Raw genomic sequence first — 72,089 nt, forward strand, 5'->3', positions numbered from 1 at the left:
AGCATCTTTATCATATCTGCTGTGACCTCATCTGAGCCTGCTGCTTTTCCTGACTTCATTATCCTTTGTGCTGTTCATACTTCCTCTAGGGTGGGCTCCTCTTCTTCTCTCATTGTAGGCTGTTTCTGGGGCAGTACAGCTTCTGTGGGGTTTTCTTCATTCAGAAGCTGCTGGAAATACTCCTTCCAGTAGTATGGGAGTTATATTTGATGATATTTCCTGATGGAAGATTATGGGGGGAGGGGTACAGTTAGAGGTAAATTTGTCAGCCATTAGGTAATGTCTTTGAGGTTTCAGACATAGCTAAAGAATGCTCTGTGGTTGTCCTTGGCCTGGGAGTCCAAATTTTCCTCAGATTTGGCATTGGCAGACTTTATCTGCCCTCTGAGTTGTTTAATTAGTTTGGTGAGAGTACCTTTATCTACACCTCCTAAGGCTTGCCATGCTTTTCTTCATTATGTTATACAGCCTATTAATTGGTTGTGATTCCATCAGGGTGGCTTGTTTATTTTGTGTTAGTTCTGTACATACTCCTGATGGGTAGAGCTGCCTCTATGCAGTTATTAACATTTTGTATAGGGTTTCTGTGAACAGTTCCACATAAGCAGCAGGTTTTATGGAGGCTTGAAATTTGCCAGATTATCACTTAATAATAGGAAGTTAGTTAGACTTAGAGTAGATTCTGACTATTCCAGGTTTAGCTGTGGTTTCTGGTTTTATTTTTTACTTTAAAGGAGATTGTTTTGTGGTCTGACTTTAACAGAGAGGACATTACACTATGGGATGTGCAGTGCTCTCCCATATTACTAAGAACTAGATCCAGTATATTTGCACCCCCAGTCCGTGTATTGACTGTCTGATCTATGGAGCATGTATTTACAAAATCCAGGAATTTCTGTGCTTACATGTGATTCCTAGTAAATAGTGGGGTAATTAAAGTTGCACATAATTCTGGCATTTTTTTGGATGGTGAGTGTTTCCAGTAAGCTTAAATACATATTGAAGGTTTTCTGGGTCATAGAGGAAGACCTATAGCTTACAAGGAACTTGTATGGGATTTTGCCTATGGTTATCTGAATATGGAGAAACTCAATTTCATTGTCCTGTTAGGCAAAATTTGAGGTATATTTATTGTTTATGCAAATTAAGACACCTCCGCCTTTAGTCCTTGTCTGTGTAGTAGTCAGTCTAAATGTGTGGAAGGCACTATAGCCTTGCACTGCTGGTGTGCTCTTCACAGCTTTAAACCATGTCTCAGTGACTGCACAGATGTCAACATTCTCTTGGGTGAGCACAGCTTGTAGGGAGTAAAATTTACTCTGGAGGTGAATTTCTTGGCATCCATGCCTTGAATGCATAATGACATGGTTACACTCAGGGACCCGAGCATAGCCTTCTATATTAGTGATGTTACCTCACCTAAGAGTTTAGCATATAATAATTTACACCCATCAATGAACTGAGTGAGAATATCCTTTTCTTGCCAGACATGTTAAAGGAAATCCTGTTTTATAGAAACAGATGTTTTATAAAAAGCACACTGGATGGTAATAGATGTGTTTTCTTTATTTTCCACTAAAGTATGAATATAGACCTGCAAACAGATTACATCAGATCCTCAAAAATTACCTTAAATAGATTTTTATTGGAAAGGAGATAAAAGGAATGAAACTACTTACTCATGAGACTCCTTGCTAATATTTTGGAACAGTTCTTCTTTTGTAGAGACAAAGGACGTATGGCTCTGTAGCTACCCAGAGAAAGTTGTTCTTACTCAGTTTGTAAAAGAATAATATATCATCAGCTGTAAAGCAACTTGCAGTCTCAGTTTGTTGATATAGATGTAACAAGAAATTTCATAATTCATATTTAAGGAATTTGAAGAAAGCCATGCTAAACCATCTGGTCCAAGTACCTTGCTGGATGAGATGCAATCTATAGCAGATTTTCACTGTTAGTGATCCAAAAAGCAAAATGCATTGCCTCTTTTCCATCCACTTTAGTAATACTTAAACAATCTAGAACATTCAAACCCAGTTTGATGTCTAGTTTGTCCCATGAACTTGAGTATTTCTGATATTTAATAGTCAATATCTAATAAATTTTAACTGGATCTCTGACTACAACACCATTCTCGTCATTCAGCATTACATCCGAGACGTCTGTGTCTCCCAATCCACCTTTTACCTAAGACCTTGGGGGTGATCATGCCCTTGGATAAATGGAAAATGTGTATATCTGCCAATGTTCTTGAATGTTCAACAGTTACAGGGATTTAGATTTATGTTTGGAATGATTAATCTATGCCTGCAAAAACTTCATCTTTACAACTTACTTTTTATAAGCAGATTTAAAGCTCTGTGCCTTAAACAAAATATCACTGATCAGTTGCATATTTGCCCACAATTTATCCTTTTGATAATGCTGGCTAAATTTTTATAACAACTTTCAAATGTTTCTATGCTGCAAGAAAATGAGTGTACCACTAGATTTGTCTCCCTTCAGTAGTTTGAGATTTCTAGTCTTGTAATAGCTACACTATTACCATCTTTGAGCAACAGGGAATCAAACCTTTAAGCAGTAACCTCATACCTAAACATTACATTTTCTAACTTTTACCACACTAAGCTATGAACAGTTAGATTAGACGCTCTAATACAAACACCAGACACTTTTGGTACTAAATCTTGAAAAAGTATCAGGAAATCTATTCTTCAAGTGACAGAAGTTTGGAGTAGCAGAAAAGTGAAGTCCCTTCTCAGAGGATTAAAACTTTGCTACACATCATTCCAATTAATTCTTGCATTGTCAAATATGTATATATATATATATATATATATATATATATATATATATATATGTATATATATATATATATATATATATATATATATATATATATTTATTTATATATATATATGTTTACCTTCGTTTTGTCAAACATGGTATGTGCGATTGTCCTGTTGTATGACTCATATTATCGAAATATGGAGAACTTCGAGGGATCAAATGTCGAAAATGGTTTGCTGGAAAGCCATTTCCAACATTTGATCCATGTGTTTGAATGGCAAAAAAGCATTTGCTTATTTGCCATTCAAACACATGGTGAATCGGCATTGTCGTTTTTTGCAGCCATACTTTCGGCTTTATGCACGGCGGACACATGGTGAACGACAATTCAAAGGTAAACTATATATATATATATATATATATATATATATATATATATATATATATATATATGGATTCACTTCAAAATTTCGAAAGCTCAAAATCCCTAATCTCAAAATACTGAACTCAAAATCTCGAAAGCTCAAAATACTGAAAACTCATAATACCGAATCTCATAATATTGAAAAACATACAGGACACCAACACTGACCATATTGCAGCAGAAATACATATAGAAACACATTACTCTTCTACAATTATAAGCATGGGAGCAAGCCCCCATGTACCCCCACACCCCCTGCTACTTAACTATATCAACTCCAAGATCCTACTTCAGAGAAAAAAATGACAAACATACCATTACATGCTACATGACTGCCTGTTGTAACCTTAGTCATGTTACCTTTTAATGTACTATCCTACAGCATAACTCATCTTAGTGTAGTGAAGTGTGATCTCTTAGTTGATATATTTAAGTAGCAGGGGGTGCAGGGCGGCTTGCCCCTCTGCTTATAGTTAGATTAGACTAATATGATTTGTCTTTTCTTTGTTTCTGTATGTATTTCTGCTGCAATATAGTCAGTGTTGCTGTTCTGTATGTTTTGCGATATTATGCGTTTTCAGTACTTTGAGCTTTCGAGATTTTGAGTTCAGTATTTTGAGATTAGGAATTTTGAGCAATCTAGATTTTGAAGTATATATATATATATATATATATATATATATATATATATATATATATATATATATATATATATATGTATATAAATATAGGAGCGCTACAGAATCCTAAAAGACCAAAATCCTGAGACCAAAATTCTGAAAGTTCAAAATCCTGAAAACTCAAAATACTCTAAACTCAGAATCCTGAAAACACACAGGATACTAACACATACTATATTCCAGTACAAATACATACAGAAACATATAACCCTTCAACTATATGCAGAGGGTCAAGCCTCCCTGCACCCCCCATGTGGGGGGTCTGCACTCCCCACACCCCCTGCTACTTAAATATATCAACTCCGAGATTGCTCAGTGCAATCTTGCAGTTTATATATTTAAGTAGCAGGGGGTGTGGGGTGCACAGGGGTGCTTGCCCCCTGCTTATACTTGTAGAACAGTAATATAGTTTGTGTTTTATTTCGTTCTGTATGTACTTGTGCTGGAATATAGTAAGTGTTGGCATCCTGTGTGTTTTCAGGATTTTGAGTTTTCAGTATTTTGAACTTTCAGGATTTTGGGCTTTCAGGATTCTGTAGCTTATATATATATATATATATATATATATATATATATATATATATATATATACCTCTATAACTTTGCATAGTTTGCATCTTTCAGAAATAATTCTATCTATTTCTAGGTCAGCTGCTACACTAAACTCTTTCCTATTCTCAGTGAACAGCCACTGAGTTTACTAACTATCTCTCTCATATCTAGCAATTCGATGTTATCTGTATGTTTGTTTGTTTGTTTGTTTGTTTGTTTGTTTGTTTATTACTTTTATTTACCATTAAAGTCCAACTGAAGACAGAATCAATTTTCATTGGAGGCCTGGGTAGAAAATGTAATGTACACCACTTTATGCTAAGTAATCAACATGCTAGCTATCAAACTCCAACCAAGAGGCTATCTTAGACCCCCCCCCACATATGTATCAGTGTAACTACCCCCCCTCATCTGGCTGTCTTGGTACAACCTGCATTACCACACCCCATTCCTTCTAGTACTTCATAAAGTTGTTAACATTTGCTTTCTTAAGCTAAGCTTCTTTTAACAACATAAATGGTGTTCCCTTTGCTGGACATAAGACAACATTGCTTTTGCTTTAACTGAATGTGTTATTTAGTTTAAACTTCCACATTAACAGATTTATACTATGTACTTGCAGAAGATGACAATATATGATAAACACAGCTAACTGAATTGGATTCAGTGGTGTCAGTGTCACTACTGACAAAATGATGTTTCATGAAATAAGTGAAGTGGCTGTAAAGGTCTACCTGTCCCAGTCTGGAATTATATAATGTAGCCAGAAAGCGGGGAGGAAAGCAAGCGCTAGTACATGACAATAACTAAGGCATTGCAATAGCAATGATAATAACGGCACAGTGTATATTCAATGCAAAGATCAGCAATCCACTAAAAGAGAAAAGAATGAAAACAAACAGAACGTTACAAAGAAACTATGCTATTAAAAATATATACACCACAGTCTGGTTTAATAAAGGGAAGACCATCTTGTTACAGTTTGGTAAACGTCCTTGAGAAGGTTACAAAAGCAGTGGACAATGACTTCCTTGAGAAGTTTCAGAAGCAGCAGACACTGACCACTTAGTAAAAATACCACAGCTGCATGCGGCTAAAGCCTTTTATATTGTAATCCATACTTGCAATGTAGACAAGCTTAAAGAACTAAAGGTAGACCCTTGCATGGTAAGATGGAATTCAAACTGTCTGAAGGACAGAATTCACACATTTAAGGTGGAAGGTGCCACTTCAGAAAGTAAAACTGTGGATTAACACAGGGATCAATACTGGGACCCCCTCCTTTTTGGTATATATTTTTCTGATCTCCATCCTGCAAAGCCTGACCTCTGGCTAAGTAAATTAATCAATGACTCTAAGTTGGGTGTCTTTGTCTATTTCCATCCCTGATATAACAGTACTTTAGCAAGAGTTAATCTATGCAAACCAATGCATAAGCTAAATGACAAAAACAAATGTAGCACTGACACCTTTAGGAAATATCCCTCTCGTCCAGTTTACAGCATAGCTAGTACCAAACTCCACTTGGACTCTGTAGTAGGTGATCTCAGCAACTGCGTCTAACATTCCTTTACCTTTGACTATCAGGTTACAACAGTAGTTAGGAAATATTAATATCTAGCACAGTTGATTTACAAAGGTATCTCATCTAGTTCAAAAGATATTACTGTTCCTCTGTATTCTGCTGTAACTAGACCAATAATTGAGTATGATAACCCTTTTGGCATGTACCTATACAGACTTTTCATGAATATATCAAAAAACTCTTAGTGACCAAGGCAGAACAGAATCCCTATCCGTATATATTGTCTCATCCAGATGGAGCTCTATGCCTGGCATTCTGTGCCATCAAATATCCCACCCTAATGAATCTGTTATACATTCACAGGACAAAGTGCTACACCAGAACCAAAACCAAGGATCTGAGCCTCCACTAGCATGTAAATAAAACACATTGGAGGGATAGATTCATTAACCAATGGTGCATCATCACTGGAGCTAACTGTCCCTGCATGTTAAGCAGTAACATATTTGCCTGCTTCAGAACTAAACTTGATGATTGTATGGGTTCCTGCAGTCTCATCCCCAGTCTAGCATGTTTTTCTCTGCTGGAAGTGGGGTTACACCTTGAGAATTGCATTTGGCAATGTGCACATGACCTGAAGAATTACATGCCTTGTAGTTCCTATAATCTTGTGATGCTATAAAGGCATCTATATTAAGGCCTTTTTATATGTCCCACTGGCAAAGAGAGAATCAGAGTTTAACTGATATGATGTAGAAAAAGAGAAAAAGAGAAAAATGTCCCTCTGCAGGGGCTAAGTCAATAACACATGAAGAGCTGGAAAATGTAGGCAAGACTTCAAGTCTTCTAGCTAAAAAAAAAGATACATCTAATAGCAGCCCTAGACCCACCTCTATAAATATGAATAACACAGCAAATTAACAGCATCACAGTTATAAAAATATTTAGAACAGGAAGAGTTAAATGTAAAAAAATAAATAAATAAATAAAAAATTCAAGATCCAGACAGCTATAATGATAAAATTTGAAAATCTAAAACTACTTACATGCAGAGGATCATGGCATTCATCTGAAAAAAGCATCAAGTATCTAATGAATTCAACTAGTGTAAATAAACAGAATAATAAAACAAAACAGTCTCTATCTAAATTTTGGTTGTGTTTAAAACAAAAAGCATAAACTAGTGTATCTACACAGAAATTAAAACCACAGGAAACAAAAGAGACTCTATTGCATTACATAATGTGTTACAGGAAAAAAAAAACATTTAAATTCATTCTACATATAATATGAAGAAACTAAGGTGCAGATTCTACATTCACAAACTGAATGTGCTGGAATAAAATAAAAGATCTCAGGCTTGTAGCCTGACCTGCAGGCAGAAACATACTGTATGAAATACAGTAAGTAGCAACTGGGACCATACAACACATCCATCCATGAACAATAACATTAAAAGGGATAGCTAAATACATGATATGTATGTGTAAAAATGGGGAAAGGGGTTTTGGGTGGGTGGATGGGTGAATGGATACACATGTAAGATCAAGCAGATACTTTTCACTATGAAATAGCACGCCAGAGAAAGGAAAAATATGAGACAGACTCAAAGCAATCTCTCTGCTGCCCAGTCTAAGACAGTTAACATCCTGATTAGCAGTTGGAAAAGACTGACAGGATCTCTGCAAAATAAATGTATAAAGAGCATGTCACTTTTCATAATAAGAGGCACAAAAGTTTCTATAATTCACCACATAAACATCACATAAAACTAAACAACATAAGTGCTTGAGTTGGTAGTGATCCTGGTGAAGAGATTGATTCTGCCAAATAACTTGCATCAGCATATTTGAAAAAAACAAGCTTCTATCAGGTCCAGTTCTTATGGGGGTATCTTAGACACAAAAAAAATCATATTTCTATATATTCCTTTGGCTACCTATTGAAATGTTGGCACTTGAAATGCTGAGTGCTAACAAGCATGTCTAATGCTTCACATCCTAAAGAGTCCTTAAGGTTTTTTGCAGCATGATTCAATTACAAATTCCTTAAGCTGTGTCTGTGAGGAAAGTACAAAAGGAGTTGAGACTTTTCAGTTGATCTTAGGAGGTATATTTCAGCTGTGATGCTTCTAGATAAATAAAAATTTGAAATTATAAAGAAGTCTGGCTGAGAAAGTAGTGTTCTGAAGGTTTCTTCCAATGTCTGTTTTGTTTCTGCCATGTAAAAAATGTCTAAATTCATATCAGATCCTTAATGTAGCCTATATTAAAATGTAAATCAGTGAAAAAAGTCAGTGATGGAAACAGATGGCAATATAACAAGAAATAAAATAAAAAGAAAATTCTTTGCAAGGACAAAACCACTGCACACTTATACTGGAGGATGAACTCCCACATTTCTACATCTCTACTATACTAACTGAGGTCAAGCAACATCAAAAAATAAGGGGGAACATTCTTACCACTACAATTCTGCAAAGTTGCTGAAACTGATAACTATAGGCGGTACCATTGTGCAGCAGCTCAGAACAAATCTGGGTATTGCCGTGGAAATTCTTTACATAACTATAGAAGGCCTTCTGGTTGTCTTTACTATCTGCTGCAATTCTGTTTTCATAGCCAGCTTTAGAGGATTTGATGAGAGATCTCAGCTTTTTGTTGAAGCTGATAAGGGAGTTTTTCCAGTCTTGGGACTTCACCTTATTCCACATCAGTTTCCTCCTTCTGTTGTAGAGTTTGTTTATGACAGGGGACCACCAGATTGGATTCTTTTTTTTGGAGGAGAGCGTCCTGGTTCTGTTGGGTATGGCAAGATCCATGCATTTGTGTACGTGTTCATACAGTACATTGGTGTATGAATTTGGCCGTCATGCAACTGATCTCCATTTGCATGGGTGCCGTGAAGTTAGCCACCTCTGTTTTTAGGAGCCCAAAGTTAGCTTTGGAGAAGTTTTTCATGCTGGTTGCCTTTGCACCAGGGGTGGGGGGTGGGTGGGAGGGATGTGGATTATCAAGGTGATTAATTTGTGGTCAGATCTAACCAGGGAGCAGTTGACTATTGGTGTAGAGCAACAGTCGCCCATGTTAGTAATGACCAGGTCAAGGATGTTGCTACATCTAATGGGGGTAAGAACGAGCTGGTCGAGGGCATTGGAATTAATGAATTCCAGGAAAAGTTGGGCAAGTGTATTGCTACATGAGTAGTTTTCCCAGTTATTGGAGGGGTAGTTGAAGTCGCCCAGTATGAGAGTGTTAGGTTGGACCCTAATATTCTCCAGGGTGCTTAGGAACATGGAGTGTGAGTCTTGGGACATTGTTGGGGACCTATAGCAAGCTACAACTTGAATCGCTGTGTTACCCAATGTTAGCTGCACCTGAAGTATCTCAAATGTGTTATATTGGGCTACTAGTCTGGAGGTGTGTGCATCCTTTATGAATATGGAAACACCACTGCCTTTGGAGCTTTGGTCCAAGTTCTGGGGCCAAAAGGTGTGAAATGAGTTATAGCCTGGTAGTGCAGGGGTGCTTTCTGCTGCCTTGAACCAGGTCTCTGTTACGGCACAAATGTCGATGTTCTCCATTTTAAGGAGTACTTCAAGCGAGTGCATTTTGAGATTTAGACTTCTAGCATTGAGCAGCATGACCCTCAGATTGCATTTGTTTGTAGCTGTTATGGTGGTAATTTGATCTTTGGAGCACTGCCTAAAAGAGACACTATAGGGGTGGCAAGAGTCTTGGACAGTATCCAGAAGCCCAAAGATGACAGATGCAGGCCATTTCTGGCAAATCATCGAGGTCTGTCAGTCATGTCATCCCAGGCAGACAGATACTGGATCCCCTTAGAATAACACCAGAACCTTAGCTAATTGTTGAAATCAATCATTTTCTGCTTGTACTGTGGTATCATTCTGGGTGATGGTAAGATGCTGCTCAGGGCTAGGGTCATACCCGCCTGGGCTACATAATCTGAGAGCTTCTCCATGTCTCTTTTCATGTAGTCCAGGAGGTACATCTCAGGTCATTCACACCCACATGTACAATGACAGAGTCATATTTGCACCTATTGTTGAGGGACCTGAGTGTGTATGTTATGTGGCAGATCCTGGCACCTGACAGGCAGCTGACTGTTACTTTCTCCTTATGCAACCTAGTGAGTAGGACATCAGTCTGCCTCACTATCAAGTCAACTATGACTAGTGTGTTGGGCATGCTGTTTTGCCTTCGGGGATTTGGTTGACTGGCACGCTGTTTAGGGGAGTTATGTGTCTCATGATTAGTGTTGTTGTGTGGTGGTCGAGTGCATTTCTGCCTTGGAGGTCTCTGCTGTTTGAATAGATTTTTATTGAGAGCTTCCATGAAGGTGGGTGTGTGGTTTGTGTTTTTATGTGAAGGCAGTGCTGGTGTGTTTTCTGGAGGGCTATGTGTTCCATCTGGTGTGGTTCAAGTGTTGACCTTCTCCTCTTGACCAGCTAATTGGGTCTTGGCTGGAGAGTGCATGGCATCCATTTTGGATATATAAGTGCATCTCTTGCAAGTCTGAGTGTTGGAAGGTAAGAGGAGAGGGTTGTCAGTGTACATGAGGCAGTTGCTACATTGCCTCAGGATGCCCAAGTTCACCAGGTTAATAGGAGAATGCACAGGGACCTGACCTTTAGACATCCCTGGAGGGGTAGGCATTAATAATAAGTACTGGAGCTGTTTCCTTGTAGAATGTTTAGTGCTGGTAGCACTTTTGTGTGCTACAATAATTGCTACAAGAAGTCTGGTATCATCACCTTTCTTTAAAAGTTACATCACTTATTCATGAATAAAGCTGTACCACAGCTGGCTTCTTTCCCAAAGCAAAGCAGTAAGAGAAGTAAACTCCTTTAATTTAAAGAATGTTTTTATCTTGTGCAGTAAAATGCATCACATGATCAAACCAGTAGTGATTTGCAATTCTCTAAGCAAGTATCTGATGTGTAGTCTTTTTGTTTTGTACGTTAGACTGTTAATATGATTAGATAGTGGTGTACTTATTGTATTTGACACTTGGAGTGGATATTTTTTTAACAACTTCCTCCAAACAATTAGTTCCTCCAAAGTCATGCACAAAAAAAATACACAACTATTTATTCATTATTTTTTATACCTAAGAGTTTGAACTTTGATCCTCTGGTTATAGTCTGATAATTGTCCCGTAACTAATAAGCAAATTTCAGCAAAATTGAAATGTCTACAAAAGGTAGAGTTTAGACAACTAATAAATATTTACCCATAAAATACAGCTGCTTTATTGACTGTATATACTTCACAATGTCTGATCATGATAATAAAATCAAATGTATATTGATCCTGTAAAGCCAGATTAATGAATGCAACTTAATCATGACAGCAGTATCAGTCATTTTATCCATAAACTGCCCCTGTATACAGCTGTGCCTGTATGCCACTCAAATATACAAGGATAATAAAATTTTAAATAAAAAAAATTAATAAGGACCACCATTATTAAATTCAAATCAATTTCACAGAAACACACAGTTACCAACCCAATCCTGCCTGCAAAGCTATACACTACTTTGTTCCCTTAAATAACTCTTAACCACTTAGATCAAAAATCACAGACAAAGTAAAATAATAATGGGGAAATAAGACTCAAAATTCAGACAGATTTTAAATATTGCTGATATATACTTAGTAAGTTGTTTGAATAACAGGTTTTACATAAGCATGCATGTTCTGAGGATATGAAGTCTGAGGGTGGTATTTATAGTTGTTACACAAGTGTACAGCAGGCACGTGTATTGGCTGTAAACAAGCACAGGTGAGCTGCATTTCAGAGACATCAGCTGCACTTAAGCACAGCAATTAGAAACTTATTTATACGTCTGTAGGCAAATGAGTAGATAATGAGATGCAAATGAGAAATATGCACAAAAGCTACAAGTTAGCTATGTAAATAAGGCATTTTCCCACCTTTTGTGATTCTTTTTGGTACTCAAGTGCACCGTGCTATAAAAAGCAAATCTGCTCCTTTTCTAGTCACTTTGCAAATCAAAGAAATGAATCAATTTTGCTGCATGCCTTATTGTTTTGTGCTACAAGCAGCCTGTCTTTGCTGTACCACAACCAGTGCACTGAGCAGCACTCATTGACCCAGGAGAAGGAGATATAGCCAGAGTGTAGTCTTTTTGAACTTTACTGAATAGGTATAATTTATAACCTTAAGTGAGTAGAGTGATTTTGTAAACCTGTATGGGCCACAAAATAAACCAGATTCTAAACAACCTAAATACCTCTTCTCCCACATTCTGCCATTTTACCTCTATCCTTACATCTGGGGGCATACACCCAAACCCAGGCCCCTCTCCTTCACATATCTCCTTCTCCCCATCTCTTCCTCCCCACTCAGCTGGTAGATCCCTCCATTTCACAGCATTGAACGCTCAGAGCATATGTAATAAAATCCCTAACCTCCATTCCTGGCTTCTACATAACAAACCCAACATTCTTTCCATCTTGAAACTTGGCTTAAACCACACATAAAAGACTCAGAATTAACCCCACCCAACTACTGTTTTATCAGAAATGATAGAACACATTAAAAGGAGGTGGTGTAGCTCTTAACTCCTCATCCCTCTCAGTGACTCCTTACTCCAAACCTATCCCCAAATTTGGTAATGCTGAATTAATTCTAGCCCTCCTTCAAGTAAACAAACACAAATGTATCTGTATTACCACCCTCTATATCCCTTCCAGAGACAATGTCCAAGTACATGAGGTCATTCTATCCTGGCTCTCAACCAATATCACTAATGAAAGTATAATCCTGGGGGATGTTAACATTAACTGGGGCACAATTCAATCTCCTACTAACTCTCTAAATATAAATCTTTATAACTTCACTCAACTTATTAACTCCATAACCAGACCTTCCAAAGACTTAATTTATGGCAGTACCCTAGATTGGATCCTAGTTTCCCATCCTCACTACTTCTCCAATAGTGGTACCCTTCCAGATCCACTAGGTGACCACCTTCCCACTTTTGCCCATTGCCTGCCCACCTTCCTACAACTTTCTCACACCTACACCTCTACTCAGTACTTAAAAAACTTTAACCCCAATACATTCTCTGATGCACTAAAAAGTACTAAATGGAATCCACTCAAAACTCTACCCCAGAAAAATGCTATTACCTACTTTAATAAAACCTTCTTAAACCTGCCAGACTCCTTCACTCCCTGGAAAACAAAACTCACTAAAAGTAACTCCATCCCTTGGCTAACTAAGAATACCCTAACCACTATGCGTCTTTGTGATAAAGCTTGGAACTGCTACCATAAAACAAAAACTATTACTTTCCTTAATGAATACAAAACGCTTTGCGACAAAGCAAAAAAAACTTATTAACTCAGACCGCAAAGCCTATCTTTCCACTCTCCAAGCCCATAACAACAATAACCCTAAAAAATTCTGGGATGAAATCTCCTCTCTTCTTAACCCAGGTAAAAAAGAAAACCCTTGCCCCGACCCAAATTCCTCTGAATCAGATTTAGCTACTCAATTCAACTCATTCTTTATTGATTCCATATCCAAACTAACATCATCCTTCACTGATAACCTTGCTCCCCCACAACAACCTAATCACATCCCCTTCTCCTCCAGTATCTCTATCTAGCTCCCAACCTCCTCCCTTCTCCATGAACCCCATCCCCGTCTTTACCATGAAAAAACTTCTTCTAAAATTGAAACCTTGCTCTAATGCTCCTGATGAAATACCCTCCTACTTCCTAAAGATAGCCGCAGAAGCCATTGTCTTCCCCATCTGCATCCTAATAAAGCAATTAATTTCAGAATGCCATGTTCCTTAGCTCTGGAAAAAGGCTTATATTATTCTGCTCCATAAAGGTGGTAACAATAATGAACTCTTCAGCTTCCGTCCCATCGCTATCTTATCTCCTGTTTCAAAACTTCTTGAAAAATGCATCCACCTACAACTCTTACCCTATCTAATAAACAATAACCTTCTTACTCCCACCCAGCATGGATTCTGACCTGGCCATAGCATCACCACCACTCTCCTTTCCTTCCTAGAGACCAGAAACAAAGCCTGTGACTCTGGTCATATTGTGTCCACCCTCCTCCTAGACCTCTCTAAGACCTTCAACACCATCTCTCATAACCTTCTTCTTACTAAGCTCTCTAAACTAAATCTATCCCACTCCTCTATTAACTGGTTCACCAGTTACCTATCAAATAGGCAACAAGCAGTTAAGTGGAAAAAGGCTACTTCACCATTCCTAAACACTCCCACAAGTGTGCCCCAAGCCTCAATCCTAGGCCCCCTTCTATTCAGTATTTTCATTAATGACTTTTACCATGCCATCCCTAATGCCAACCTCATCCAATATGCAGATGACTCGACAATAATCTGTTCTGTAACTTCCACCTCTTCACTAACAAAATTAACCCAAGATGCCCTCTCCTCTACAGAACAATGGATGCTAGATAACCACCTAACACTAAATGCGACCAAGACTAAACTAATGATATCCCCCCCTCTAAATGCATCACCCTAGATAAAAATTCTTTCTCTATCACCAGCCAAAATAGCACTCATCTTGAAACAGACTCCAGTGTGAAACTGTTAGGAATCCTCATTGATGACCAACTAAAGTCTGATAGCCATATTCATGTAAATATTAAAAAACTCACAAGAAACCTGGCATGCTTTACCGCCACGACCATTTCATCTCTCCCTCCACCAGACTCATTCTTGCTAATACAGACCTCATCTCTTCCCTCCTGTATAGTGCCTCTATCCTTACCAATCTGCAATCCTCCCTCAAATCAAAACTCTCCTCCTGTTACTATAAAATCTCAAAATTTGCAACTAGCCACAGATCCAGTACCCATCACTGCATCTCCCTGCACCAAATTAACTGGCTCGAACTCCCCAATTATCATAAGTTCATAGGTAGGTACTAGGCTATCGGTCCTGAGGCCTATACAAGCCCAGCCAAAAAGGTACCCTGGCTTTTGCCACACAAAAAAATTATTTTCCTGTGCCATGTTGAGCAGAGCCACAGTGGTGATCCCCGGGGTGAATTTCCTATCTCCCATCCAATCATCAAGATTTTTCTTGAAGAGTGCTAATGAGGAGCTTTGTTTGATATAGATAGGTAGTTTATTCCAGAGTATGAGGAGTCTCTGGGACAGGAATCTTTCACTCTGGCATGTTCTGTTTATTGTGGTGACAAGGTTTAGGTCCCTAGAGCGTGTAGCTCGGAGGGATTGAGATTTCTTTAAGTGGAGCATGTCCAACAGCTCTGGGTTTGACATAGCTTTGTATGTTAGGTAGAGATCACCTCTAAGTAGGCGATAAGCGATGGAGTAAAGCTGGAATTATTTGAGATGGTCTGTGTAGGGCATCTGTTTGAGGCCGGTAATTCTCTTTGTGAGGTATTTCTGCGGCCTTGCCAGTTGTTGTGGATGTCTTGTGAGGTACATACCAAAAGGGGCATTGTACTCGAAAATAGGTCTAATGAGTGATGAGTAGAGGGGAACAATGACCTCTTTTTTTCTGGATGAGAAACCTTTTGTGATGAGGTGTGCCATGTAGAAGTATTTCCTAACTACTGTGGTGATGTGATTACCAAAGGAGAGACTACTGTCCACCTGTGACCCAAGGTCTCTTATCACACTTTCGGTGTTAAGTATACTACCGCCTATATTGTAGTTCATGGGTACAGAGTTTTTACCAAAGGGGATGACAATGCACTTTTTAGCATTGAGCTTGAGGCCATGGCTTTGACACCAGGCATCTGTCTCATTGAGGCACTTTTGTAGGATGTCCATTGTCCACATCGTTAGGAGTTTCGATTATGGCTCCTAGTTTGCAGTCATTTGCGAACTTCATTAGCCAAAGACCTTCTGTGTTAGCCTGTACTTCAGAGAAGTAGATACCAAACAGGAGAGGACCCAGGACTGAATCCTGTGGTACTCCACTTGTCACTGGTCTGAAGTCAGATTTGGAGTCTGCTACTTTCACAGTGTGGGTTCTGTCAGTGAGCCAGTTGGCAACCCATCTTGTGACATAGGGATTTATACCTAGTTTAGTGAGTTTATCTATAATTCCAGAGTGGGGGATGGTGTTGAAAGCCTTTGCAGGATCTAGATAGGCTATGTGAACCACCTTACCCTTGTCTACGGCTTTGGTGACTGCTTCAAAGAAGTCTAGCAGGTTTAGGAGACATGATCTGCCTTTTACAAACCCAAACTGAGTGGGATCCAGAGTTTGGAGATTACCAATGTCTTTGTTTATAAGTTCCACGATGATATGTTCCATGGCCTTGCAGACCAGGCTCATCAGGCTAATGGGGCAGTAGTTCCCAGGGTCCGTGGTGGCTCCCCCTTTGTGGAGTGGGATCACCATTGCTGTGTGCCATTCAGCAGGCACAAAGCCTGAGGTGAGGCTATGATTGAACATGGTACTTAGGTGGGGTGCCAGTTTGTTCTGTAGTTTGTGTAGAACGCAGCCTGGGATGTTGTCTGGTCGCATGGATACTGTGTTCTTGGCTTTGGAGAGTGTGGTTTTTACCTGTGCAGCCATGATTACAGGAACTTTGCATTCTTCCGGTATAGAGGTGGGCTCTTTAGGGGGTGAGAGGGGGGGTAAAGTTAGTACTGAACCTATCTGCCAGGATGTTGGCAATATCAGTTGAGTCTGTATATTTAGTGCCATTGTGCTGTAACTCAGAGCAGATCCGAGTGTTGCCATTGAGATTCTTGACATAGCTATAGAATGCTTTGTGGCTGTCTTTAGAATCAGTGGCGATTTTGTTTTTGTAACTAGCTTTGGAGGATTTTATCAGGGATCGCAGCTTCTTACTGAGGCTGACCAGGGAGCTCCTCCACTCGTGAGATTTTACTCTCTTTTGCAAGAGTTTCTTCCTTCTGTTGTACAGTATCTTACCTATATTTAACTTATCCAAGCACACAAACTTATTTTTTGCCCCTCTCTCTGTCCATCCCTTGCCTATACCTTCCAAATGCATTGTCCAAACAGATGCCTTCGATCTAACTTCCAAAATCTAATTTATTTATTTAGTTATTTTATTTATTTCACATTTGTTGACCGGGGTTGTCTGACTGAGCAGAAGATCCTTTTTTCAGCAGAGGCCCGGGGAGAAAAGCTCCAACATATTATACAATTTTCGTTATAAATTAGCATTAAACAGCAATGTTACAGGATTATTACAAAGTATTAAGTAGCAATACAATGTTATACAGTATCAATAATCAGGAGTATAGCATAACTATTTCAAGATGTATAAAAATAAATATGTCATTAAGATAAGTATAGTTTTTGGGGTAAGTGGTTCAAAAAAACAGTTTTATCATGATGTAGTTGCATGAAGGCAAGACAATTACAATAGAATGTTTCTCTGAGGCAATATGCTTAATAGATTTTACAGTAGAAAGAGTAGTCAAGGAAGATTAGAGAGAGCTAGTGAGAAGAGTGAGTTAAGGGCAGAAAGTAGATTAAGGTATGAGAAGTAGGGGATGCTAAGGAGGGAGAGTGCAGTGGCAGGACCAGTGACTTTTAAAGTGCTCTTTGGTGGTTGTCTTAAATTGTTTAGGATGTGTAAAGGTCCTGTTTTCTAGTGGGAGCCTGTTCCAGGAAATAGTGGGGTGATAGCTATACATGTTGCATCCAGATTTAGACTTGGGTTTGTAGATTTGTAGTAGGTCTTGGTTAGATCTATTATAGTATATAATAGAGCTACATAAACCTGCCCACCCTCCAGGCAAACATCTTCTATCCTTCTGCTTAGCACGTCACTGGAATTTTCTCCCACTTGTTATCCATACCACTAACAGTCTCTCTTTCTTTAAAACTCTACTTCACTCACACCTAATCTCACAATGGGAATGCTCTGGTTCTCATCCTACATAACATGTTATTCTAATTATCTCAGTACCTAACATATCTACTAATAGCTCTCTTCCTATATAACATCCTGATACCCAAACATATCTTCTAATAACCTCCTTTAGCCCATAATCTCCAGAAGGAATTTGCATTTTTTTTACTACCTTAATTTGTACATTATGGAATTTTTCATGCATTTGCTCCATCAAATGCTGTTTTATTATAACTGTTGTTACCATGTATTCTCTTTCTCTAATGTCTGATTAACTGTTTTGTAAACTTTGTAATGATTGTTATTCTGTAATCTTGCAATTCTGAAATGTATTGTATTTGTACTTACTGGAGCTTTTCTCTCCAGGACTCCACTGAAAATGGGATCCTTGTGGCCTAATGGACTATCCTGGTAAACAAACTGCAAATAAATAAATAAATTGAAACTGAGGGAATACATGGCCTTCCTATTTCCTGTGGATATCAGGATATGTATAATTATCATAATATTTGCCACTAGGAGTTTTTGGAGACAACGTGGGTACACACTAGGTATCTCACAGGCTTCTGCCTCAAGGATACTGCAGTAGTTCCATTATGAACCCTCCCCAAAAGACCGTACTACTTCTATGCATACACTTCTGTTTCTTGTTTCCTACCTCCCTGTCTCCATTTAATTTTTAGCCACATTTCCAACTATCTTTCTCCCTCCGATACTGCTTTGCACTATATCCATTCATAATCCCTACCCTCCCAATTAGTACCTATCTATTCCACATTGTATCTTTTCCTTTTCCCAAATAAACCCTCATTTCTTCTTATATTGACTACATTATTATACTCCATCCTTCCATACCCCTCTATTCCTTACATTCCAGAGAAAATACCAGGACATCCTAACTCTCTCCATTTATAGAAAATACCGCTCTTCTTAACTATCCTCTACCAGCTTTCAGAATCTGCCATCTTTGAATTCCCGAATGCCCTGTGACTTCTTGTTCCCTTCTTCATTGCTACTTCCTCACTACCTGACATCTATAAAACAGATTCATGTACTTAATGATGCTACCCTTCAGCTTACCCTCTATTCTTCTCCTGTTACTGTGCTGTCTTTCATCCTACCATGACGCAATAATATACTGCAACATCTCTCCAACTCTGTCCCAACCACCTATCCATACTTCCTCTTTACACTCTCCACACGTTCACATATTGCCCCTCATCTTTATTCCTAATAGAGACTGATTAACTGCAGTTCAACTCAAACTAAAACAAAATTAAGTGCAAGAATCTTCTCCAAAAAACAATTATGCATAATTCCCCAGTATATTAACATCCTTCTAGCAGGATTTATACACCCAAATCCTGGACCCACCTATCACAATGAAAACAAAGATAATTCTCTCCCACACAATTCTGTAACGCAACAATAGCCAATCCCAAACCCCGGTGATCTAATTTTTGTTGTAATAAATGTTAGAAGCATAAGAAATAAAACTGCTGAACTACATGCCTGGATTACCCAACTTAAGCCAGACATTCTTGCTGTATCTGAAACTTGGCTTAAACCTGGCAAAAACAACTCAGAAGTTATAACTCTTGGCTATAACATCATCTATAATGATTGTATAAAAAGAAAAGGTAGTGGTATTGCTTTAATATTTCCCAATCCCTACCACATTAGCCTTTACAACAAAGCAACACCAAAATTCAGTTCAGCAGAGCTTCTTATTGCTTTCCTCAAAATAAACAATTACAAACATGTAGTGCTGTCCTTTATATCTCTCCTGGTGACAATACAGCTATACTGGAAGATATGCTACATTGGATATCTGTAGCATTTTCACAAGAAAAAATCCTACTAGGTGATGTGAATGTCAATTGTTTGGATATAAAATGTAATTCCCCTACATCTAGCATGAACTTATATGGTTTTGCATAACTAATTAATAGCCTCACATATTATAGCAAGACATCAAATTCCGTATTAGACTGGATCCTAGTATCAGACCCTAGCAAATACACCACCACAGGTAGAATGTCAGACTCTCTCAGTGATCATCTCCCAATCTATCCAGACAGCTCACACATCCAGTTAAACAGTATATTTGGTAAATAACACACAACCTATCCAATTTTAACCCAGAAATGTTCATTACTACATCATCATCTATTAACCAGAACTTCCTAAAAATCCCCCTTAGATGATGCTGCACATAAGTTCAATACAACTTTTCTGAATTTCTTAACTAGCCTTGTACCTCTTAGAAGGGAGAGACTAAAAACAAATAATGCAATTTGGCTATCCAAAAAGAATAGAATGCTAATGCTGGATAGAGAAAAAGCTTGGAAAGAATGGCAAAATTATAAAACACCTCAATATTTTGAAAACTTCAGATTGCTTCTGAATTGTACTAAAAAGCAAATAAATGAAGACAAAAAATTATACTATGATAACTTTCAGAATAACATTAAATACAACCCTAAAAATTTTGGACATCAATTAAAAAAATCTTACATCCCAGCCAAAAATTCAACTCAAACCCTTGTCTCTATAACTCACCACTTGAAACTGCAATACAGTTCAACTCATATTTTATAGATAGTATAGCATTTCTCTAACCAAGGATTCCTTAACATCTAATCTCAACACTGCCCAACAGCTGCATATCCCCACATCCACCCTCACATTCAAACCTGTTCACACATTCTATATAAAACTACTCTTAAACAAACTTAAACCATGCTGTTCTTCGCCTGATGACCTTCCAAGTGAGTACCTAAAAATAGCAGCCAATAGCATTGCCTGTCCTGTCATAATCCTTATAAATGGGGCAATTCAGGAATCCCATGTTCCCTGCCTCTGGACATTTTCACATTATCCCTCTTTAAAAAGGAGGACATTCAAAAGGCATTAATTAACTTTAGACCTATACCAATCCTACCTCCCCTTGTGAAAAATGTATTCAAAAATAATTGCTAGACTATCTCCTGCAGGAAACACTCCTATCCACTACACAACATGGCTTCAATCCTTCCCGTAGTACTAGCACTGCCTTTCTAACCTATATAGATACTGTCAATAAAACTAGAGATAATGGCAAACTAGTCTCTTCCTTTTTTATAGACTTGTCTAAAGCCTTCGACACAATTTGTCACAGCAAACTTCTATTTCAAATGTCCTCAATAGGTCTCTTTACCTCACCCTTCTGTGGTTCAAAAACTCCACAAGAAACACAAGACACAAACTGGAAAAGACAAAACTCCAAAGCTGAGCGTACAAGTTCACCAGAAACATTAATGATTAGCGCTTTCATCTGTTCAAAAACAATTGGACTTCAATGAAGTCCAATGTTTTTTTGAACGACAAAAGTGCTTATCATTAAAGTTTCTGGTGAACTTCTATGCTTAGCTTTGGAGTGGTTCAAAAGCTACTTGTCCAATATGTATCAGTCAGTAAAATGGCACTCCATGCTCTCTCCTTAAGTCCCAGTCACCACCGGTGTACCACAATGCTCTGTCCTTGGTCTCCTCCTCTTTAAACATTTTCACCAATGTCCTCTGTACTTCCACACAAAAGGCCATCCTAATACAATACACAGATGATTCCACTGTCATTTGCACATCTAACAAAATGGTATTCCTCCGAAAAATTACCTTGGAAGCTTTAACAGCCACTGAAACATGGCTTTGTAACTCACAACTCATGTTCAACCCAAATAAGACCAAACTAGTACTTTTGCCCCCCTAAATTCCTTTCTCATGAAAAAACTAAATTTAAAGTCCTCTCTCTTGATAATACAACCATTGAAGTTACTTCTCGTGGCAATTTATTAGGGGTGATAGTGGATGATAATCTTACATTCCACCTGTATATACAAAATTGCGTAAGAAAAACATCAACAACTAGGGATGCTTTGCACAGCCCAAATGTTCTCACCAATGCAGCTAAAACTATACTTACCACTACTTATCTCCTCCCCATATTTCTTTATAGTGTTCCCATTCTTACTAACCTTCAGACTTTACAAAAATTAAAACTTGAACAATGCTATAACAAAGTTACTAAGTTTGCAGCAAATACCCCTTTCATATCCCCCACTGTATAGCATTAAAAAGCCTAAATTGGTTAGAAATGCCTCATCAACTAACATATACACAGTTTCTTACCACCTATAAAATTATCCAGCATCCATCTGCTTGTCCAGCACTAGAAAACATTCTACACAACTATGTTCCCAGTCAGTCATTGCAATCCAGTCACCAAAAACTCCTGCCTGCCTACAAACCTGTCAGATCTGCAGGGCATTGTCTGTATTCATACAAGGTTGCTAAGGCCTGGAACTCCTTACCTGTATCCATCAGGTCAATACCCTCCACTCCATCTTTCAAAACCACTCTGGAAGACTTCCTAGCTAAAATCTGTCTGTTCTTGCTCCTATATCCCTAAATGTGAACAAGTACCCTTTCATTCCTTTTACTTCTTTACTCCCCCTTCTCCACTTACTTTCTTACTTTCATCAAAGTTTCTTCCCTGACTTCCTCTCTAAATATGCCATAAGCCTGCTTTTCCCTCACTTCATATTGCAATTCCTGTTTGTATTAGATTAACTTAACTTTAATTTCTCTATAAACTGTCTAAAATTCCTTTAAATACTAAATGATTTTCATATACCTTGAATCGATTCTTAACCAATGTTTTTATATTATGTCTAATTTGTTATAATTATTTAAACTGCAGATGTTTGATTTTATTTTTGATTATTGTAAAATTATTGTTCTTAAAATATTTGTAATAATTTGGCGCTTTTCTCCCTGGATCTCCTGAAAAGGGTTTCTATCCAGCCGGACTTTCCTGGTAATCAAATGTCAATAAATAAATAAATAAATATACTCTTGGCACATGTGGATGAGCATATCTATTTGCCATTGTCATCACAGGACTGAGCCAGCTCAATGCATGCCTTCCAATGAATGGCATATTTTCCTGAGGTACTTGTTATGATATATTGCACCCATGTTGCTATAATGGTCCCTCACTCATTTTATATGTGTTCCCGTCTCTGTTGTGCTTTTGAGGTGATGCAAGCTACCCAGTCCAACCTTGGCTTGTGATACATGTCTTCAACTCACAGGCAACTGCTAAGGAGCACAACTGCCACAGCCAGGGACCAATAGTGGCAGTTCAGCTTCCTCTATTGTTTGTCCCACCAGTGAAGAAAGCAGTAGTGGCCAGCTAACAGCAACAGCATGGTAATCTGTCTGGCAAACTTGTTACTTGTGAGCTATGCTGAGCAGTGTATGTTCAATTAATGCTGTACATCAGACATTTCCCCACATATCGTACACATATGTTTTGTTCATATGGTCATATCCATCATCATTTGTATTGTGTGTACTGGTCAGTGCCACAAGTGCTAGTTGTACTAGCAGGAGGCACTATAAAGTAGCAGGTAACATGTAATGATGTACTGCTATACCCTAAATCACTGAACTGATGCGTTACTGAAGATGGCTTTAGTTGCTAATGCAACTGTCAGGTATTTTTCATTTGAAATACTACATTGTTCCATCAGTTCTCGAGTGTTTTCCTTGGACTGACATTTATTTTATTTATTTATTTTTTGTCGGGGGCATGAAGGTAAGTGTGTCATTTTTCATTTCCAGTGAATGTGATTTGTTGTGACTTCTACACCACTCTGCAAATTATTATTCTGTTGAGTAAGATACATATTACATTAATAGAAATTGTGTTACATTTGGGATGTGACATGCACAATAATGCTAGTATGGGTGAAAGACCAACAGATCATTAGCAAGTGCTTACTTGTGAGTCGGATACAGAATTTCCCTAATGATGGAACCCTTTGACACTGACCGATCATGACTACAGGACCTAAGCTTCAACTCAAAGGTTTTACCCTATGATGTGGAAGTCCGATGAGGCCAAACTGCCTTTTTTTATCCTTGGGGAATCCACATGAATGCCTACAATACTTTCTTGGGACACACATTGGCTCTAGCATACTTATCCACCATACATGCAGACACTCCCTTGTCCATGTTCACCATTGTTTCCGATGTGTGTCCAATAAGTCCTTACAAGTGTATAGACAGAGGCTGACATGGACTCCATGTATGTAACCATACTGCATATGAGGATAATCACGGCATTGTCCCTGGCCTCCACCGTTCACATATACTGTTTAATTTCCTCATGTAAATCTTGTATTGCTCTAATCATCTCGACCTTACCCTCGGTGGCAGCAACTTAAACCTTAGATATGTCACAGCACATCTGCTACCATGCAGACAAGACACTGCATGTCTCTGAAACTAACAATGAAAGATGACTACACCTCTCACCCTGTATGCAGGCTTAACAGTGGGCAACAGAACCACACTCATGGTCTTGTCTTCCTCCAGACGGTCTGTTTGTGCACAGGAAAAAGGTGTCGAGCTATGTGGTACTTCACCTCCATCTGGTAATATATTTTCCTTATTTTGCTCAGTGTGTGAACCCTTTGTCATTACCTACATAGCTATCAACCTGCTTGGGGTATGGGCCCTGACAGTACACTTTGGTTTACCAGAAAATCAAGTTTAGTGAGGACAGTACAAAAAATAAGCCAAAATAAGAGACATTCTGCAAAATCAGGAGCAGTTGAGAAGTATGGTATTTATAACTCATTTATCTGCCTACCAGCAAAAAAAAAAAAAAAAAAAATGAAGCTACCGCTAATTCAAGTTCTCCGTCAACAAACCTTACAGATTAAAACTCTGTCTTCAACAAAGTGCAAATCCTTTAATGAAAACATAAAAGGCACATTGCTGAGAAATCCAGTATGACCTTTACCGCTGAGCAATGGAAGTAAGGATTTATTATTATTATTATTGTTATTGTTATTATTATTATTATTATTATTATTATTATTATTAATATTATTTACAACTCAAAACATTCATGGCTATAAAGTGCATCTTTGTTTTAACATAGTCACTGCACAGCTGAAAAAATCTAAATTAAACATTTAACTCTCAAAGCTGTTGAAACTGTTAGGGTCAAAACTGCAATTTGTTGCTTTACTGCTGCAGCTGCTAAGGAAATGGCATTTTTTTAATGAATGAGATAAAGCAGATTTGGAATTAATAGACAGTGCACATTTGTATCTGTTTCTAAGTCTCCAGGCTTCTGAAACTATTACTTACTGTCAGTGATGTCCTTGATTTACTGTTGCAGTTACTGCTGAGAAAATAGCTTTATATGAATTGGTCAAACCATATTTAGGATTAATTGCCACCAGTGCACATATATACCTTTTCCCTTTTCACTACAGAGTGGTAACCATTTTTTTATATTTCTTGTACAAAGAAATTGCTTTTTATACTGTATCACTGCTTCCTTAATGTACTGTCTTGGATATGCCTATTTTCTGTCAACTTTCCCTGATTTTTCTACATATTTTTGTCTTATCCCTCATAACATTCCAGTTTTTCTGGTACATCACTGAAGATTACAGTCAGTGAGATGTGCCAGATACTACATTTTATGTTTCCTATTCTTCAGAGATTGTGTGTTGATGTAAAACCTGTTGCTCTGTTAATGCTTTTAAGTGAATTAGAGTAACATTTAAAATTTCTCCCTGACTTGTGGCCTTTGTTCCTCCATTATTTTTAACGTTGTCCTGTCCTGATTCTTCAGCAAAGAAGCCGAGGGATTAGCAGAAACTAACTAGGGTAGGTCAGGTGACAGAGCCATTTTGATGCTGGTGTGTGCTATCCAGTGGATGTTATTAAGGAGGATTAATGGCAAGGTAAACAATCTAGGGATGGGCCTTCTGAACAGTCTTATATCTACTGTGTGTGTGTATTTGTATGCATGCGTATGTGTCTGTGCATGCACAGATGGGCAGGAGCTACAGCTTAACAGATGCAATTATGGAATTCTCCATTGTGATTTTAGAACTGAAATGTGGTTGGAAAGAATGGAGTTGCAGACAGCCCTGATCATGGCCAGTGTGAAGCATACTTCTCAACTATCCAGATTTTTGCAGAATATCCAGATCTTTGCCTCAAATTTTTGGTCTGTTCCTCATAAAATTTTTGGTTTTCTGGCAAGTCACTGGGGTGATCTGGGGAATAAAAATCACTAAATAATGTCATACATTTCAGTTTCTGACTTATATATTTTAGAAACTGCATTTTAACACAAACCATGCTATTCTAGCTACTTTTTAAAGTTTATAAGAACAATATTTAAAATCTGTCCCTATTGTTCTGCCTTTGTCCCCTCATTATGTCAAGCTTTGTCCAAATTTCTTGGACTAAGAGGTTGAGAGGTATGGTGAAAAGTAATAATTGAAGAAGACAGGGAAAATGGTAAAAATAAAGAAAGAACAGAAACAAAATTAGGAGTTCAGGAAAAGTGAAGGAGGAAGGAAAAGTAGACGGCACTAAAACAGAGAGAAAGAGAGAGAGCGAGAGAGAGAAAGAGAGAGAGAGAGGGATAGAGGTTGAAAGAAAGAGAAAGAGAGAGAGATATACAGGTTGAAAGAAAGAGAGAAAGAGAGGAGAGAAGATTGATAAGTAAAACATAGGGCCCACAGTGAGATTAGGCATAGGTAATCCAGCCTGCATGGGAGGCTCGGAAAAGGATAGCTGTATTAGCTTATAGAATTAAGACATACTAGTCTGGGAAGTGAAGCAAGCAGGAGCAGTCTAGAAACAAGGGTAGCCTAGCTGGTTAAGGAAGGTCAAGCTGGGAAGCTGTCTGACAAATAATTCTGATAGAAGGGATTTCATGTAAAAGACAAATTAGATGAGAGCACAGGACAAAGAAAGTTTGTATTTGTGAAGAAAGTTTTCTCTGAACAAATGCTAGAAATAGACCGTGCCAAGACCAAGAAATTACAAAAGACAGGGGCAACAACATGTATTTACTCATGTGTAGCAAATTTCATTTGGCAGTGTGGGAACTGAGATGAAAATCAAGAGAGCCAAACTGGCATTTGCAAGATGCTAGGATTTGGGGAAGACAGAAACATCATTGCTAGTCATACTAGCATGAAAAGCCTCAACTACTAGCTGAGTGAGTGAAAAAGGAGCTTTGATACAGTCTTATGTGCCCAATGTGGTGACTGTCTTATGCAATTAGAGAACCTGTGCAGCATGTCATGAGAATAAATTTGCAAGGTGCAATGAAGGAAACTGTACATTGACTGGAATATTATACAGATCAGTATTACAGCCATGTTAAGAAAGTTACTTGCGATACACACCAAAGATACCTGTGCAAAAATTATATCTAGTCATCATATTTCATTCAATTCCCTTGCATCTGCACCATTTTTGTTTCCTTTGTTCTGAATGTCCTACAAATAGCTTAATTCAATTCAGTTTCAGTTATTTTTATTGGTTTGTCACAGTCAGAGCTTAATAAAATAGGATTATTTTGCTTATATGTTGTGTCTTTATCTCACTTATGTTTTTTTAATTATTTTATACTATAGTTTTTGAGTAATGGTACCCCACAATCCTATAGGATGCAAAAGGGGTTCAGATATTACATATGAATATGAAATGCTAATGTCATCCAGATTTTTTGGCCAAACACCCTTACTTTTATGAGCCTCTGTTCAAATTTCTGGTGTTTGCAGGCTGAGAGTTATGGGAATGATACATCGTAAGATTGATACATCCCTGGGTTATAGTAATGGGTATGACAGGATTATGTTCTTGATATATTTATAGTGCTGCTGCTTGATGTGTGTGTAGTTGTCACTAGGGCATGCCTGCTAGAGGCATATACAGTACATGTCCTCTGACTTTGCTGGATATTGTAACGTGGTTAATGGGGAGCAATGCTGTAATAAGACATACTGATAACATATGGCCAAAAATCAGCTAAGTATATAAAGGCTACAATCTAACAAAGACACTCTGAGATACTAAATTGTTTTATACTGACACACAGCATAGGGATGTCATCACCATTATTCTGCATATTAGTCAGCAGTCTTTGTGCCATAGTTATATAATATTTTGATGATATCAGTTGTCTAAGTTAGCAATATGTATTCCGTATGCAACAGTAATTATAGTATACCTTTCACACGGTGTACAATTATACAGTGCAATTACCACATGTATAATGCACATTAAAAATACCTATATTACCATTGTAAGAGTTATTAGGATTTTGAGTTGTATGCTAATCTACTTCAAATATAATGTCATTGGCTAATGATCTGTATGTTTAAGTTGCCTATGTGCATGTGAAAACTACAGAGCCAGTGCTTTTCTTATTTTGCACATCACCTAGTTGTACAGCTTGTTAGAATGGTGTTTAACTACTTTGACGAGATATAGCTACAGAGGCCACTTTATACCAAGCACAACACATGGATATTCATAGTCTAGTAATATAACATATGATTTTTTTTTTATTTTATAGTTACATTTTGATTATATGCAGTATTCATTTCAGGTGACATTGTATGCTTGTACAGGGTATATGTATAATATACTATAGTACAATATGGTGGCATACAAATATGCTTTAAATACACATTAGGATACAGTTTTGTAATAGCTCATGTATAGTGAATGCATCTGACATGGTGTCATGGGTATCTGTAAACTATAGTTAAACATATGTCTATTGCACCTCTGTATCTAGATATAGGAGGTCCAACACCAGGACTGTGAAATATGTCCTTTTCCGAGTATTGTGAAATTTCAAAAGGTCAGAGTTGGAATATTTAGGTAGGAGGGGGCGTGACAGTATAGAAAGTTATGCCCCTTGCAAAAAAAGTTTTTGTGTTTTTTTTTTTTTTTTTTTTTTTTGCTTTTCTGCTTGTTGGTGTTGACTAAAGGTGAGTCAACTATTTATTCACAGACACACACACACACAGACACACACACGCGCAGATAAGTGTACAGATGAGTCAGCATTTTTGGTTGTTGCTACATTTCATCAGGATAGAATTGTTCATCTTTTTTATTTATGTATTTATTTATTAATTTTGATTGAGTGGTTCGTTATTGCTCATGCAATATTTTAGCTCAAGATAGCTGAATAGTGGAGTAAGTAAGTATGTTCCCTCCCCCACTGCTGTGTAGTCTCAGAGTTGGTATATTTAAGTAAACAGGGTGTGTGGAAGATGGAAGTGGGCTTGCCCCTACAAAAAAGGTTGCTTTGTTTTGTTGTTTTCAAGCATATGTGTGCTCAGTGTTTTCATTTTTATTTTGTCTTTATGATAATGAGAAATAAAGTTTTTATATATATATATATATATATATATATATATATATATATATATATATATATCCATATCTATTTATCCATATTTATCAATCTATCTATATCTGTCTGTATCTGTCTCTCTACATAGTCATCTTATGTCCCGAGCTTTGCTTTAGAATGCGGTATTTCCACCCCTTTCCACTCTTATCTCTTACTGTTTCTTAAACATTCCCTGGGATTCATGAAGCTTGCGCCAGATGTAGGCGTAGCGTAGGTGGTATAATGCCAAACATGGCCGCCGAGCGATTCAGGTACGATCCAATTCCACGTGCACTACCGGCGTACGCCAGATCTGCGCAGCCCTCGGCTTAGGTATGCTAATCACCCCATGCGCAGTGCCGCACCATGCAAATGAAGGTACATAGCGATTCATGAAGTGGTGCAGGCGTAGCATAAGCCCACAGAAATGTAAACCAAAAAACACGGTTTACATTTTTCCAAACAGAACATCGGAGCTATGAAAGTGGACCAGACTCATGTATTGCAAAGTTAACATATGCCAATGGCTAAATATACAGCCAATGGCATAAGAAAAGATGCACAACACCTAAAAAAGAACATGTAATGTCAAGTCCACAGTAATGCAAAGTACAACCACAGGGCATGTGTGCGCAAATGGGAACACAAAGAAAATATATACAAATGTCATAAAATCGCAATGTAATACAAATCATGATTTCACCATAATACTCAATGGTATACATGGTACACCACAACCAAGCTACAAGGGTTGCTAAGGGTGTGTGACAGTGTTCAGTGCTGTAACTAGGAATTAGTAGTCAATGCCATGCAAATGAGGCAGGCAATAGTGAATCGCAAATATCCCACCGGACTAAGGATGTACCATATGGCGCAGCGCTACAACACTGAAGAGTGGCTTAGAGGTATACATGACATCAGCAGGGGGGTGTGCCACTGTAGCTGTAAGCACATTGGAGCAATGCAAAACCAGCCTGGCCGTTGCTAAGCAAAACCACAGGACAGTGGTGGGGAGGTAGGTATAGCTTCGTTTAGCTGAGAGCACATATGGTGCCCGAAAGTGCATGTGTACGGGGAGGAAAACATGCCCGAAACCCGGTAAGTGGACGCACACGCCACGCACCATAGCTCGAACAGGAAGGTCAGGGGAAGAAAATAAGGAAATGCCGCAGTAGGGTAATTGGAGTACAACTGAGCAATTAACACCTATTAACTAACAGCTGGCAATCGACAGCAGCTGATAAGTCTGCTCACAGAAACCTGCAAAACAGGATAGGGGAGGTGTCGGATTGCAAAGAAAAGAGAACTGTCATAGTAGAGCAAAGCAAACCTGCAGTAGACCGGCCATAGAACACATTACGCAAGATAAGCCAGGTGTAGGAAAGTACAAATGAAAGCAGGCTGCTGGATGCATGCCAGAAAATGGGAGGTAAAACATGAAGAAATGTAAAGGGAAGGGCAAGAGGTAATCTACGGCAGCCAAATGTAATTCAACACCAAAGGCACCACAATAGTAGTTCCTGTCGTAAAACACATAAGACACCCTGTAGCTACGATCATACATACGCACCCTATGACATCATCAGTGTTCACAGCACAATAGTATAAAATGTGAAAGCACCCCACACACACCTGTGTATTCCCAAACACTGCACCATAGGTTTAAACATACAGGGAACTTTTACAATGTACATGTTGGGAGCTGCCATAGCTGTGATTCATCACCATGTGTTAGAGACTGACGTTGTTGTGGAGGATGATGCTGACAACCACCGCAGGCCCTGGAGGAGGAGAAGAGTGTTCAGACCAAGGGTAACCTACCAGGGGCTACATGATCTGGAGATAGTAGAGTGTTACAGGGTGGATAGGGACACCTTACAGCAAATAGTTGAGCTGTGCCGGCCACGCCTGAGATCCAGAAACAACAGAGGGGAACCCATCCCAGTGGACATGAAGGTATGTGTAAGCTTGCGAATACTAGCCACAGGTACCTTTCAAAGGCCAACTGGAGATATAATGGGGATCTCATAGGCATCAGCATCCAGGATACTACACCAGTTCCTGGATGCCATGTTACCACATGCCAATGAGCATATATACTTCCACTGAACTCAGGAGGAGTTGGCCAGCAATATGTGTCTCTTCCACCATGTGGCACACTACCCGGAGGTACTGGGTGCGATAGACTGCACGCACATACATATCAAGTCACCACCCAGTGAGCATGGTAGGCGCTACATAAACCGCAAGGGATACCACTCCATCAACTGTCAGGTCATGTGCAATGCCCAGGGCATTATCATGGATGTGTGTGCTGGCAGCCCTGGAAGCTACCATGACTCCCACATCTGGCATGCCTCACAGCTGTATTAGGTATTTGTCAGGGGGGACATCCCACATGGCCACCTTGTGGGGGATGCTGGCTATGCACTGGAGCCATGGATGATGACTCCCATCAGAAATGCACACACACCCATGCAAGAACGCCATAATGAGGCACACGCACAGACCAGAATCATCATAGAGCATGTGTTTGGGATGCTGAAATCACGGTTCCATTGCTTGGATATATCTGGTGGAGCCTTGCAGTACTCTCCAGGCATGTGTGCCCACATCCTCATAGTATGTGCCATGCTACATAATACGATCCTGCGGAAACAGCTGCAGCAGGGACAAAATGGTGGAGGCCCTCACAGCCCACCACAATTGCCAAGGCCATCACAGGCACAGAGGGATTCAGACAATGAACACCCTGTGCCAGCCACAGTAGGCAGACGGAGGCATGCCCAATATGCCTATGCCTTGGCAAAGAGGGAACGTATAGCATATACTCTGACAGTGTAGGCCCCTATGGACTGACACACCTCTCCACCTGCACACACAGTAAAATGGATGGCACACACACACGACCACCTGTAAATTGTAATGTATAGGTGGCCTACTGTGTGAATCCTACATAGGCAGCCCTCAACCATTGTACACACAACAGCTATTGGAACAAGGAATGTCAACACCTGAACAGTACACGCACCTATCAGCATATGTTGGTACTGTGTGTATAAGTTCCTAGGTACATCGGTAGGTACATGTCCGATTGTCAGAGGCCATTCATCAATCAAGGCAAACAGTGTCTGCTGTCATCACCACATCGAGTAACCAACTGTCGTTCAGTGGAGCAGAGCCAATTGCGGGATCTATGTGTGTAATCACTGTTCCCCACACACTCTGCATGGATTCCCTGGTGCGTTAATGAGGGGCTTCATATAATGTAATCATGGATGTAATGGCAAAGCATGGGGTGTACCCATGACAGGTATCTGTAACCCCAGCATGCTCCACCTACGGTTGTGTGAAGGTGTAGCACAATATAGTGTGTGGCTCACTGTGACATACATACCCAATGCTGGAGCACATCCATTAAACATCACTTGGACATACCATTAATAGGTCTCATCCATATGTAAACTAACTGAGTTACCCATTTGATCGCAGTATGGAGTAACAGCCATAGTACAGTCCACATACAAATCGCCATAACACGTGTACAAATCCCAGATGCCCAAGTGATAAATGCAGTGACTGTAATGCATGTTCCCGGTCCCACTTCCTGCAAGGGATGTAACATAATCCCGAAGGCATGAATAATGCATGTTGGATGCAGGTCATCAGAACATGTTTAGCACATGTTAGCGGGAATGTGCATTGCCCAGTGCTGGTAAGCGTTGTTTAAATATGACTATATGGATATGCGCGAAACAGGGCTAAGCTTCTCTGAATATCACGCAGATCACGGTCAGTGATGTCCAGAACAGGTGAAACCAGCATTATTCACCCCTGTACTGATAGTGCTTGCTCTGAAGGATAAAATGACCACTGCCAGGAGTAGAACATGCAATCATGCACACAATCACCTAACACTAAGCTACCCAAGATGTACCAACGGCAGGTGTGTAATGTGACAGGTTCAAACACAAATGTGCGGAGTCCAGGTAACAGTATACACCGACATGTACACAATGAAAGGTGTATTTTGCCTGCCACTCTCTCTGTCATGTATATATATATATATATATATATATATATATATATATATATATATATATATATGTATACATATACATAATAGAGATAGAAAGGGTGATAAAGAGATATATGATGATATATACGGATTCACCTATATCTGCAAATATGTAGATAGGTCAACGACATGTACACAACCATGGAGGCACAAATAAATAGGATACTGCTAACTATGGAATGTGTCACATACCGACATGCGTAATCACGAAGCTGAAAGACCGAAAGAACACAGTACCGAAACACTAGAACCGCGTGTAATATTATCATGATATTAAGGGACATTTAGTTATCACTGCCGATGTTGCAGTCCATGTAGGCACTGTGTTCAACTGTGTTTGCGATTGCCGTAGTCTGTGTGTGTGTGTTGAGGGTGCCATGTGCGTTTCCGTGGGACTGTAATGTGTGTGTGTGTGTGTGTGTGTGTGTGTGTGTGTGTGTGTGTGTGTGTGTGTGTGTGTGTGTGTGTGTGTGTGTGTGTGTGTGTGTGTGTGTGTGTGTGTGTGAGTTTGCATCGTGTGTCTGTTAGTGCTAACTTGGAGGTAGATCATTACGGTAGGTGTGGTTATAGCTGGCCGTAGACATATGGTTACCACCTGTCCCACTTTAAGAGGGGCAGCCCCTCCCTGGGCAGTTGTGTCCTGACAAGAAATATTAAAAAGGGCAAATGTCCGAGATTGTAGGACATAATTATGTCCCATATAGTATGTAATAGCTGCATTAAATAGTTATGCCTGTATCAAAAAAACGTAAATGTTACAGGAAACATGATAAGTAGCTAAAGTGCTACAAGAATAAGTATGTATTAAGGATAAAAGTATGTGCTATCCTGTGTACTGACCGTGGGTATGTGTCGGCCTGTAAACACTGATGTGTGTCCTGCAAATGTCCCACTATGGCCATTTGAACAGGTGGCAACCCATGCCAAAGAGGTTCAGTCACCAACACAACTGTAATGAGTGCAAATATCTGTGACAGAAATACACGGGACAGCTGTCATTTAGTAGCATTCCTTTACATAATCACTGTATTTCTGGAGGTATGGAAGTATCAACCTCACATGCATATTATATAGAAACCAGTTAACAATGGCCCAATGTATAAGCCCGTAACGACCATAGCTTCAGTCTACTAACTGATAGGTCTTCAATTAGGGAAGACACACACATATATGGAATAAGTAGAAATGCAGTCCCCACAAACCTGTATATGCTATGTACACCCACCTACATCTCCCACACATGAAACAATAGCAATGCAGACTGTAATAACATCACAAACATCCACTCACTCAATTACATCTGCAGAAGCGTTAACATACCTTGTGAGAAACACATTTGTAAAGGTGACGTGAAATCGTAGCTGTTGTATAATGGAACAGACGGTGATGTTACAGGTTTTGTTTGCAATAGTCCCTTATCAGACGGTTGAGATGACAGGTACACTCACATGTAGAACCACATACTCTAGCCGTCACATACAACCCATGGGGGACATGAATCCAAAATATCTGTGTCTCTACAAATAGCAGTTGCAATTCCACACAACAAAACACATACAGGCCGTCTCCTCGAAGGTAGGGCAAAAGGGCAACGCCCAAGTGGAGAATTCAATTATACCCCACTGTTGCCACGTAATTGGTGAATGGAGTAGCTGCACAGCTGATGTGCATGTAATAATCTACTCAGGGACACCAAGTGGTGGCAGGAAACCACATGTTACAGGTATCGACGTATATAAGGATGACTTGCCAGACATTCAAACCGTATGCTCATACCATAGAACCATTTAAACAGTAAAGGTATAAGAGAGATATGTACAAAAGTTCGGAACACTAACAAGGTATGTAGAACACTCAGTATGTTAGTGAATGTATAGCCTGTTTTGTATTAATTAAAAGTGTCCGCAATGCATAAAGTGGGAAAAGGTATTATGTAGTGATGTCTTGCTGAGCATAGTAACGCTTGTAGAAATTGTGTGTCCTGCTGTGGGCCACAAGGTAAACATCACACCACAAGGGATGCTACATGAGGGCTTTAAACAGAACAATTCCACACCACCCGCCGTCAGTGGTAGGGTATGTCCAACAAGTACGTGCCATAGCAGGGGATAATATATGTTGATATAACTGTCACAGTAGGCATGTTTATGGGCATATAATGACAATAACATGCCTAAGGTGGTCCTGCTGTGCAAGTATGCTTTGCATTATGGGATATGTAAAATATGTGTAATGTACAGTATTGTAGGTAGATATGTCAGATATTCTGCACAGCATAACAGTTATATCATGCAAACAAAAGGTATCGTCTATTGGCATGTACAATACACAATAACAGGATACATATGGCTTGTAGTCATGGGACACTGTAACAGCATGATAGCTAATTGAAATGGAAGAGCTACTCAATTAACCATGCACAAAGGACATGTAATAGCTTCACAGGTTCATAGTGAGGTACTATGCTGTCTGGCAAGTCTATGTGTAAGCCCAACTACAGTGTTTACACCAGCGGCACCTCTCTAGGGTAGTGTCCTGTCTGTGAACAGCAGAGCCATGTGTTACCTGCACCTCTGCACAGTACAGCTACTGCAGTGATCCCTGGCATACATGTGTGTCTCCCATCCACCAAGTGAGGTATCTCATAAACAGTGCTACTGAGTGTCCCTGCATGATGTACATAGGAATCATGTTCCAAAGCATGGTGACTGTCTGGTTTGGGAATGTAACCCTCAAGAACATCCCACTCATCGTTGTGTTTGTGCACATATCCATGAGCATGTTGCTCTCAGTGGCTTTTGCTTATGTCGCTTATGTGGAGTATATCCATAAATATTGTTGTGGGCATGGGCCCAGTATGTTCAGCAGAGGTCACCCCTGAGTATGCAAATGTGTACAGTCGTGGTGTCCGTAGTTCTGCCACATACGTCAACCATCAGAGCTCAATAATCCTCATGGTGTGTTAATGTTGTGGTATGTAAAGCCGTTGCTGTTCTGTAAGGTACACCCTAAACGGGGTGTTGTACCCTTGAATGTGTGTATACGTCAGGAGTTTAGAGGTACAATGGGTGCCTTTGTTCCAGCTACAAACCCAGTACAGATAAGGGTGGCCACATAGAAGGATATCTATGCCACATTGGCAATATGGTTATCAAAGGAGTGGGTGCTACATACCTGTGTGCTAAGATCCCGTATAATGTCACATGTATGTAGGGGACTACCACCTATGTGATAGTCAGTGGGTGATTGGTGTAATCCAAAGGGGATGTTCATGCACCATGTGTCATGAAGCTTGAGACCATGTTATCGACATCGGGTATCCGTCACAGTGACACCCTTATGGAGGGAGTCTGTATCAGCTGGTGGATCAATCATGGTGCCTTGTATGCAGTTGTCTGGAAACCTAGTCAGGGAAAGTCCCTCTGTGCTAGCCTGTACCTCAGGGAAGCATATACTGAACATGAGGGGCCCTATGACTGAGGACTGTGGTATGCCAAGTGTAACTGAAATGCAGTAGGTACTACAGTATGCTACCCTCATTGTGTGGGTCCTGTCCATGAGCCACTTTGCATAACATCCTGAGACGTAGGGGTCGATGTGCAGGTGGATGTGCATGTTGTCAATACCAGAATGGAGAACGGTGCTGAAAGCCAATGAGAGGACAAGGTAGGCTGTGTGGACCCCCTTACCGTCATCAACTACCCTGGTAACTGTATCAAAGGAGTCCACCAGGTGTAGGAGCCATGGTCTGGTCCTAACAAGTCCAACCTGGGTGGCATCAAAGGTCAGGAGCCCACCAATCTCTCTGTGAATGACTTCCATGATGATGTGCCCCATAGCCTTGCAGAACAGTCCAGTCAGGCATATTGGGCAATAGTCCCTCTGGTTCATTGTGGCGCCACCTGTGTGGAGTGTGATGACTGTTGCTGTGCACCATTCTGGGGCCACAATGTCTGACACAAGGCTATTAGTGAATCTGGTGGCCAAGTGGGGAGACATGTCGTTTTGAGGTTTGTGTAAATCACAGCCTGGGATGTTGGACGGTCACATGGAGTCTGTGTTCCAGGCCTTAGAGAGTGCAGGTTGGAACTGTGTAGTTGTGACCGCAGGGACCCCACAATGTTCCTGCATGGATTATGGCCCTGTAGGGAGTGAGAAGGTCTAAAGTTAGCATTGAACCCATCCGCCAGGATGTTGCCAGCATCACTCGGTTCTGTAATTTTCCTGAGTAACCATCGTATGTCAGAGCAGATGTGGGTGTTGCCATTGAATACTCACATACCTCCATAATGCTTTGTGGTACAGCCTGGAATGTGTTGCAATAATGTTTACATAGCTAGGTTTGGAGGATGTGATAAGGGATCCCGGAGCCCTACTGAGGCTGACCAGTGAGCTACCCCACCCATGGGATTGTACTCCACTTTGCAACAGCCTCCACCTTTTGTTGTACATTATGTCCATGGAAATGAACCCCCAGAGTGGCATGCATTATCTGGTGGGTACCATCATGGGCTCTGTTTGGAATAGCATGATCCATGCAGTCGTGTAAGTGCTAATGAAGTGCACTGGGGTATGTTTCAGCATTTGTAGTGCATTGTCCATCTGCACAGGTGTCATGACATTTACTACTGTTGTCATAAGACGTGTGTAGTAGGCGTTGTACTAATCTTGTACTGTGTATGCCGTGAAGGGTGTGGTGCCGGGATGTGGATAACAAGGGTAATTAGCATATGTTCGAAAACTACCAATGAGGGGATAACCACAGGTGTGAAACACCAGTGACATGTTGTCCATGTCTAGGATATTGTTGGTCTTGGTGGTGGTGTGTATGGGTTGATCCAGCTGAGTGGAGGTTATGAATCCTGGACAGCGTTGGCCTAATGTGTCGGTACATGAGTAGCTATCCCAGTTAAGTGTCGGGTAGTGTCAGTCGCACATCAGTAGTACCTGTCTGAATCCTACTGTCCAGTACACCAAGAAATGAGGGCCGGTAACTGTGGAGTATGTTGTTGAATCCATAGCATGTTACAATGTGTATAGCAGTTCTGGCCACAGTTAGTTGCATGTGGATCACCTCTGATGCATTGTGCTAAGTAACCAGCCAGGAGGTGTGTACAACATAGTGAAATATGGACACACCTCAGCCATGGTTGTTCCGGTCCAGGTTACATGACTTAAAGGTGTGGTTTGCGTATAACCTGTCAGTGCAGGTGTGCTCTGCAGAGCCTAGAGCCAGGTCCCAGTCACTGCAGAGATATTGAAGTGGTCCATTATAAGGAGTGCCTTGCCTGCGTGCGTCTGAGACGATGTCAAGCATTGAGTCACATGACCCCATATTTTGCTTGCCTGTTCCCGTTCTGGTGGTGAATGTTATTGGAAACTGTGCAAGACAGGCAGTATAGGAGCAGCAAAGCCTTACATGTTATCTGTACTCCCAGGGCTGACAGGTGCAGGTCATCTGTGCCAAAGCATCGTGTTTTGTTGACCATGTCATTCAAAGCGGACAGATACTGGATGCCTGTGGAATGACAGCAGAAGCATAGGCAACTGTTGAAGTGAAACAATCAGTTGTTGTACAGTGGTATCTAGTCTGGATGAATGCAGAATGCTCCCCAGGGCTTGGCCGATACCTTCTGGGCTACAAGACTGGAGAGCTATTGCATGTCCCTGCACATGTAGTCTGGGAAGTTACATCTCAGGGCAGTCACACTTAACATGGAGAATGACAGTCAAATTGTACCTGGTGAGGTGTGGCATGGGTGCATAGCTTATGTTGCAGAACCAGTTACCCGACATCTAGATGTAAGCGACTATCGCCTTGTGTAGCCTGCTGAGTGGGACATCAGTGTGACCGCCTACAGAGTCACCTATGACTGGTGTGTTGGGTATGTTATAACACCCTATTGTCTGTATTTGATGGGCACACATGAGTCTGTGGGCTATAAATAATTGTTGTGGTGTTTGGTGATGGGGGCTGTCTCTGGTGCCTACACAGAGTATGGAGAGGTTCTGCAAATGTCGTACTCATACTATGTGTGGCCTGTGGTGGTGGAGATCTTGTGAGACTATGTGATGAGTGGGGTGTGTTGCAAATGTTACACGTCCCCACATGAATGTCAGGTTCAGTCTGGGTTGGTGAGAACATTACCCCCAGCATGGCTACATATGTGCATCTCCCACAGGCTGTAGTGTCATATGTCGGGAGGTGAGCATGAGACAATTGCTCTATTGCCACACGTTCGCCATATTCATCATATAGACAGGCAATAGCACTGTTACGTGACAGTTGGACATGCCTGTATATTCAACCATGTCTCACAAGATATGTGAGTTACGTGTGTACAACAGCTGTTGTACTGTAAGCAAGCTGGAAATGTAAGGACAGACAGTGTACTTGTAAGAAATGAGTTGGAATGGGTGCTATAGTAATTAGTAGCTCATGAAGTGCTCACAAGTTCTGAACAAGTGCTGAGCATGAATATGCAATACAGATAGAGTGTTGGATAATATCAACCCACTGCAACCCACAAGTGGAGACGACAGTCATAACTGGAGGCACTGCACTATTACCCTGCTGAGTATAGTCTGCAAGTCTATGAACCTTTATCCATGTAGATGTTAGCAGTACAGAAGTAGATGACAGTACGGATGATTTCACACTGCATAGCATACATGTGACAGGTCATAGGACATCATCACCCATACTGTGTTCCAGCTACACTGAGTATACTAGATGTACCTTTATATGTCACAGGAGTGCTCTACCAGTGGCATGTTGACAGAATCAACACTACAAAAGGTGTCAGAGTGACATGTGCATATCACACCAGTGGCAGCTACAGTAAAACAGGGATAATGTTTTGTACTCCCCCGTCATTGTAGCCCATACCACACAGACAAATGAGAGGCATCTGTGTATGTAAGGATGTGAATGGCCATGACCTAGGAGCAATAGCTGTCTCAGTGTTGTGGACAACATACAGAATGGGCTCTGTGGGTGAGGTGTGTGGCATATGTGCACAATCTGACAGCTGATAATAGCATTGTCACCGCTAGGTGAATAACCCTGTACCCATTAACTACCACCTAGGCAGCGGTCAACATTATGGACACTGTGTAGGGGATGGTGCTGTGCAGTTCACCTCCCTGAGTTGATGACGTCTCCAGGCCTATTAGGTAGTCATACGAGGCACCCATGTCATGACAGGGTGCCATCCATGAGCATGGAGATCATTGGACAGCCATACTCAGCACTCAGGTGACCAATATCGGATCACATATCACCTTTAAGGGGTATTGGCCATGCGTGGATGGGCGATACCAGCCTTCACAATCCTCACCTCCGCTATGCAGCATGCTGGCTACCTTGCATAAAGACATGTGCTACACTCTGATGTTGGACATGCTACACGTACATATCCTGATCAGAAAGACATACATCATGGACAGCCACCGTCCTACTACAAGGATCGCCACATGCTGGAACAATCCCTGTGCCATACATGTTACATACTCCCGCTATACCATGCAACCCTGTCCATCAAAGCTGCACATGTCATCTCTGTCATACATGGTGTGATGACCGCATGGTAGATGTATTATTAACTGTCTGAATCAGTAATGTGGCACTGATGCACCTCGCGGTGGCAAAATGGCTGTCGGATACATCTAGGAAACCTTGCCCGTACATGCTATAGTTGATACCCATCCCTGTGAATGACGTCCGGCTAGCCATTGTCCCATGTCTATTACATGTGCAACACAGGCGATTCCTGGCAGGATGTTGAACTGCTGTACAGTGCCTTGTAGATGTATATGGCAAAACACATGCATGTAAAGGTTCCGTACATATCTGTGCATTGTCACTGCTCATGTCCATTAAGGCAGTGTATGTGTTGATATGTGACATATACACAGCATCAAGGTCAACAGCATCACTGTGGATACATCCAGGCATGTGCTGATAGGTAAGAACACCAGTACAGGCAAACAGACATGCCCACATCAAGACAGCATTCACATGGAGTATGAACAATGTAAAGAGGTGACACACATATATGGTGATGATATCCAATGCATAACGGGTGTTGCATGTGTGTGACACAAACATGTCAGTCGTGTCAGTGTCATGATGATTTGCAAAGATAACTGTGCAGATGTACTAGATTTAATACAAATGTATTTGCAGCTGTATCTCTGTACATCTCTGTGATACTGTGACCTATTACCATCATTATGTCTTCCAGACAATGCCTCGTTCACGCCTGCCAGCGTACAGCCGCCAGGAGGATGATGTCCTCATTCTGTACCTCCATGAGAACTACGAGGTGTTGTTCAGCCATGTGCCACAGCATGCCCAGCAGCGTGACGACCTGTGGCAGGACCTTCGCAGGAGGGTTAATGATGTGGGTGGCCATAACCGCACCTACCAGCAGGTGCGCAGACACTGCACGGACTTGATATGACATGTGAAACAGCGTGCCACTGCAATCACCAGGGAACAAGGTGGAACAGGTGGTAACCCACCAACCCAGCCCCCACTCACACACACTGAGGAGCTACTGGCCAGCCTGTGGACACCCTCAGAACAGCATCCACAAACACTAGCTGCCATTGTGGAGGTGGGTGTCTCCCAACCAATGAGCCTGGTGTTGCCTGGTAAGTCACTACTGCACATATGACTATTATATCCCATTTAGTTGCATGTGTCACTGTACAATATGTAATGTAACATCATATGCAAGGTATGTTTACACACATGCTGCATACTACAGTATGCTACCCTGTGTATGCACACATGTGCATGCTATATGCTATTGTACAGGCGAATGTGTTAACATGCACAGTGCACCCTGTGGCTGTCATACAGTCATGGATAATGTTCAAACTGCTGTGTCACCCCTATACAGGTACCTCTAGCGTGCCTCACAGACATCAGTCCGTTGCAGGTGAGACTGTCATCAGTATTAGGCATGTTAATGCATATATCTATCTGCCATGTGGTCAGTTAACATGTGTACACATGATGTATGGTCCAGTCATGATATACAGGTTGCATCTCCCATCATTCACACTGGCTACCCATGTGCAATATATACAAATGAAATGAAACACCGACATGAAACCACAGTATCTGTCATTGCTACATGTGTGGACAGCTGTGCATACAACAGTGGAGGTGTTGTTCAATGTAAGCATATGTACCATACATTGGAACAACACATGTGTGGTACGCAAACAGTACCACAAAGTGAGCTGGGATTTGAGCAGCCCACATGAGTCATCATTGTGTTATATGCCCCTGCAATGGGTGCACACATTGTGATGTGCCATCTGACATGTCCCAGACATGTAGTTTTCTGGCTGCAATATTGTCACACTATCCCATAATACATACCCCACATACCAAACATACAACCCGTTGTCTGCATAGCCCTGTGGACAGTGACATATCTGACATCTATGGGTGTATGTCATATGGGACTACACAGACATGTGAGATAGAAGGCCATCACAAACATTTGGCCAACACATGTTCACACATGGCCATGGAGGATGGCCAGAGACATGTAGCCACACAGTAGATGTGATGTGTATACACCCTGTTGCACATTGTCCACACATGGTCCAACTATAGCCTTAGTTGACTGATTATACAGTTGTTGTGGTACACTGGACATCCAAAAAGCCTGTGCACAGCTAGTGGAGGTGTCACGTAAGTCGACCATATAAGATGTGTTGAACATCACGACTGAGTCATAGCATGACAGTAGTCACCTGTACAGCTTCCACAGACATTGTCACCACATCAGGCCACAGATACAGTACATTTCCCTTGCTGCTGTAGGACATCACTGTCAGCTGTAAACCTCATGTGTGTGGTACATCAATGTCATGTGGGACATGGTGTATTGACAAGTCTGCCATGTGTGGACATTGTTGCCAGGCAGCTAAGACTCTGTAGTAGTTGTGCAGGGGTGTCATCCGTAGGTCTTCCAGTGACCTGTCACATGACACAGCATGGTTTGGTGTGTATACACCTCAGCAATGTGAGTCACAATCCACAGTTATGTCATGTGTATGCACACAGTTATGGCTATGCAATGTGTGCATATTACACACTGTATAGCAATATAGATGCCTCATGATACCATGCAATGGTACAGTGTCTGTACTTCACACTGTATAGCAATGTAGATGCCTCACACTACCCTTCCATGCTCATGCACATTTGCTAAACGTGCATTCTATCTGTAGGGCATACAGACAACACTGCAATGTGATACCCATTACAACACTGTACATGTGTCAGGACACCATTGTGTCAGACATGTATGCATGTCAATGCACACGTCAGCAAATTACATGTCAAGGTCACTTCAGCCATGTGTACTGTTAACCTGTGCTGGTCCACATGGTGTATCACAGGGATGCATGCTTACTACCATGATTGTGTGAACTGCATGGCTACTGATATGACACCTGCTTGTTGTTGTGTGCAACCCAGAGAGGTATGTTAACTACCACTATTAATGTCTGATCTGCATGCCGTCTGCTGTATCACATGCATGCTGCATGCCGTCTGTCAAATCACATGCATGGTGTGTGTGTGTCTGTGTGTGTGTGCGTGTGTGCGTGTGTGTGTGTGTGTGTGTGTGTGTGTGTGTGTGTGTGTGTGTGTGTGTGTGTGTGTGTGTGTGTGTGTGTGTGTGTGCATGTGTCTGTGTGTGCGTGTCTGTGTGTGTGTGTCTATTGTAATGTAGAGTCTTTCTTTGCATTCACAGGTGATGTAGGTGCATTACTCTCCTGCGGTCCCTCTGATGTTAGTGTCCCCACCGATACTATCAGTGATGAACATATGCATGAGGTACAGGCAGGGTTGTCAGGGGCTGAATCTGTGCCAATGGTTGCCATCCCAGCTATGTCCCCCTCTTCCCCGCACACAGTCCTCATGCCAACACATACCCCATCACCAGTGGCCATAGAGGAAGGACAGTCAGCGTGTGTTAGCATGGAACAGAAACATGTGATGGCTACAGAAGGTGTGTCTCCACACCATGGTGTCAGTGCAATGACTGCAGATGTGCCACACAGTCATGTGACCAATGCTGCTCGTCAGAGGACCTCTGGCAGACATGCACCTGTAGGACAGAGCGCAGTAGCTGGTTTCACCAGGCGCATGTTCCAGACTGTAATGGCGGCACAGGCAAGTGCTGAACGGCAGAGCAGAGAAGGGCAGAGGCTTCAGAGGGCTGCTATTTGTACTCTAAATGACAACATCCAGGCATTGGCAAATGCTCAACAGCAGATTGCTGATGTTCTGGACAGGCGATTGGGTGACATGGTCAGAATCCTTGACCGTGGCATGGCAATCCGTGAGCTTGAGCTGTCTGTGCTGGAACATCTGGTAGGAGTGGGGCATAGGCCACGTGGATGTAGGCCAGCTACACCACCTAGTGCAGGTCAACATGAATGAGCCACCTCACATGACTGCTCCCATAGTGCCGATAGCAGTAGCAGTGCAGCTGGTGCTGTGCTGTCCACACCAGGACACAGCAGGCCATGTGGACATGGCCCTGGATGTTCCCATTGGGGACACGGTTCCAGTGGACATGTGTCATCGGACAGTAGCCAATCTGTACCTCCGCCTGGTAGTGCCCGTGCAATCCCTGGCAGGCACAGGTCACGTGGCCATGGCCAGACACAGTGAGCTGTACATCCTGGTCTGTACAATCTGGAGCTGTCAATAATACCTTGTGTAGGCCTGGAAAAAGGCAGAATTGTGTGCACTCAAACACGCACACAGCAAAAACATCTGTAGGGCACCGCAACACCCACATGCATAACTACCACCCATGTCCAATCAGATCGCCGGCCCTTACCCACACACATGATGTCATCCACTGGTGCAGCTGATGCCCCTGGCAAACATTATCACCCTGTGCATATGATGATGCCTGTGCCACATCCCTGTCATCCACACCATCGGTACAGGGACATGCTTAAATGGTCTGATGAACAGGGTGAACAGAATAGTGAGAGAAGTGTATATTACATTAGTTGTGTACTGTTGACACGCACCAGACATACCATGTAGTACAGGTTTATAATGCATTGTTATATGTTCACAGTATGTGTCTTGGTAACAACAGTAACAGCATGTTGATAATGATGCCCTGGTTCCCTCCTTATGGTCTACTTGCATGTGCCAACAAGTAGCAGCGTTTGCAGTTTCCCATGTGAAAATGTGGAGTACTCACAGGCATGTATGGCAATACCAGCATGCTATACGTAGCCTCAACCTGACTGTTAGAAAGGCTACCATACCACAGATGTCCACACATCTACTGATCCAGAAGCATGTGAGCTGTTTAATAGGCTACAGTGGCTAGAGACGTGACATCCATACCAAGTCACATCACAGGTATGTTGACATAGTGCGGGGGGTTTACACAGCGGTCTGGCCGATGATAACGTTAGAGGCCACTTGATAGCATGAGGCCTCCTGTGTAGCAGTAATACCCTGTCACATTACAAGATGAAAACACACACAGACATACACAGAAACACACAGAAACATGCCCATACTCACAGGGTCAACAACACTATAATGCACACTCGATAGTGTTGAGGTGAGGACCCCTGCCTACGTGGTAATCACCCTCACAGTACTGTGCACCCACACGATGCGACACAGAGAATGAACATGTACAGGTAGCCAGTAAGGCTGAGACCGATGGCATCAACAGGGTAGTAGACTGCATCACCATGAGGGGTTTGGGAATCCTGTCTGTTCTGTATGGTAGCATACACTCTCATTCCATGCACCAGACAGCCATACATACATACATACACTGGAGTCCACAAATGTCATGCACATACGGATAGCTGACATGTGTGTGATACACACACCACCCCTGCCTACGTCATGCTTTCCACACTGCAGTATGTACAGATCTCTACAACAGTGTACAGGGGTGTGTAACAATTGGGATGTATTCCCCACCATATGTGGCATATATGGTCACACAAGCAAATAAACATCGCAGTACTGTGAATGATACACCTGCTATATGATGATACGTCTGACAGACATGCAGCAGTATTGGCCACATTATGTGTACCAACTCTACCTTCGGCAATTGTGCTGCTATATGCACACAGGAGGATGCAAGTGTTACAGGTGTCAAGTGACTTACAGTCAGTAACATCCGACCGCTGTGTAGGTTTTTTGTCTTCACCATCAAGTAACAGTAACATAGCGTACTGTTTGCACATGTAATGGTAGGATGGCTTGTGACACACCTGTGAGCCATCCCCGGCAAACATCCATCTGCAAAGGTGGATCACCACTTTATGTACAAACATCCATCCATACCTGATGTACATCCTACCGTACTGTCTGTATTTCACCATATACAGGTGTCAATGATGGGGCTGCAGTGCAACTGCATGTTGTAGTTAGGCACAGATGAATTACATACATCAGCTACTGCACATGCATGGTAGCTGCATGCACACCACTACATGTACATGTGTTTTGGTCCTACATGCCTGTCATGTAGCCATGTTTATATGCATTGCAATTGGTGGACATGTGTGATGACATACATAACACATGGACTGTTGTATGATATGATGGGTGTCATGGGTTACTATTACAGAGGGAATGTTTCCTCAGTCAACATTGCTACCTCATGTACTGTTAGCATTCAACAGCCATGGACCTACCTTCCATGTGCATGCGTATGATTGCTGTAGCCACTTGTCTGCATGGAGGACAGCAAAAGCTATTCTGTGTACATATGTGTTTTTTGTGTGTGTGTGTGTGTGTGTGTGTGTGTGTGTGTGTGTGTGTGTGTATGTGTGAATGGTCCATGCACATATCCACTGCGATTACATGTATGTCTTAACCAAACATGTGTGCTCTTTGGTGTACAGCGACAGTCATCTGTCACAGCTGTGTAAGACCTAGGGCCCCTGTTATGTGTAGAGCAGACCTGGTTATGTACAGTGGTATCACTGCATTGCATAGCACATGATGGAACCCTGTCAGTACATGTGTAGTCTGCACAGTTGCTGTAGACCTATGTACAGTCCACTGGTCATGAGTCACATGGTGTTGTGGTAATGTATGGATGTGTGTTGCTGGTCCAAGGACATGGTGATGTCTGAGGGCTACATAGTAGAATGTGGCATTTACCTCTGTGATCTGCACCTGAGACATCTGTAATGGCTCTTGAGTGTGTACTGGTCAGTACATGTGAGTGGCCTTCATGTACATGGGGACAGTAACACCATACTGTGCCCTTCCATGTTTAGAATCTGTGTGCATGCAAGACAGCCCTTTGCAACTGCTAAGTATGTGAGCATGCCCAGTATGCCGTTGTGTAGATGGACACACAGTATATTCCAAACTGTGCCCTTCCGTGTTTAGAATCCGTGTGCATGCAAGATAGCCCTTCGCTTCTACTAAGTGTGTGAGCATGTCCAGTACGCCATTGTGTAGATGGACATGCAGTACATTCCAAATGGACATGTGATACTAAGTGTGTGAGCATGCCCAGTGACACCTTGTGTTGGTGATATGCCTCTGTGTATGGGCATGGCCATTGACATCCTGTATAGCGATGGTGGTCATCCAGACAAAAGATGTCCATACCCCACGTCAGGATGGATGCCTACATTGAACACATTGGTTGACTGTCTTAAAGGGTGTACTGTCTGTGGCGCGTCTTGTATCTATGTAGTGTTATAATAGTGCTCCATAGACAGGCAGTTGTCCCGCTCACACCACTGCCGTGTGTTTGTCTACGTCTACCTTGGGACAGTAATATGCTTTTAGACTGCTCACTCTCTATACATTCCCTATCGGTGTCTTTGCCTTTGCGGATGATGTCATCCACCTAGAAGTATGCCTCTGAGAGTGCTGTGTTCCAGTAATCTCGGCAGCATGTTCTGTAACTGCGTAATGCTGTAGTGTGATAAGATAGTTAGGTGTATGTTTGACTCCCAGCCCTACCAAGTGTGTGTGTGTGTGTGTGTGTGTTTCCAGCTGCCTGGGGACAGAGTAATGCTTTTAGATGTCTCACTCCACATACATTCCCTATCGGCGTCTTTGCCTTTGCGGATGATGTCATCCACCTAGAAATATACCTCTGGGAGTGCTGTGTACTAGTCATCTTGATAGCACGTTCTGTAACTGCGTAATGCTGTAGTGTGATAAAGTAGTTAGGTGTATGTTCGACTCCCAGCCCTGCCAAGTGTGTGTTTCTGGCTACCTGGGGACAGAATAATGCTTTTAGACGTCTCACTCCATATACATTCCCTATCGGCGTCTTTGCCTTTGCGGATGATGTCATCCACCTAGAAATATGTCTCTGGGAATGCTGTGTACCAGTAATCTCAACAGCGCATTCTGTAACTGTGTAATGCTGTAGTGTAATAAAGTAGTTAGGTGTATGTTCAACTCCCACCCTTGCCGTGTGTGTGTGTGTTTGTGTTTCCGGCTGCTTGGGGACAGAGTAATGCTTTTAGATGGCTCACTCCACATACATTCCCTATTGGCGTCTTTGCCTTTGCGGATGATGTCATCCACCTAGAAGTATGCCTCTGGGAGTGCTGTGCACCAGTAATCTCGACAGAGCGTTCTGTAACTGCGTAATGCTGTAGTGTGATAAAGTAGTTAGGTGTATGTTTGACTCCCAGCCCTGCCAAGTGTGTGTGTGTGTTTCCGGCTGTCTGGGGACAGAGTAATGCATTTAGATGTCTCACTCCACATACATTCCCTATCGGCATCTTTTCCTTTGCGGATGATGTCATCCACCTAGAAATATGCCTCTGGGAGTGCTGTGTACCAGTAATAATGCTGTAGTGTGATAAGGTAGTTAGATGTATCAAATAACATAAAAAACAGTCCGTAGAGCAAAACAATGATGAAGACTCAAAAGGATTCAAAAACTATATCTTCGTTGTTCAAATAACAATGAGCTTGCCAGTCACTTCAAATTGAAAGAACACAGGTTTATTTAGATAAAAATGGTAAGCGCTTTCGCTATTGTAGCTTCTTCAGACCAAATACAATTAATTAAATATTGCAGCCATATTTATTCAAAAAAGGGCGCCAATCCTGATGAAATTTAAAAAGACATAACTTAAAAAATCATAAAACATTTCAAAGCCACAAATGATTGTGTGTGAAAGGCAAATGTATGCCTATATAATATATTGCATCTTAATAATGCATAAATCTAAATGATAACAAATTGTGTATTTTATTAAAAACTTATGTGATTTATTTAAAAACTCTAATCCTTCTTGATTTTAACAGGGGACGTAGAGGGACCTTGCCATTGATGCCTGGTGGTACATCAGCCCTGAACTTGATGATCCAGTTTATCTCACGGGTCTCAGTATAGTTCTCAACATCCCCCCTTCTATGACTTCTGGATATGTGTTCAAGTATCCTGAATCTAAATTCATGATCACTGCCATATTCACTAGTATGTTTGGCAAGTGCATTTGTCAAAATGCCTTTCCTGATATGGTAGGCATGCTCACGTATTCTGTCTCTAAGTGTCCGGTTCGTTTTGCCTACATAAAAGGCTGGACATAATACGCATGATGCCAGATATACTATGTCCTTGGATTGGCAATTGCCCGCCACACATATCCTGAAACTGCCTTTTCCATAGGGATATTTGAAAATGGGGTCACACAGGATATAGTTGCAAAAATTGCATCTATTACACGGAACCATATGTCTGTCATCAGAAGGTGTAATGGTGGTATTATTATTGGGATAACATAGCAGTTGTTTGAGGTTCTTTTTGTTCCTATGAACAAACTTGGGTCCCTCACCTACTAATCTATTGATGGATGGATCCACAGATAAGACATGCCAATGCCTAATATAGATGTCCTTGAGAATACGGACATCATTGGTGTAATAAAGAGGAAATAAAACCTTATCACTCGATGTCGTGTGGTCTATACTGGATGGAGTTACAACTGTGTCTGTGTAAAAGCTAGAAGCACCTTCTGAAAAATATGGCATGGCCCTGTTGGTCCTAAAGGTGGTAATGGATTCCATCCCTTTGCCAATGTCCCTGTCATGATAACCTCGTTCCCTAAGCCTTGCACCCAAGTCTTCCAATCCTATATCAAAATTGGTGTCAATAGGTGTGTACCTGGAGAGTCTCATAGATTGTCCCCGAACAATGTTTTCATATACATACTCGGGGTGCATGCTAGTACGATGTAACAGCATGTTCTTATGACTATCTTTCCTATATAAGCCTGTGTTTACTATACCTCCATTCATCTTCTCCACGTATATATCCAGGAATGGAATCTTAGTGTCTGACCATTCCATTGTAAATTTAAGAAACCAAAGGGACTCATTTAACTGTCCTAAGAACTCATTCAAGGTTGTCAACGTACCTGTCCAAACAAAAAACAGGTCATCGACAAACCGCCTATAGAAAGGTACGAATGACGTGTATAATGAGTGTCTAAACAAGTGTCGATGCTCCCATTCGGCCATTACCAGGTTGGCGTAGCTATTGGCACATGAAGTGCCACTCGCCAACTCTGTAAAATATTTGTTCTTGAAAACAGAACACATTGGACTCTAAAACCATCTCCAATAATGAAAGAATAAAGTCTATATCACTAGAATTAAAAGAACTTGATCTGTCCATAAGACACCTGACCATATCCATACCTTCCCTGTTTGGGATTACCGTGAACAAAGACTGCACGTCCATGGTAACCCACAAAAGATGTTCTACATCTGTAGTTGATTTAATAAACTCATAAAAGTCAAGTAAAAATTGTTTTGTGTCTCTGAGAATGACAACATTGTCTTCTACTAGAGGTCTCAACTGAACTTCAATGTACAAGGACAGTGGTTCTGTAATCCACCCTCTACCCGCTACTATTGGTCTCATGGGGGGTCTCACCGGATCTTTGTGGATCTTCGGGAGACCCTGTATAGTCGGTAGTAGAGGGTGAATAACTCGGAGGGAATTAAAGAAATCTTGATCTATAACCCCATCTGTTAATAAACTAAGGAGATTGGATTGAACTCTATGTATAATCCTATAGTTCATAAACTTGTCTTCCATCAACATATAATCATATCTCTCCTATATCTGTCAGTGTCATTCTGGCGTAGGGCCTCACTCTCTTTGTTTATAATTCAAATTAAAACCACCTCTTTTGGCATATTCACTTGGTTTCCTAAGCACACCAGTCTTTAAAATCAAGAAGGATTAGAGTTTTAAATAAATCACATAAGTTTTAATAAAATACAATTTGTTATCATTTAGATTTATGCATTATTAGATGCAATATATTATATAGGCATACATTTGCCTTTCACACACAATCATTTGTGGCTTTGAAATGTTTTATGATTTTTTAAGTTATGTCTTTTTAAATTTCATCAGGATTGGCCCTTTTTGAATAAATATGGCTGCAATATTTAATTAATTGTATTTGGTCTGAAGAAGCTACAATAGCGAAAGCGCTTACCATTTTTATCTAAATAAACCTGTGTTCTTTCAATTTGAAGTGACTGGCAAGCTCATTGTTATTTGAACAACGAAGATATAGTTTTTGAATCCTTTTGAGACTTCATCATTGTTTTGCTCTACGGACTGTTTTTTATGTTATTTGGTTCCTGGTTTTGTCTATAGTAGGGCATTAACTCCGTTTGCACTCTATTTCATTTGTAGTTAGATGTATGTTTGATTCCCAACCCTGCCAAGTGTGTGTTTCCAGCTGCCGGCGGACAGAGTAATACTTTTAGATGGCTCACTCCCCATACATTCCCTATTGGCGTCTTTGCCTTTGCGGATGATGTTATCCACCTAGATGTATGCCTGTGGGAGTGTGGTGATGTTGGAACTTGTTAGCGTGTTCTGTTACTGCATAATGCTGTAGTGTGGTAGACTAGACAGATAGGTGCTTGATTCCAAGGCATGGCAAGTGTGCATGTTTGGCAGTTATACCGTATGTGTTGGTATCTGTGGGTGGCTAGTTGTGGGATGTGTTCAGTGTGTTTTGTTGCTGACCTATATAGTGTCCAGAGCCCGCATATTCTGCCAAGACACTGGGTTGTCAACACATACATTCGCCAATAGGTCTGGTGAGTAACTGTCAGCAGCCCTACTCTTACCCTTGATACGGTCTGACCTGTGTGACGCAACATAACACACGTGCCCTGATAGTAAGAACACTACATGATGCAGGTGGCACATGTTGTTTCATTTTCATTCCAGTCTAATGCATTGCTGTCATGTGGTCCGCTGTTGTGATATAAATGCCATATCTACATATGTGTGTACATGTATACAAATAATATATATGATATATGTAGATGTAGAGGTGGACATAGATGTGAACATATATGTCTGGGGACATCAGCACTATTGAATGTTTGTGCTGGATGATCTGTATGTGATAACCTGGGATCTATGTATATCTGCCATGGCATGGTAGTAATGCACATCGTCTGTAGTGTGCAGGGCCATGGGTTGTAGACGTGTAGACACCGGTTATTTTGTTGCTGGGAAGACCATGGGACATTGAATATGGTGATAGTAAGGCACTTGTTGCCAGTTGTGTATGGATCTGAGCTACACTGAGCAGTGGTTATTAATTTGGAGGTTCGGTATGGGTCATATAACTATTCATTAGAAGACTATACTTTGCAGATGAGGTTGACTATAGTGTATCACATTATCACCAGGGTGTGCTGCTGGTCCCTGGAGTGTATGTGTGTAGTCAGCCGGGTGCAGGTCTCGAATATAGTTGACAGCTTGGGAGGGGGTTCAGGCATACTGTATGTACATTGCAGAACTGTGCCTTGGGAGTGCTCCTGCCTTAGCACACCTAAACTAGGTGTGTGTCTATGCCTGCCTGGTGACATTGGGAGGGATGACAGCAGTGGTGGGGTAGTCAGGGTGTACAGGCTGCACAAACAGGTGTTGATCAGCACAATCAGCAGATGACATGGCCAGCCCGCACATGAACAGTACGTTAATGCGAGCAAGCAGCATACACACAGGTTTCGTCGGCACTCTACACCACCGGTGTATACCTGCAGGGACATTTCACGACACAGTCCAACCAAATGACACAGGCTGCAGCAGGCAACATATACCAACATGTGCAGGAGGCTGGGGCAGTGAGGATGTGTATGCTGCCGAACAACCCTTACTGGGGTGACATAAGACTTTATAGACCGAGGGCGATTTACCAGGGGATACATGGGCTGTAGATGTTGGAGCACTATGGGGTGGACAGAGACCTCCTACAGCAGCTTGTTGACCTGTGCCTGCCACACCTGACACATCAAACAGGCCGAAGGAAACACATCACAGTGGATACTATGTTATGTGTTGGCCTAGGTGTACTAGCCACAGGTACCTCACACAGCACAACTGGGGATATCATGGGTATCTCACAGGGATCTGCATCCAGAGTATTGCACCAGTTCACAGACGCCATGTCAACACATGCTAGTGAGCACGCACATGTCCTCAACACACGTGATTAGTAGACCAGCAATATGCATCTGTTCAACCACATGGATGACTACCCTGGGGTACTGGGTGCTATAGCCTGCACACACATACACATCATAGCACCACCCAGTGAGTGGGGTAGAGCCTACAGTCACTGCAGGGGCATACCCTCCAACAGCTAGGCCATATGCGATGGCCAGGGCATGAGATTGAATGTGTGTGCTGCCTGCCCCAGAAGCTATGATGTGTCTGATATATGGCTTCTGACACAGCTGTAGCACACCAATGCCAATATGGACATCCCCTACAGTCTCCTAGTGGGGGATGCTGGGTAAACAATGGTGTCACGGTTGATGACACCCATCAGCAATGCACACATACACCTGAACACTCACACCATACCGAGGTGGATACACAGGCAAGACATATACTTGTGCATGTGTTTGGGATGCTCAGTTCACAGTTCTGGTATCCGGAAACATCTGTTGGAGCTCTGCAGTATTCACAAGCTACATGCATACAAGTTGTTATGGTATTCGCTATGCTACACAATCTTATCCTGCAGTAATAGTTGCAGCTGGAACAGCATGGGGCAGGGCCACACAGCCCAACACCACTGCCAAGGCCTGTACAGGCACAGTGTAACTTGGTGAAGGAACTACCTGAGCAGGGCACAGTCGGCGAAAGCCCGTGCACAGTATGACCTGCCCTTGGCAAAGAGGCAACACAAGGCATATACACTGACACAGTAGGAACCCACAGATTTCCCCTCTCTGACCTGCACACAGTACAATGGATGCCAAACATGACAGTACCTGTACTCGGCCATATATAGGAGGTGCACTGTGTGCATCTGACATAGGCAGCACTGCAGCACCGTCCTCAAGTCCGGAACACACCCAGGGTATGTCTATTGACCTAACAAGTGGCAGTTATATTAGAATGTGTAGTTACCCATTGCTATGGTATGTATGTGAGCATACAAGTGACTGTGGCGGCCAAATGTTAGGGCAGCAGACAGCACACATCCATTGTGGCACCATGACCTCTGTAGCACATACGGGGGTCACAATGGTAGCCTGTAGTACACAAGGTGTCCTAACCCACTGCAGATTATGGGCTGACCATCATATGTGTCCGTACAGCCCACACACGTTCCATGCAGCTGGACAGATGTGGACCAATACAGACAAATGATATACGATGGCCTATGGATATACCCAATGAATGACCCCAACCCCCTAAGATACACACAGATGACAGCAGGCCAGGCAGTTTGATGTAGGTTGTGTAAGCTAGGACATCCAACACCACTGTGCTGGTAATTAAAGCTGGGAACTGACGTACCCTGGTATTCCTCCAACCAGCAATTTAGGTAGGTCTACACACCGACATGGAGTACCCGGCATACCACTACAGCAGCAGCAGATGTGTACAACTGTTGGCTGTGCCCCCCGTCAAACCTACACATGTGAGAGTCATGTGCGCCACCCACGGTGCTGTGTAGGACTGTGGTTGTGGTTGGATGTCCCCCCATGCTATGCAGACATGTAGCAACTGTCAATGCCACATGACCATTAGCTATCCTGCAGACACAGCATGACACCTGTCTGTGTAGAACGGAGGGGTCAGCAACACAGTACTAATGATCTGGACATGTGACACATGCAATACAGTTGACCATACTTGGCATGCTCACACACATGACGGTATGACGGTAATGTCAGTCGACAACATGCGTAACAGTCATACTGGGCATGCTCACACACTGAAACACAGGACAGCCAGGCATGCATACACCAGTGGTCCGGACATATCTGCCAGTACATTGCTATACTGTTGGATGTCTGCACTGTATGGTGGGTGTGTGGTCTATTGTCTGTGCACATGCCATGGTCTATTGTAAATTCACATGAGCTATGTGCGCAGGGTACTTCTGCCATCATGTGTATAGGGCGGTTCTTTGTTTGCGGACAGGCCGACGCCTTTGGATACAGACTGGGTAAGGCACATTCCAGCAGGTGGGAGCAGTTGTGTGTGGGTTTGCACAGTGTTAAGCACTGCTGACCTCTGGTCACAGCACCTTATACACGTTTAGACTCCACATTTCTTTGACAGTGCACTACTGGCATACTGGTAGACAAACACGCTTACAGCCGCTCGTTCACCGACATTTCCGCTTACATTTGTCACTCACACTGGGTGTGTGTGATCCCTTGTGATGCGTATTACATCGGACTACATGACTACGGTATCAGGTATGTGTAACCATTTTGTGATGGCAGGCGTTCGACTGTACGGACTCAGCGGCCTGTCCAGTGACGTAATTATATTATATGAGTGTTCCTCATATGATCTGCTCCCATCTGCCTGATACATGGGAACCAATACTCTGCAATGCTGACATGTGACTTGAGTTTGTTAACGCAGCTGTCTACCGAGTCATGCTACCACATACCTACTGCATGTTGTCCACCTTTCAGATTGCACGATGGGAGACTGTAGGTGTGACACCTTTCCCACTTTGCAAGGGACAGTCCCTCATCACGCATATCTCATGTGACAATACCAGAACTCTCCACCAATCGGGGACACATTTCTACAGAATCAGGGACAGGTCAAGAAAAATCAGGGACACTTTTACAAAAGTAGTGCTATTAACTTGAAACATTGACAGAATCAGAGCATATGACTTAATACACATATTCTGAAGTAACAGTTGTTTATAACTCTTACTTATTGTCATTAGTCAGTAAGTGTAATTCACCACCTTTCCTTCAACAGCTACTAATTTTAGGAGGGATTAAGAGGGACAGAGTTAAACTTTCAGTCAAACTCAGGGATGTACCTGACATTCAGGGACAGTTGAGTGGTATGGACAATACTCTAGACATTGCAACTGTCCTGATTAGGGGACATTCTCATGTTGTACGTGTCTGTACTGGCTGCTTGTTACAGGTCTTGTATATCTGACACGTCGATATGTCATATGTAGTAGCATAAGCAACTTTACTGCTGCTAGACTACGCTTTGATTTGTTCCGATATGTATATTTCTGTACTATGCATGGCTGTAGGTATGTTCTGTCCTAGTACATCTGACATTTCTACAGAGCAGGTTCCACTTTAGCCATTCAGAATGGTGGCGGCCCTATAGACCCTATATGTAGAGCTATCACATGTGTCAAGGCAACACATACCCACAGCCAGTAGTAAATGGACGACTTCCACGGTTTGCATACGTTAAGGTTATTCATGTAGCATTATAATTGATAATACTGTTTCCTATTACATGCAGCTGTTACTGATACAACAAATTGATGTCTGACACCACTACACACACTATATAGCCTCCATTCCCGAACTCACAGGCCATGTGCCATAACTGTCATTTTGCAGGACACAACTGCCCAGACGGGTGTGTCCCTCGCAGGCATACGGGTGTTGAACCTCTTCTATTATGCTATCATCTACCTAAGGTGGTCAGCAAATTATGCACTTTCCGTCAGCAGCAGAAGTCATATACCAATGGGTGTGAATGAACACTGTATCAGGAACAATGCATAACACCCTGTGGGACACATTTAGATGATTGGTTCTATTAACTAGACACATTCACAGTCACAGAACATATGTATTCATTCATGTTTGTCGAGGTACATGCTGTTTATGACTCATACATGTTGTCATCTGTCATTACCTGTATTCCGCCACCTGTTCACCTAATATTACTAGTTCTGGAAGTGTTTAGTTGGACTTTGATACATTCTGATACATAACTATGGACGTCCATGCTAATCGAGTACACGGCACTGATTTGGTCTCTATGTATTCCCCCGATGGTTTACAGACTATTCGGTAGAAGGTTTGGGAGGTGTAGGCATATGCTATGCCCGCATAGGAATATTAATGACTTCCACTGGGCGGGCCTACTACATCTCTGCCAACCAGCACCTGCACACTTAAGCCCATTAATGCATAACCATGGTCCACCTACCTGGCACCCCTCTACAGCAGTCGCGACAAATATTTACTGCGAGCGCAGCTGGGGTATGAGCACACCCCTACACATTGCCCACTCTCCCCGTCTCGGGACACATGTCGTACATGTTGTCAACCCATGTATTATCACACTTGCACAACCTACTATTCCATGTACACCTACATCCTGCTCGTATTGGTGTCAGCAGATTCACACGTACCCTGAATTTTTGGAGTCCCGCAAGGGACACCGTTATCCATGTTTAAAGTGTAGACCTTGCAGAACTCTCCCGCTGGTACTTTCCTACCGGTGTTTTGGACAGCGGTAGTGTATTGATCTGTATTGCCTGTCTGTCTGGCCTAGCTGGGCGATGTGGGGGGTACAACATTTATTTATTGGACCTCCCAGTCACATATGCCCAGGCTGTAAATATGTTACCCCTAATTGCTGTGAAGTAACCTATTTATGTACATGTGTATATCCACACTGACATATATATTTTCTTTTGTGTGTATGTGTATATATCACTACCTGTTGTTTGTGTGTGTATATATATATATATATATATATATATATATATATATATATATCCGTAGTATATCCTTGTGTGTGTATATATATCCGTATGAATATATATGTGTATGTAAATTAATATAGATATATGTATATATACGTTTTTATCTATATATACATCTGTGTGTCCGTTAACCTATACATTTCCCAGACATGAACACTTACACATGCGTATTGGGTTTTATCTCTGCTTCAACAGCAAACTATTGCCTTAGTCATTATGACACCAAGACTTCACTCCGGTGAACTTGTGCTCAGTATATTGCACGTTATGCATCGGACAGATGTCGCACGTTTTTCATGTCTGGGGTGCCGCTACTAACTGGGATGTGATACAGTGTCATTCGACCTATTACTCATATGCACAGCCTATTATTCCTGCTACTGTGTTTGTTTCTGTGCACATTCATATTATTACTGTTGATAGGATGTGTGTTTGTGTTACTGTGACTGTACGTCAACATATTGTTGTCTTCATGTAGTTGTGTCTTTCTGCTTTTCCCAGTTTGGGGTTGTCACAGCAGAACTCCGTTCTGCTCATGGGCGGAGTATAGGTTTTACATGCCGGGCTGCCAGCCCTGATGCACAACGTCCAACAACGATACGCCCATTCACGCATGTCTCCATGCAAACGATGGTCTATCTGGGAATCACACCTACGTATTAGCTGACCTCCACGGGCTGCTCCATTGCACCTGGCGCAACATACCCTAGCACTCCTGTGTCCATAATCGCATATCCATACTTTCTCCTGCACACCTTTGTTGAGTTTCCATGCATAACAGCCATTATACACCTGATATCGCAGCCATGACACACCTTTACACATTGCCCTCTCATGAGCATTGGGGCCCTACACACATTTTGTACCACCTCGTGTATTTGCAGGCTCACCATCCATTAATATTTGCACAAATGTCCCTTTCCTGGTGTTATGGATTACGAACGATTTGCGGGTTACAAGTGTAGCTGGTCGCAACATGTACTACATTCCATCTGTTTACAATGTTGACATAGCACTTCAACGATGTTATGGCCACTGGTATACCCTGCCTCTGATGTGAAGAGCAGTGCTCTACTCACACTTGTGCAGCTTTATGTAACATATGCTGCGAGCACTTCATAATTCCTTACTTGCTCTGGATTCCCTTCACAACCCTTATGTTTGCTTTCTTCTTTCGGCATTCCTTACAAATCTATATATATCTATATATGTATGTATGTGTATACATATATATATATATATATATATATATATATATATATATATATATATATCTGTATATATATATATATATATATATATATGTGTGTGTGTGTGTGTGTGTATATATATATATATATATATATATATATATATATATATATATATTTAGATATATGTCTATATATAGATAAGTATGTAGATATATAATTGCATATTTCTGTTACGTCTGTGGATATTTATCTATACGCACATCTATCTATCTATATATATAAAAGTTACAGCTGTACAAGACAACATACATTTGCTATGCTAATAGCTGCGTACACCAGTGCAGGAACACTTGCATCTACTTATTCTGAGTTACATATGTTTACATGCACTTCATTGGGATTACATGTGCCTTATTCCTTATGAAAGTACCACTTTGATGGAATCCAGTTAACGAACCCATGCGAACGCGGTCACCTTTACATGTATAAATGTTGGCTTTACAGCATAGAGGCATTCATTACACAATTAATATGTGCTATAGTCGTACTTGAACCAGGAATGCCTTTACGTTGGGCGAATGCTGTAACCACTACACTATTGGTGTTTGGCTCATTTATATGTATACCCATGGTTCATAGCTTCTCTGACATATGCCTCACTGCTTCCCTTACACAGCAGGCATCCATTCTCCTGCTGGGAAAACTGCAGTACTACAATTAGGACATCCCCTATTTCCTACTGCTCTGGACGAATGCTGCAAGTCTACTCACTCCAAGGATATTCAGAACCCCTACGCTTATAGTCCTCACACATACGCTTATTTGATTGTCAGGGTGTTCATGTGCTGATCTGGGTTTAGGCTTGGCTGACTGGTGACTTGAACTGCCCTGGTGCTGTTCAAAGATCAGACATAGCGCATGGACAGAGTTAGTCCTGATTTTAACATTTTACCTGTGTTTACAGATGCAGGTGTTTGGGCACCTCTGACCACATTATTGGGTTGGCGCTACATAATTTAGGGCAGGGAGTGGTTTCATTACATAATGCAGGTTGGGGGGTGGTTTCCACATGTTTCCCTTGCCATTTGACTATTTCATTCATTTATAGATACAATGAATATTATTCTGGACATCTGTTATAAATTGACTACAGCTATGCAATAGTCCTGTCAACAGATGTGATAGTTGGTTGGTGTACTTATGTGTACGGACCTCTGTGATACTCGGGGACTCGTTTCTACAGTGACAGCTGAGATGACAACTTAGGGACAATCACGGACACGTCTACCATATTAGTGCTATTAACTTGGAACATGTTGACAGATTCGTAATACTACTAATTTTCTGCAGTTAAATGGTTCTATTACTCTTCATTGTTGTAAGTAGTCATTCTCATTCAACACCTTTCCCCCAAAGGTCACTGGCTTTGTGAGTGGTTAAGAGGCTGGCCAGTTATTGTGTGAATGCTCTGACCATTGGTAGCATTGACACTGTCATATGTACAGGTTGGGATGTATTCTGGGGACTAGGGTTGCCACCTTTTCAAATGGCCAAGCTGGGACATTTTCAGAACACACATCAGATTTTACAAGCCGACACATACCCACGGTCAGTACAAAGGATAGAACTTTACTTATTTGCCTACATAAAAGCCTATTGTTGTAGCGGTTTAGTTGCTTATTCTGTTTCTTGTAACATTTAGGTATTTTAGATACTGAAATAATTATTTTCTGCAACTATTACATAACATATGGGACATAATTATGTCTTACAATCCCAGGACATTTGCTATTTGTATTGTATTTTGTCAGGACACAACTGTCCAAAGAGGGACTGTCCCTCGCAAAGAGGGACAGATGGTAACCATACTGCAGACACCAGATTGTTTGGGCCAATACATAGCCATGGTCAGTGCAGATTTAGAACATTCATTTTTTCCTAGCTGTGAGCCTTATACCTTTGGCACTTTTGTTGTTTGCCTGTTCCTTCTACGAATTACATTTATTCTATCCTGACGTGACCGCTTTAGGCAACTGTTACATGCAGTATGGTACATAGTTATTTCCTACGATCACAGGACATTTGGCATTGTATCATTGTTGGTCAGGTCACACCTACACACACATTAATTCATCACCCTTATACCATGTGTCACTATGCGAATGTGTGCAATATATTCTCTTGATTATTCATGTCGGGACATGTGCGTCACGGGCAGGTGTTTGATCCTGGGTAGTAGGTTCTGCATGACCATCTAGGGCTGGACAGTCTCGTGCACCACTATTACACATTCCAACTTGTGTCCAGATATCTACAGGACTGGACTTTGTGTCTTCATATCCATTCTAATGTTTACACAGGTTACTTATCCCATGAGAGATATCCCAAAAATTGAACAAGACCAAAACAAGACAAATACCGAACATTCTTCTGGCGTTATGAAAATGTGCTGGGGGTTTTACATGCAAGGGATGCATAGTTTGCAATCCTGAAACTGCCTAGGGTGACACTACCTACTACATATGCGTAGTGGTCACTATGTGTAGATGTGGCTGCACCAAACTAGTAGGCCAAGTATGGCTGGATTTGGTAGACGTTCAGGTATGGGAGCGGGTTGTGTGCTATGGAGGGGATGCTGGGTAGTCCATTATGCATCCAGGTGTGTTGCATTTGATATGGTCAGTTCCATCAGGACCAATCTGTGGGTATGTGCCAATGACATGTCTATACATTTGTATCGCACATTTTAATATTCATATGTTTGTGGGATTGTGTTCTACAGTATGGCCTGTCTGGTTGTATTGCAGATGTGTATACATGTTTTTGTGCTTCTTTCTGCTTCACCCGGTGCTCCCTCATACACCTCTGGTTCACCTATTCTGCATACGACACAGTGTTGCCTTGGAGGATTATACTATTACCCATCCCCCCCACACACATATTCCTGACACTCCATCCATCACTGCTTTGGTTGATGGCCCATGACACGGTCAAGTTAACACATTGCATACCCTACATATGTCAGGTACCTGTATGGTTGTGTGGACTACCCTGCCATGTTTGTCTTTCTACATGCTATACCTCACGCACATAGGTACACGCCCATACTTAAGTTTCATGACATGGTTGGTATAGCCGGGTAATACCCGTTCAACTGTGACACATCCTGACAAGTTCGTCTTGGACCGCTGATGTGCGGATTTTGGCCAACTGTTCTAATCATTGGTAGGATGCCACCTTTTCCTATGTCCAGGATGGGATATATTCCGGACACATATCCGACTCTACTGGACAACACGTATCCACAGTCAATGGTACGGATAATACTGTTCCTTTCAGCCTACATGTTGCCTTATTGTTGTAGCTGTTTATATGCTCCTTCTGTTTCGTTTACATGCTTATTCTATTTCCTGTCACATTTGGTATGTGAAATACAGACATACCTATTGTATGTGACTATTACATGCGTTGTGGGATATAATTCGGTCATACGGTCGCTAGATATGTACATTTATCGTGTTTTTTGTTATGGACACATCTGCCCAGCTGTGTACCCTCCCTCACAATATGGGTCAGCTGGTGGCCCTGACCATTGGGCTGGACGTACCTATTGGCAGCACGCTAGCATATTATGCATTTAACTTGCACTTGGTATAACTATCTACACTGCGTTGGACTACGGGCACACAGTTCTCAATGTCATTTGTTCACAGGATAGGGACCCGTTATTCCCTACTGTGCATGCGTGTTTGCTTCTTCATTTTGTGTTCGCAAGAACTGTCTTGCAAGCTTTGCATACGTTTCAGTATCCACAGACACTGACAGATGTGATTACTATTGCTTGCAAATTGTTATATGCAAGCATTTTAGGTTGCACTTCGACAGCTGACATTTTCACGCCTCTGTGTGGCACTTCAACATGCCCTATGCACTCATGCTCCTTTCCTATGCACGTAGCTGTGGTGGCAGCACACCTTCATTAATATACATTTGGCACTATTGCACCATCTTCATGCCGCACAGTTGGTGGAGGCCTAACGCCAGCCTTGCGCCGAGCTTCATGAATCCTGGGGATTGTCAGTCACAATATCACCACCAATTAAACTGCAGAACTTTCCCATCTGACACTCCTTCCCTTGCAGTCCCATCCTTTCCTATATCATAGTACTAAAGGTATGTTGCAAGGTTACTCACTTTATGCAGAGTGTAGTGAGACAGTGACTGACACTTAAAGAACTGTATCCATGCTGCGCATTGTCAGAGCAGTGTAGGCTTGATGCATAACAAAAGTCCTATATAATGTCTTTATTTCCCAAGTAGTGCTATGAACTCTTTGCAGTTTGCAGGAGCAGCACTGAATGAAATTCACTGCTACTACACCTGCTCAGCCCATTGTGGAAGCCACACCTCAATAGCCATTTCATGTTTGAACACAGGCAGGGATTCAGAAAGACTACAGATGCTATCATGGTTAGCCTGCGAAGATGAGCTTATTTTATATATATATATATATATATATATATATATATATATATATATATATATATATATATATATATATATATATACTGCTTGTGAGTTATATATATACTGCTTGTGAGTCTGGGGTAATACCACATAGCACTGAGGTGGGACCACAGGGGAAGAGGACAAAAAGCAATGGGCATCACTTGTGAACATGAATGAACATCAAAGAGGCTCTGTGCAATCATATGTGTAAAGTAATGGCAGGAAGAAGAAGTGATTGCGATCCTTAATGGGCCATGATTCAGGTGTACCCATTTATTTTTTGAAAAAGTGAATGTGCGGGAATGAGAATAATGAAAAGTGAAGAAGATAAAGCAAAATCTCAAGGGATGAATAGGATGGAGGTGGGGAAGGTGGGGTAGACGTTTTTTGGGGAGTGATGCCCATTTTATATGTATGAAGATAAGGTAAGTTGGTGAAGGAAGGAAGGGAAGTAAGAGGAAGGCAAGAGGGTTAGGGTAGGTTGCAGGGGCACACAAACAAACAATTAAACATAGAAGGCACAAAAGACTGACACTGGAGGTGTTGATACAATAAGAGACGGATAGCACAATGAAGTGACACACATCAGACAAACAGATGGAAGTCAGTAGTGATGAGATGACTGGACTACAAACACCAGGTGGCACAATAGCTGTAGCCACACCTCTGCTTTTAATTGTCGTTAGCATTCAAACATTTTCCTGTGAAAGACATCAACTTATGTGCTCCAACCCCTCTTGTGCAAATGATAATTGCATAATGTCCACTATACTTTATTGCCAATGCCTGATGCACAGTGTGGACAGCCTATGCATAGTAAGCACAGCCTGGTCTTGATTTTACTTGCATCACATTACCAGTCCACAAAGTCCATGTGATGGAGTTCATGAAATTCTAAATGGGGTCAGATAACACAATGCCTCCAAGGTCAATGATGTGCATGGCTTGTAGTGGCAAAAAGAGCTTGTTGCATATATACATTTCCTAATTTGTGGTAACCCCTAATATTGTTTTTGCAATTACATTATCAAGAACATGGAGATTTAGCTGTGCTCATTTACACAAAATGTGCAGCTCTGAGGCACAGCATTTATACATTTATAATTCACTCTGTCATCTTGTTTTGCCTCATTTGCTTATTTCATGCCACTTATTTTGCTCATTACCATGTCATTATATGGCCATTAGCACATGCTTGGTATTTCACACTAGTAGTGAGTGTGTCTTTGAAATGCACTTACCCATGGCATGGTCACTCATTATGTAAATTCACTCACCAGTAGTTGCATTAGTGGATACTTGCATATACTGCAGTTGTTGTTGTTGTTTGTCTTTCGGCTTTTCCCAGTTAGGGGTCGCCACAGCGGAACTCCAGTCCGCTAATGATTGGCAGTTGGTTTTTATGGTGTTGAGTTGCCAGCCCGATGCCCAACCTTCAACAAAGGCATGCCCATTCAACGCATGTCTTTCGAACACCCACTCGACCACAGGGAGGGCATGCAGACTCCACACAGAAGGCACTCCCAACCCAAGCCAAGAATCAAATGGGAGAACCTCTTGCTGTGAGGCAACAACGCTACCGCTGCAGTTATTGCATATCAAATGTATATACAAGAAGTTATCTATTGTAACCAAAGGTATGCTGTATTCTTCAGTTCATCATGTATAAACATAATGGAATTAACCCTACAGCTGTTCCCTCATGCACTTCAGAAAGGGACATTTCTTTAGCATTGCAAGGTTATTCTATATGTAAACATTTATTAGCCAAGTATATGATGTGTATTCATGTAAATGATAAATTTTATTATAATTACAGTCATAAAATGTACGATTGCCACTATACATGTTCTATGGCTTGCTCAGTAACATTTGTATTACTCGCATGACTATATTGATAATGCCTAGCTACAGCTGTGTGTCAGTATTATTAAAGTAATGTATACTGTGAGAGTTATCAAAGGTAATAAATTACATCAATATGATTGATGTTAGAACACACATACAAGTTAAGGAGTTATAAGACTGGCATGGTCTTATGTGCATGTTGAAAACAATACTGACAGTTGTTATGGCAGTGTACACACTTGTGACAATGTGGAAATATTGAGAAAAATCATGGACACCTGTGCATTTATTCCAAAAATAGTATTAAGGGATGGAAATAAACATTTTTTTAATGAACATGCATGATGTGAATGATAGAAAGTTAGTGACTGTTTATGTATGTTGTCTATGTATGTAGTATAATACAGAAGGAAATGACACATACAATGATGTGTCACACTGACCAGGATATAAACAGAATGATGATCTGATAAACATATTACAATTTCTCAAACAATGGCAGATGTCACATGCATACATGCAAAATGACTCATGCTAATGTGACTTATGTGAAAATGCACATAAATCAAGATGCAAGTGTAGTCCATCCCATAACAAAAACTGTCCATTTCTGAGTGTCATGATGTATATCAATATACCCTTCAATATATTTCTGTTCATATTGCAAATATATAGGAATCCCACACAAGATATGGATACAATAAATGTCCATGCCAGCAAAATGCTATTAATACATCAGCTAATGGCCAAATGAAGCAAATGCCAGGCTACAATTATTTGTGACTATGATGTGCTTGTGTTACTGTCATCAATGAAATGACATATGTCCTTCCTGGTGTAATTGTCACACTAGACATGCTGACTAGAATGAGTGTATTAAAGATATGAAGGCAATATATTTTAATTGATACTTAACTCTGAAGTGACCCTTGCTAAAAACAATTGTAAGAATGCTCTGACACTACAGTAACTGACAATACACCCAGTTAAAGCATTAACATGTATTAGTAAGTAACCTGTGGTAAATTTACATTGCATGTAAGCCAAATGTACACTGACCTGTGTCAAATGTTGTTATCTTTCACCCATAGGTCACTAACTCCATTGTGCAGATGTTGGCAAAGCCATTACTGATGATAACTCAATGAAGTAATAACCAAAAACAAGAAATGAGAAGAAATATCTTATGACATTCAACAATAAAGTTCCCTTTGCTAAATGGCATGCATCTACGAGTCTATATCAGAAGATCAAAGTTTCAAAACTTCAAATCTGATATGGTCAATACCATATGATCGAAGTCTTGAAACTTCAAATCTTTTAATGGAGATCTCTGTACAGCACAGAAAGGGAAGATTTCCCTTTTCTGCACTGGAGTGCGATCTCAGAGTTGGTATATTTAAGTAGCAGGGGGTGTGAGGGGTGCAGCCCCCCATGTTGGGGGTGCAGGGGAGCTTGCTTAGAGCATTTAAATGGTTTGTTTTGTAGGTTGTTGTGTTTTATTACATTTTCAATGTTTCAAGACTTCAATTATATGGTGCCGACTATATCAGATTTGAAGTTTTGAAATTTTGATAATATAATATAGACCCGCATCTACTAAATCATTATACTAGGCATGCACACAAGGAATTACAACAAAGACTACCATAGCATTAATTGACTAGCAAAAACACACAAGAAAGTGTCATAAGACAGGCCCACTCATACTTTCGGATGATCTTGCAGCATGCCATATAGGAAGAGATGTTATATAAGCCCTCATATCCTATAAAGCTCTAGACTGAACAAAAAAATCACAGTAATGCATAAATATTTGTATGAGAACATGCAATATACAGCATTATTATTTGGAAAATAAATAATGCCTGTGAGCAATCACTGATATATTCAGTCATGCCAGACTTGAACACACACCAGGGCAGGTCTCAGAAAGCTGTATATCAACCACTGTCATTATAGAAAGAGGAATAATGGTTGTGTCATGAAGAACACCCTTGAATTAATTACAACAGTCTCCTGTTGCAATAGGTATTGATCCCCTAACTTGAAATATGATAACTTAAAACGGGGGCTTCTGTCTGTGCCATAACTACTTTCTTTGCCTAAACAACTTATGTCTGACACAGTTATCTGACAGATGCTACCAGATTCAAACCCCTGCCAATCATACTGCCAGCTCTACAGAGCTGTGTATTGACTGAGTTTTTCACAGGAGGTAGCAATGAAACTTGTTTCAAATAACAGAAATCAAGGTTGGAAGTAAAAAAGGACCTTTGATGTTAATTTACACAATAAAAAAATTGTCAAATGAAGAGTAGGTAGCTATGCTAATGTTCACAAAGTTGTGAGCAATCCAGTATCAGTGTTGCTTGACCAAGCAAGTTTTTTGTCCACATTGTTTTGTACACATACAGTCCCAGAGTCAAATCACACTTTCTGTGTAGATATGCTATACTAATCAATACTAACTGTATGTAACACAGGAACATTCACACCACAAAAATCCCTAAATGACTGTTTTACTACCATGAAATTCCCAAACGTATTGAAAGTTATTTGCCAAACATAAAAATGGATAGAAATAACTTGATGCAAAGGTATTTTTGTCACATCAGTTCACCTACATAATGTTGCCATTTGTTGGAATGGAATTGAACAGCTGCCATTGTAAGTACAGAGGCTAACAAAAAGCATACGAATCACACATGCCATAATGGAAGTCTTAACATAACTGGGAAAATCCATCTTTGAAGTTATTATATCATATTATTGCGTTGTATACCAGTTGTTGGAGGTTAAAGGGATGGGGAGGCCTCTCACAATGTAACTGTACACATTAAAGCTGTGGTGAATGTCATTCCTGCAAAGCAGTATACTAACACACAATAATTATAGTCACTAAGTATAGGTTTTGAACATCTACTTATGCAACCACAGAAGATATATGATATTGTGAAGGCTAAACGTGCCAGGGAGAAGACTTTCTACAGTTATGAGGTATTTGTGTATTTGATGGCATTACATCATATTTGTGCCTGTAGATTGGTTAAAAGAGTAGAGTGATCTGTCTTGTTGCCACACAACATTGCATGATGCTAGTTATACCCAAACATACATGATGCATAATGCAGTCATCACTGTGACGGTAGCACCTGAATCATGCACAATATGTAGATAATCATGAATTCAAACCCGTGGTTTACTGAGGCAACAATTTATTTATTTATTTTTATTTTACATTTGTTAACAGGGAAAGTCAGACTGGATACAGGTCCATTTTCAGCAGAGGCCCAGGGAGAAAATCTCCAAACATGCATAACAAGAATAAATACAGTGAAATTATTGCAGTGAATTATCATAAAATCAACATTTGTTTAACAATATATAAACACAAGTTCACGATTTTCTCAGCTACATCAACATATAGATCATTGTCTTATTTCATCACACCAGAGGAGAAGGCTTACTACTACTATTAGAAAAGGAAGCCTTCATCAAATGGCATCATCAGGGTTAATCAAAGCATTTTTTTGTGAAAAATGGATAGAAGTTATTGTAAGAGGGATTCCCAGCTATACATGTAGACAACAGTTTGGTAGATGAGAACATTGTTACCTACAAGTACATTCACAGTCATACTAACACAACTGAATCTAAAGATTAATGGCTGGATCTGAGCTACCTACCTTAGATCAGAAGGTATAGAACATTGCCTGAATCACAAGCACAACATGACATGTCAGTTTATCTTTGTGACACAGCACATTTGAATTCATGACATCACCATTTTTAATAGATAGATGTTTCTTCTAAAAAGGAACTAAAGTGGTGGAAGAGCCCAATAACACTGTACAGCTGCACAGCCTATATGTATTTGAATCCCTTTCTGCACAGCATGAGATAGAAACACACACTCACAATAGTAAAGCAGTGCTGGAGTCAAACCACCTACCTACCTCATTGTACAGTCTAGACAAGACAGTATCAGCAGCCAGTGCACAGGATAAGTTTTATTATAGCTGTGAAATAGTGCAATTTTGAAAGCATGATGAATTTATTTTGTTTTCAAACTGGGTTTCCCTGGAGATGCCAGAAATGTATAGGGTAGTCCTCTGTCAGTAAAAATCTCTCTCTTAAGTGGAAATGTACATAACAGGTGTTGTGACTGAGCCAATTGTACATGATGGTAAACAAAGTCACACTATTTAAGCAATGCTGGATTTGAACCACCAACCTATCTAGTTACACAATTGAAAAATAACAATAGCACCTGCAAGTACCACAGCAGAAGGCTGGCTTTGATTGTGAGATAGTGCACTTTTGAAAGGATGACTTCATTAGTATGTTGCAGAAAAGATGCCTGTGCTAAAAAGTGGGTTAAGGTGAAGACAGTCCTCTCCAAGTTTAAATGTTTCTCTTAAGTAAAGACAGCGCATATGTTGATGAAACAATATATATACCTGAAACTAGAGCCACACACACACACACAAACACACACACACACACACACACACACACACACACACACACACACACACACACACACACACACACAAATTCACATTTGCTGGACTTGAATGACCTACCTATCTAAATTACACAATATAGAAAGCACAGTTGCAACCATGTGTATCACAGGAAATATCTGACTTCTATAGTGAGAAAGTGCCCTTTTAAAAGGATAACCTCACCAGTGTGTTGAGGAGAAGACTTTTGTGTTAAAAGTAAGATAGAATGATGGAGTCATCCTCTTACAGTTTAAATGCGTCTCCTGCGTGGAAGTGTACATATCGGATGTGTGGGTTAGGGTCATCCTATCCAGCACTACAGATGTGCACACAATTACACATTCATGAAACTCAGTCAGTGCTGTATTCCAGCACTTACCTATCTATTCATGCAATCTAGAGAACACAGTATTGGCCACATCTGCCACAGAAGAATTCTGACTTCAACTGTTAGAAAATGAACATTTGTAAGGATTACCACAGTATTGTTTTGCAAAGAAGCTATTTTGCATCATAGTTTTGGGTGAAAAGATGTGTCTTGATACAAAGAAGTAACAGTAATGTGTTGATTAGGTTCATAGGGTCATAGGTTTATACTAGGCTATTTGCCCTGGGGAATTTACAAGCCTAGACAGAGTGTGTTTGGCTTTCGCCACCCTTTTAGATCGGTTTACTGTGCCTCTGTAGAGTAGGTCACAGAAGATAGCCCTTTTATGGTTAGTTTACTGTGCCCTTGTCTAGCAGGGACACAGAAGAGATCCCAGGGGTGAACTTACGATCTCCCATCCACTCATCAAGATTTCTCTTGAAGAGGGTCAGCGAGGGACTCAGCCTAACATGGACTGGGATTTTGTTCCAGAGTAAGGGCAGCCTCTGGGATATGAATCTGTCCCTCCAGCATGTCCTATTTATTTCTGTGCTGAGGTTTAAGTCCCTGGAGCATGTAGCTCTAAGGGATTTGGATTTCCTGAGGTAGAGCATGTCCATTAATTCTGGGTTGGACATGGCTTTATATGTCAGGCATAGATCACCTCTGAGTAGGTGGTAAGCAACTGAGTAGAGCTGGAGTTTCTTTAGCCAAACTGCATAGGGCATCTGTTTGAGTCCCTTGATACTCTTGGTGAGGTACTTTTGGGGTCTCTCCAGTTGCTGCAGGTGTCGGATAAGGTACATCCCAAATGGGGCATTGTATTCAATTATGGGCCTGATGAGTGATGAGTAGAGGGGCACAATGACCTCTCTTGTTCTAGATGTGAACCCTTAAGTGATAAGGTGGGCAATATAGAAGGCCTTTCTAACCCCTCTGGCAACATGATTGTCAAAAGAGATGTTTCTATCTACTTGGGTCCCAAAATCCCTAATTACTTCTTCCATACTTAATGGATTACCACCTATGGTAATTTGTGGGCACTTTGTTTTTCCCGAAGGGGATGACTATGCACTTTTTGACATTTAGCTTAAAGCCATGGCTCTGGCACCAGTTATCTGTCACTGTGAGACCCTTTTGGAGGATGCTTGCATCAGCCGGAGAGTTGATTATGATGCCCAGCTTGCAGTCATCTGCGAACTTGGTCAGCCATAGTCCTCCCGTATTAGCCTGTACCTCAGAGAAGTATATACTGAACAAGAGAGGTCCCAGGACTGAGCCTTGTGGGACGCCACTTGTAACTGGTTTGGAGTCTGACATGGCAC

Source organism: Protopterus annectens, chromosome 1.part0 (genome assembly GCF_019279795.1).
Source record: "Protopterus annectens isolate FY-2018-M chromosome 1.part0, PAN1.0, whole genome shotgun sequence".
NCBI lineage: Eukaryota > Metazoa > Chordata > Ceratodontiformes > Protopteridae > Protopterus > Protopterus annectens.